Source organism: Typopeltis vanoorti, chromosome 9 (assembly GCF_054136105.1).
Source record: "Typopeltis vanoorti isolate ZY-2024b chromosome 9, IOZ_Tvanoo_1.0, whole genome shotgun sequence".
Classification (NCBI taxonomy): domain Eukaryota; kingdom Metazoa; phylum Arthropoda; class Arachnida; order Uropygi; family Thelyphonidae; genus Typopeltis; species Typopeltis vanoorti.
This window is the reverse complement of record NC_143557.1, coordinates 32088550-32160638: the sequence shown is the minus strand read 5'-3', so window position 1 is coordinate 32160638 and position 72089 is coordinate 32088550. Positions and strand designations below refer to the sequence as shown.

The 72089-nt window shown below is 38.0% G+C and overlaps 1 protein-coding gene across 1 annotated transcript; it reads left to right on the top strand.

Moving 5' to 3' along the window:
- The first annotated feature begins 16457 nt into the window (after positions 1-16457).
- Positions 16458-61991, top strand: LOC150102957 (uncharacterized). The gene is made up of 3 exons (XM_090398179.1): positions 16458-16553; positions 42191-42408; positions 60362-61991. The coding sequence occupies exons 2-3, from the start codon at positions 42340-42342 to the stop codon at positions 61028-61030; spliced, it is 738 nt and encodes a 245-aa protein (XP_090254305.1). The 5' UTR covers positions 16458-16553; positions 42191-42339; the 3' UTR covers positions 61031-61991.
- Positions 61992-72089: the final 10098 nt, after the last annotated feature.

The window sequence follows — 72089 nt, the reverse complement described above, 5'->3', positions numbered from 1 at the left end:
ACACTCTCATCTACAAGGCTGCATATACCACACAGTTTTCAGTGGGATCTGCCATATAAATCAAAATGTGTTCCAAACCAGATTCCGAAATACAGTGGAGACTATGGCATAACATCTTGCCAACTCCTTCAAAGCTCTACAAATTTAAGCTAAGAGAAACGGATCTGTGTCCATTCTGTGACGTTTCAGGCACCTTGGAACACACATATCTGACCTGCCCTGCAAACAAAGTGATAATCACCTATGCCCTGAATGCCGCCTCTAGCACCTGTAACTACACACACAGCCAAGAAGACTACTGGAATTTAATCCACACAGAAGAAAACAGACACAGAACATGCAATTTTATCTTCATCTGCGCTATGGCCGTCATCTACAGTTTTTACCTAAAACAGACAAGAAGTAACCAGCACCCATCCATCACTGAAACTGCACAAACCCTCATGCACATCCTCCGTCGGAAACTAAAAAGCAGGCTTCTATTGGAACTTGAGCACTTCAAAGAAACAAGAACTGTCGCGAAATTCCTAGAGGAGTGGAATCCAACTGGTACCCTCTTCTGGATTGACGACGACAATGTGCTTCATCTGAATGATAACTCAGACTGAAACTGAACTGTTAATTTTGAATATTCATTTATATCTCTATTGTACACCAGAAAGGAAAATGTTTTTCTTTCTCTGTAAATATATACTTATAATATGTAAATAGTCATTGTTGCCTATCGTGTAATGTTTATTTTAACAAGTTAAATAAAAAAAAAAATTTTAAAAAAAATATCTCAATCTCTGTCTATCTATCTATCTATCTATCTGGCATTTGGCTATGGTCCTCTCATCATTGAAACAGTGCAATTGCTTTACAGAGATGCACACTTCTGTTTAAAAATCAACAATAGGCTCACTCGCACTTTGTCATACTCTCGAGGGATCAAGCAAGGATGTCCCCTCTCTGGTCAATTATACACACTGGCCATAGAATCCTTCTTAAAAAGAATACACGACACCATCATCTCCAAACGAACGAGAATAATAGAACCACATCAAAAAATTACCTTATCAGCATATGCCGATGACGTCACTGTAATAGTACGAAATGAAGAAGAAATGACAGTAACCGAGGAAGCACACAGACTATATGCACAAGCCTCAGGGGCCAAATTAAATTCTGCCAAAACCACGGGCTTGTGGTCAGGCAGATGGAAGTCTAGAAATGATTCTCCGATCGAATGTACCTGGTCAAGCGAAGAACAAAGATACTTAGGTGTGCACCTTGGCAACACCAAAATATATAACACACTGAACTGGACACAGCTGCACAATCGTTTTAAACAGGTGCTAGGTAAATGGAACAGCGTTCGTTCCATATCTTCACTTAGAGGAAGAGTACTAATAGTTAACCAGATGGCTGCGAGTGTCTTATGGCATACCCTCAAAGTACTCACACCTCCTGAAGAATTTCTCTACCACATTCAAAAGGAAATCAAACGTTTCCTCTGGAACAAAACTCACTGGACAACATACCCTCAACTCTGCAAGCCACTCAGCAAGGGAGGTCAAGGCCTGATTTCCCTTGAAAACAAGATTCGATCCTTCAGGATAATCCTCCTCCTAAAGACACTTCAATGCAATCACACTTATGTAACCACCTTCGATTACATCACGAAAGCATCCACCAGAGGACTTACACTTTCCACAATCCTCCGAATAGCCAGTCCTGCACCATCTCCTCCTAAACTACCTCCTTTTTACAAAGATGCTCTACAGCGATGGAAAAACACAGGACTCCATCACACACTCACAGGATCAACAGAGTCAGCTGTACTTACAGAACCACTATTTTCAAACAAAAACATCACAAGTCTCACAACTGGCCAGCCTTTTCTTTTCCCTACATGGAACTGGGCAGGAATAAGAGTCATAGGAGACCTCCTAACCCACACCCTAAAGTGGAAAGCATTCACAAGCCTACCAATGAATAACCCAAAAACTGAAAAGCAATATCAACAGTTGTAAGCCTCCATTATAAAAGCCTATCCAGATATCGCTACACCTCAGGAAATCCGTATTCCTTCTAGAAACTGCTCGGGGCCAATATTTCATCTTGTACAATCTGAAGCCTCACTTCCAATTCATCCCTCCAACTACAAGAAAATATACCACTTCCTCATGTCAGTTCCCCCATCCTCACCATTCTTATATTCAGCCTTAACACTCTCATCTACAAGGCTTCATATACCACACAGTTTTCAGTGGGATCTGCCATATAAATCAAAATGTGCCAAACCAGATTCCGAAATACAGTGGAGACTATGGCATAACATCTTGCCAACTCCTTCAAAGCTCTACAAATTTAAGCTAAGAGAAACGGATCTGTGTCCATTCTGTGACGTTTCAGGCACCTTGGAACACACACATATCTGACCTGCCCTGCAAACAAAGTGATAATCACCTATGCCCTGAATACCGCCTCTAGCACCTGTAACTACACACACAGCCAAGAAGACTACTGGAATTTAGTCCACACAGAAGAAAACAGACACAGAACATGCAATTTCATCTTCATCTGCGCTAAGGCTGTCATCTACAGCTTTTACCTAAAACAGACAAGAAGTAACCAGGACCCATCCATCACTGAAACTGCACAAACCCTCATGCACATCCTCCGTCGGAAACTAAAAAGCAGGCTTCTATTGGAACTTGAGCACTTCAAAGAAACAAGAACTGTCGCGAAATTCCTAGAGGAGTGGAATCCAATTGGTACCCTCTTCTGGATTGACGACGACAATGTGCTTCATCTGAATGATAACTCAGACTGAAACTGAACTGTTAGTTTTGAATATTCATTTATATTTCTATTGTACACCCGAAAGGAAAATGTTTTTCTTTCTCTGTAAATATATACTTATAATATGTAAATAGTCATTGTTGCCTATCGTGTAATGTTTATTTTAACAAGGTAAATAATAAAAAAAAATATATCTATCTATGTATATATATATATATGGCGTCGGGTGTCCATTTCGGTTTGGTGTGCTGTCGTGTGGGTTATGCAACACGAGCTCCAAATTTCATCCTTTAGATTATCATCTTCATCAAATTCCTGATAGGTATCTTCAAATGATGTAAAGGATATTATAACAGTACTACATAACAATTTACATCATTACTAACTTCCTATCTACAATTTTCCTCCAAATCAATTTGTTATTTGTGAAACTTATCAGATCTTATATTTCTGTCTTCTAAGACATTTTTACTGTATCACTACACCTATAACTTGTTGTTCTTCCACTGGGTCTTTTTCCTGCAAACTCGGCAGAGAATACTTGTTTCGCTAATCTTTCCTCTTCCATTCTGTTTCAGTGACCACATCAAATCAGATTAGCTTTGCTAACACATTCCTGAATGGTAACATTATCAACTGCTTTCATAATATCCTCCTTTTAAATATGATATTGCCATTGTTACCATTGTTCGCACCCCTGATCTTTCTCAGAACTCGCCTATCTGTGGTCTCTAGTCTTTGGTCAGCTGTTTTATTTCTAACCCATCTCTCAAATCCATAAGTTGAAATTTGTTTGAACACTGTCTTTTACACAGTTAATTTAGTGTACTAATCTCATCTCATTTTCCTTTTTACCCTCTATTACCTTGCGGTGTCGAGGGTTTATTAATTATCGGACCTCAAGAGTTCACAGGAAAGGTCGTCAGCCCTACACACCGGTGTGTCCTGTAGTGTGTAGTTTTCAAGGCCGGTTTGCCTACTTTGTGGGATGAAAAACCCCAGGAAAAACTGGGGGAAAACCCCTACTGCCCACGCCCAAGACCGGCTAACTTTGCTATGGCTGAGGAAGATCCTTTAGCTCCTCACGTCATCGACGGGAATCGAACCTAGTACACTCCTTCCCGAGGCATATGGTTGCGAAGCGCACATCCACTAGGATAACCGCGTGGACGTTTTGACTTATTTCTCTATTATTCCATATATAAATTTATTCAGCTGACTTCTTACCATACCGGCTTTTTTAATTCTCTTGTCTATTTCGATATTCTATTTACCAACTTTACTAAAAATTGTGCTTAAGTAGCTGAAGTGGTTTACTTGTTGCATAGATTCTCCATTCGGTGGAATTGATTTCAATGCTTCTATCTATTTTGATGTTCTTTGATTTCTTATTGCTGACGTTCATACCAAATTTCCTACAACAGTTATTCAACTTAGTCAGGGAGTCTTGCAGACATGTACTGGATTAATGTAAAAGTATAACATCATCTGAATAAAGTAAAGAACAGATAACATCTCCAATTTTGTTATCAGGTTTAATACCAAATTATTTATATTGTGATCCATATAGATAATGAATAACAGAGAGGATAACGTTCATCCTTGTCTGACACCAGATATAACACCAAACCATCTTCTTGTACTTCCTTTAATTCTAACTGCTGATTTACACCTCATATAAAGACTAAGTATTGCATGATATTATTCCTTATTGACACCATATCTGTAGCGTTTTGAATCACTTTTCTCTTGGTACCTTTTCATACCCCTTCTACGAAACATAAATACAGAACTTTGTTATATTCCCACGATTTCTCAACTATTTGTCGTAAAGTGAAAATCTCATCCACACAGCCTCTATTTGGCCTGAATTCAGCTTGTCCGTCACCATGCTGCCCTTCAACAATACTTCTCAACCGTTTCTCAATTATACTTGCATAAATCTTACCAGAAAGAGTCAATAGGAGAAATACTTTTGCAATTCTCACATTCTGTTGTTTTTCCCTTTATATATATAAAAAAATCAGCTAACGCCTTTTTATTCCTGTATACTGGAGTAGGCGAGGCCATTTAGCCCTATCTAACTTTTGGAGACTGAGTGGGCAGTTCAATCTCCACTGGTACCCAATCAGAGATAGATGGCCCAAGGCTATCACTAATTAAGCGGTATGCAGTGAAGAGATACGGCTCAAATGTGCCGCCATCTCGTGGTCCCTAACCCTAACACAATATATTTAATGTCTGAAAATAATGTTGGTTCTACGGTCGAATAGTTAGCTGCTATGAGGGATATTAAGACTCTAAACAGCACATCATCAGAAGGTAGCTATATCAAACTTAGGAATTCAACTCAGTAAACATTAAGCTGACGATATACCTCAGAATGTTTTGACAGAAGTGCAGTGTAAAATGAAATCAGGGATATTGTAATATATGAACTCCATAAATGATCGTATAAGACTACAACCATTGAACGTTTTACAGAAATCTAAGCTAAAACAGTTCGTCTTAGACGCAAATGCCGTAATTAAATCCATCACAACCAAAAGTATTCTTTTGGTTGTGATGGATTTAATTAGCAACATTGTTGTGATGGATTTAATTAGCAACATTGTTGTGATGGATTTAATTAGCAACAATCTGCAACATGGAAAATCCGGTTGGAAGGAAAAGTCAACCAATTTCGAGCTGATCTGAGACTTAAATAGTTTTAAAGGACGGCTGAAAAATAATAGCATCAAAAACAAACTGATTAACACTTATAATTTGGCCAACAAAACAATTGCTGAGGTTATCGAAGAGCTAAAACAAAGAATTGTAGTGACTTCACGGAAAATTAAAAGGTATGAAGCAAGTATAAACCAATGTGTGCAAAATCCGCAATTTCGACAGAACCAGAGAAAATATAAATGCAAACAATCATTCACCAGAAAAAGAAGGAACAAATTTTGGAAGTCAATCTGGGATTATCCTATTCAACCCAACAAAGATTCCTCATGGATTAAGGAAATAGAATCAGAAATGAAACAAAAACAAATGCAAAATGTCATTATCACTAAAGATACGATCAGTGTACAAGCTGGAAATTTAAAAAACTGGGGTGTACCTGGCAAAGACGAACTACATGGATTTTGGTTAAAACATCTAACCAGTATACATGATCGAATGGCAGAACAATTTAATTATTTGTGGCAGTCAGGCTCAGTGGAAGACTGGATGATATCTGGGAGCACTATTCTCTTCATGAAAGATAAGGATAAGGGTGCAGACCCAAGTAACTATCGTCCAATAACATGCCTACCGACTATGCTTAAGCTGATCACTGCAATCATAGCAAATTCCATATACCACTACTTATAGATTTATCCGAGTGAACAGAAAGGCAATTTTCAAAAATCTAGAGGAACAAACGACCAGATCCTTATTAATAAAATGATTCTCAGATATTCAAAAAGACGAAAAACTTAGACATGGCATGGATAGATACAAGAATTCATTCGATTCCTTCCCATACTCTGGATCCTAAAATCACTACAAATATTTGGAATTAGCAAAAACATATGTTCGTTTCTGGCTGGGGCTATGAAATCATGGAAAACAACTTTAATAGTGAGTAATAAACGATTCGGAGATATCAGCATTAAACGTGAAGGTTTCCGAGGAGATTCCTTGTCACCATTGATAACTTTGTCTATGATTCTGAAGAAAACAAAACTTGGATATGAAATTCCTAAATGTAATATTAAAATTGCCTACCTCTTGTACATGGGTGACTTGAAGTTATATGGAAAATCGGCCCAGCAAATAGCTCTTTATTGAATGCAGTTAGTGTTTTGAGTGAGAACATCAAAATGAAATTTGGTTTAGATAAATGCACAATTTTATCTATTAAACTAGGAAAAATTAACGACACTAGCAATTTTAATTTTGATGAAGAGAAATATATAAACGCAATTTCAGCTGACTAACACTATATATACTTAGGAATATTCGAAGCAATGATATTCTCCATGGATTAAAACAATTAGGGCGATGAATTCTTGGCTATACCAGTTATCCCATACATAGCTGGCATAATATATTGGACAAATGAAGACCTGGACAAACTCGACCGCATAACTAGAAAAGTAATGACTATGCATCATGCATTACATCCACGAAGTGATGTTGACCGGTTGTACCTACCGAGGAGAATACGTGGACGGGGTCTGATGCAAGTGAGATAGACTGTGGAAGAAGAAGAAATTAGTTTAAGGAGTTACATCGACAGTAGCTCTGAGCTAATGCTTCAAGCAATTACAAAAGAGGGCCTTCTAAAAACAACGGAAACAAATGCGATTACTAAATGGATCAACAAATATCCGATATGTGGCTGGAAAAATAAACCCTTGTATGGCTAATTTCTTCGAGATACTGAGGACAAAATTGACGTGACCAAGACGTTGCAATGGCTACAATATGGATACATTAAAAAAGAAACAGAAGGATTTATTCTAGCAGCTCAAGAAAAGGCATTACAAACTTATGCGATGATAGCAAAAATTTTCAACATCAATAATAACAGCAAATGCAGATTATGCGATCAGAAAGATGAGACTGTTGAACATCTAATCAGTGCTTGCAGCAAAATAGCTTAAACTGACTATAAATACGGCCGTGCTCAAGTGGCCAAAATAATTTATTGGCATGTATGCAAAAAAATATGGCTTTCCTACTTCTGATAACTGGTGGCAACATAGAATAGAGACAATATTGGAAAACGAAACACCAAATATTTTCTGGGACTTTAGAATACAAACTGATCGGCATTTGGAATACAATAGATCTGACATCACAATTATCGAACATTGACAGGTTTGGATTATGGATATCGCAGTACCTAACATTAAAAACATATAACAACTTTAAAAACAAAGAACTGGAAAAAATTACTAAATATCGAGATCTGGCAATCTAAGTTGGTCGGCTGTGGCTTAAACACCAGAGTCATTGCCTCTTCTCTCCATGTGAATTTGTGCACATTTTTATGTTGGAACATGGTGTTAGTAATAACCAGTCCATGTCCTGAACAGAAATCCAACAGGTATTTGCCATTATTTGCTCTTTTCTCCAAGTTTTCCCAAAATATTTTTGTATGTTTGACAATCATTTCCTACTCTGCTATTTAGATTCCTAACAAGGACCAATTTTTCCTTTTTCATTGTGTCAGTTGCTTTCTCTAAAGCATCAAAAATTCCTCCACTTCTACCGCAGCAAAACCATCTGTCAGACCATAGGCACAAGTAAGTCTGATCGTCCACTTTCCCATTTTGATATTTGCCCACATCACTCTATTTGATATTGTCTGCCATTGTTTAGTCTCATATTTGGTGTCAAATAGTATTCCTTCAAAAGCAATTCCTTCTTATTCCTGATTGTTATTGCTTGAATAGAACATTTTGTATTTATCGCTTAGAAAGATTTTACCAGTTTTTATCTTTTTTGTTTAAGTCATCCCTATTATGTCAATGTGGTATTTATCCAATTCTTCTGCTAGTTCCATTTCTCTGCCATTCAGCCTTCTTATGTTGATAGTCCCGACCTTGGTAATGTTGAGTCGGGATGTGTTTTAGGATTTATTCCAATAGCTGACTTTGCACTGTTCATATTAAAAGTGAAAAGGCAGCTGAAGTTGATAATATTTGACCAGAAATGCTTAAGTAGGGAGGTCTAAATGTTTTATTGTGGTTACAATGCGGGCCTTGTTTAACCGGGTGATGTTCCATCTGGTATGAAATTCTGTCATGTTGTATCATCATTTTACTTTGTGGCTCAAGCCAATAAGAATACAATTTGGTCGTCTAAATATCAAATTGCCTTTGTTCTAAATATCGATGTCTTGGTTCCCGGTTTCTTTCGATTGAGTAGCGAATTCAGTACACGTGTTGCTCAGCTAAAATTTAAGTAGGTATATAGTGTTATTTTGTTTATTTTTGACTGTGTAGTTCAGTCGTGTTATTTAATCAACTATTATCAAGTGATATACTTTTCAGAATCGTTTTTCGTTATGCCACTGATACGTAGGAGTCAAAATGGCAACCAAGACATCGATGTTGACTGATATAGACGTACGGGATTAATGTGGCACATGTTTAATGTATTCGTTGCCGAAAGTGAATTGTTTGTGATAAGAGAGAAAATGGAGAAAATATTTGTCATTAATATTGAAGTGACTGATAATAAGGATATAAGGCAGAAGTCTAAAGTTGTTGTGGAGAATGTAGCGGAAGCAGTGAGTGATAGTGCACAAAATCCAAATGAGAGATTAAATGAAGTAGTTGAAAGTAATGTGGATGAGATGCTAGCACGGAAAGAAATTGAACTCCTTTGTTCACAGGACAAAACGTGAGCTCGAACGATTTCAGAAATGATTGACGTGTGTTGCCTTAGGACCGTGAATGAACGAAAGAGTCAATAGGAAAAGCATAAACGTGCGAGAGACCTGGAGAAAAGAGCTAGTATTGTATGGGATTCGATGATAAGATGTGTACTTAATGAAAAAGTGACGAAAGCATGTTTTTGGGTACAAAGATAAACGATGTTAGCGACGCTTAAGTATGCAGAAGAATGGAGTGAAGGAATTGATTACATTGACAGGCACAAATGTTTTGAAAGGCGAGAAATATGCAATCAGAGAAGATACGAAAGAATTGTTAGTGGGAGCAAACATGAGAAGCAAGAAAGTGAAGTTTGTAAGCCTGCTGCTTCGGTATGATTGGAGAGAACTGATAAGAAGGTCGATGATTGCTAATGAGTCAATGAAAATATTGACAGTAGGAATGGTGTACAGTTCATTGATGTATAGAATGAATTTGATGGGTGAAAGGACTTATATTTGCCCGACATGCTACATTTAAATGGTTTTGGAGTTAACTGTTTGAAGAAAGTCTTGTTTATGAATAGTATGGTACTGAAAAATCAGAGAAATTAGAGATGTTCTGATCTGATTTTCCCTTTCAGTCGCTTCTGACTGTAGGTCACTTTGTAGACATTGTCCACAAAGTACTGCTGGTGCGATTTTTAGCGGTTAGTTCACCATTGCTCCCAAAAGAAAGTGTAATTTCAATGAAAAATTGAAGGATCTTTTTCCTTTCATTTTCATAACAAAAAGCAGTGATTGTGATGATAGCTTAACCCTTAATTCTACAAAATTTATTGTGTCCCGGTTTCTTGTTTTCAAAAAAGGGATCCCTAGGCAATATGGAAGTGGGATTTATACAGTTGCTTAGGGAAAATTATTTGAAACATGTTATAGATGAGACAAGGGGTTTGAGTATGTAAGATCTACTTATAGCATCAGAAGATGTATCCATAACCAAGGTTGACCTCTTCCTCCAATTGGAGATAGAGACCATTCGCTCTTGTTCTGGTAAGTTGCCAAACATGTGGAGTTCTCAGTCAAAAAGGGCTCTATGTTCAACTATAAAGCTTGTGATTATGAGAGACCCAGGAATCACCTTGGAACAGTGACATAGCTAAAGAAACTACCAGGAAATAATATCAGTAATGCATGTGAAGTGGTCAGAGATTGCATGAGAGTAGGAATATCAGACTGCATACATATGGTCAGGAGGATAAATCAAGTCGGAATTAAGTGGATGAGTGGGATATAAAGCAAGAACTTCAAAAACAGAAAATGTTGTGAAGGAAATATTAAGAAAATGGTGATCAAAATACTCGGGAAGAGTATACAGTGCAAGCAAAAAGGGTGAGTAGTATGGTAAGGCAGGCTAAACCACACTGTGAGAGTGTATTAGCCAAACATGCCAAAGTAAACTCCAAAGAGGTTTTTTTTTTTCATTATGTATCAAGTAAGAGGGAAAATGTCTATGGTAGAATGACTTTAAATAATTCTCATGGAACCAAAAGAATTTGAATTGCTGAGTGATCATTTTGCAAAGGTGTGTTATCTGGGTGGTGAGTTTACAGTTGTGATGTTACAGAGATGCATATCAATATTGACATAGATGAACAGAAGGTGTTCATTATATTAAAAAATATAAACGTCAACGCTGGAGTGGGACTGGATGTCATATTATCCCTTGTACTATGTGAATATATAAGAGAATTAACATCCACGGACGAAGTTGTTCAATCTAAGTCTCAGTTCTTTCAGGGTTTCAAGGGAGTGGAAAGAGGGTTAGACAGTAGTATTGCATAAAGATGGCTCCAAGACAGTGGTAGCAAACTATAGACCAATTAATATATCAGGAGTGGTTGTTAAAGTATTGAAAAAGTTGGTGAAAGGTAACATACAAAATTGGGTTGGCGAGTAGGGATACGATACTCTATAGTGGGCAGCATGGCTTTATAAAGGCTGGGTGCTGCCTTAGTAACTTATTCACATTTTATAATAAAATGACAGCAGAATTGCATAAAGGCAAATGGCTACACCATGATACTACACGACTTTGTCAAGATATTTGAAAATACTGCATGAAAAACGATTGCAAAAACTGTAGAGGATTCGAATATGTATGAGGCGAGTAGTATGGATGGGGGGGGAGTTACGGACAGATACTGAAGAGTTGTATATGGTGATGTGGAGTCTAGGAGAATGATGGTGACTAGCGAAGTACCTCAGGGTTTGGTACTAGGACCGGTACTCTTTAATTTGTATATCAATGACAGGGAACGATTTAAGAGATAGTATTCAGCAAATTATGCAAAACTGGGGAGAGAAATAATTGATAAAGGTAATGCAAATATCCTGCGGGATGAATGAAATAAATTGCCATTGTGGGAAAAGGATAATGATTGTCTATTTAATGTTGAAAATATAAGGTTATGGACTTTAGGTTGAAATGGTTGCATATGGTGTATCATATACGGAGGTAGCAGTGTTTTTCTCTGAGAATAAGAGTGTGGTTGATGAGTAGTTGCATACCCAGAATAAGCATTTAGCAATAGGAACAGATGGAATATCAGCATGTATGTTAAACGAATGTTCAGCCGATTTGGCTAGCCTTTGACATGACTGCATAACTTGAGTCTAAGCTCAGAAATGATACCACAGGCAAGTTTATTTCCACTGTACAACTGTTGTGCAGAAACTAAAGTCTCTGACTACTGACCTGTCATTTTTTCTCTGTGTAGTGATGAAGATTTTAAAAAATTGGTAAGAACTCACATAGAGAAATGGGTAGTTATAACAAGTTATACTCTACAAGGAGTAACATAAGCTTACTAAAGGATGGTCACGTTTTAGCAATTTGCTCATATTTTATAACAATGTTATGGTTGATTTGGATCAAGGGAATGGATATACTATGATAATGTTGTATTTGCTAAAGCATTTGATAGGATACCAAACAAAGAAACTGTTGCATGAAAGAAAGAATATGGGTTTGGAATATACACTGCTTGGATAGAAGTCAACTGACACTTGAATGGGGAAGGTGCACTGTGTCATGTAACGAGTTACGTGTTTGTAGCCGGTATAAATTGAAGGAATATGATGTGCTAAGTCAGTGCAACTGTGTCCCAGTGAAATGGCTTCGAGAAGGGAACTGATAGTCCAAAACAGGTGTTGGGATAGGATGCCATGTTATAGGCCTGTCTGCTCCCCAAATTGTTGAAAATTGGTTCATCACAGGTCAAAAATTGGTGACACCATACTTAGATGGAAGTGCATGGAGTGAACACCAAGTGTTATCTGCATTGGACTTCACACCATACTCACCAAACATGACTCTGGGTTACTACGACGGAAGTGGAAAAACCGCCATTCGTCCGCCGACATGTTGAATGTAGAGTTCCGGGCATCGACTGGATCATGAACCTGCTCAAAATCGTTCTGAACCGTGGTTCACATTATAGTTTCCATGGTAAGACCACCAGATGCAGGCTCCAATTTACTCCAACCAATATGCATCGTCGTGGTGCAAATAACGTGTACAATGGCATGTGAATCTCAGCAAGCCACGTTATGGAGCAACGAATCATGCTACATCCTCTACCGAGCAGATGAACGATTGTGGGTGTAAAGGATGCCTGTTGAGCTTCTCTTACCAGAATGCGTAACCCCAACTATGAAGTCGGAGGTCGCAGTGTGATGGTATGGTCTTGGTTTTCCTGGTTTGGCCCCAGACCACTGTGCTTCCACGAACATTGAACTCCAAGAGGTATCTGAACATTCTGGATAATGCAATGCGATTCTTTCTACTTTGTATCCTTTCTATGGAACTGGCTATTTTCTCTTTCACCAAGATGTCATAAGGCTGCTGCTGTAATGGGAGCTTTGTGGACATGAAGGTCACCACACTTGATTGTCCTCCAGAGAGCCCTGATTTCAACTGTATCGAAAACTTGTGGGATGAACTGAAGCATCGGATGAGGTAAATGGACATCCGCTCCCACAACCGTCTAGATCTCATTACATGCCTACAGGAAGAATGGTCCCAAATTCCCATTGTTTGCTCTTGTGCACTTGTGGAAAGTATGCCTGTAGGATTGTTTCACTCATCGCAGCAAAAGGAGGTTCTACTTCTCACTAAAACGGGCGCCATGGCAATTTTTTCCTCACACTATGGTGTCCATTGACTTATTTCCAAGAAGTGTGAATTCTTGATTACTGATTATGCAGAACTTAGGCAGGAAAATCAGGAATATTACTAAGATCCATCATTTACAGAATGATTTGAATAGACTTTAAATTTGGTCAATGGAAATCACTGATATTGGAAAGTTATTTATTGTAGTTATGCATTTTGGTCCGATGCGATTTCCAATGGCATATTATATTAGCAGGTTATGCAATAGGAAACTAAGGAGGCTAGAGATCTTGATTTAATGTTAGATTCTGTTGCATAATTGTAGATTTTTTAGGGTAATGGTAGATTTCGACGGCAACGTAGCAAAATTTGTAACTATATCGCAGAGGATAACTGCGATGTTGCAACGTATCTTGTGATTTAAGGATAAGGAAGTCATTTTGCCACTTTAAGGCTGGACAACTGTGCCTATGTTTGCTCTGAGGGGTTCCAACTGGACAAAGAATTTGTGCGAAGGGTGGAAAGAACGAGTGTTATAGGATATTGTTTGATGAAATTTTTCATTATATGAAAGGTCGGAAGAAAGCACTTGGGCAAACTTATTTTTCATTGATGCCCCACTGTTCTCTTCCCACCTTTCATATAATGAAAAATTATAGGAAAAGTTGAGAAAGGATGAGAACTAGAGAGTATATCTTGGGTGAATGAATTTAGAGTATCTCGTTGAGTAGGGGTTAATATGAAGAAGAAAAATATTCTTGTCATAAAGCTACGAATCGACGTATTTATTAACAATCGTTTTCTTCCTGTTGATTCAATAGTCGCATAATGCTGTATCCATCAAAATTTCTCCTTTTTATGATGTTGCTTAACAGTTTATTATTATTGTCATTACCAGACTTCCAAGGAGTCAAGAGACTCATCGCGGAAGTCTTACCCTCTCACACGAACATCTTAACGTTCTTTGACTTAAATGAATTCACTGTCTTACACTTTCAGGAAGTGCATTCAAATCACCCACCGCTCTCATATAAAAAATCTACTCCTTCTTCCCTTACCCAGATCCTCCTTATACAGCGTCCAGGAATAACGTCTACATTTGAATCTGTCAAACTTTATGATTATGATTCTCTTATTCTCTCGTAGCTTTATGATTCTCTCAATCTGTCCTCATGCTCCATATTCCAGAGATCAGAATTTGACTTAGTCAATTGTCTCTGAAATCTCTTCATCAGTTCATCATCCTTTTGAAAACCTCTAATTCTTTAATCACCTCCCCATTCTACCTACCGGAAAACAAACCTTGTGGAGATATTTCGCTCATTTATTCCCATTATTACAACCACACTGATAAAACTTAACACAGCAGCGATATTTATGTAATAGTTTATGATCTGGAGTTTTATTATGCAAAAGTACTGTATAGGAATCTGATGAATGTCACAGGTGGTGCAACACCAGGGCAACTCATTGTAAAGGTGGGTGCTGCCTTAGTAACTTATTCACATTTTATAATAAAATGACAGCAGAATTGCATAAAGGCAAATGGCTACACCATGATACTACACGACTTTGTCAAGATATTTGAAAATACTGCATGAAAAACGATTGCAAAAACTGTAGAGGATTCGAATATCAAGTCCACATGATTTGTGGACTTGGAGAAGGCATATGACTGGGTTCCTCGGGATAAGTTTTGGCAAGTAGTACAGGAGTATGGAGTGGATGGCCAACTATTAGCTGCCATCAAGTCCCTGTATGAATGCCCCGAGTTTTGTGTCAGGGTTAACAGCACAAAGTCTGAACCTTTCACAGTCTCCATTGGCCTCCGCAAAGGGTGTATTCTGTCACCCCTCCGTTTCATAATATTTATGGACTGGATTGATAGGCACTGCCGAGGCAGTGAGTGTGTCAGAATTGGAAGATGTAGCATTGGACGTCCTCTTTTTGCAGATGTCCTAGTTCTACTTAGCTCTTCCACAGATGACCTCCAGCGGACCCTGTATACGTTAGTAGCTGTTTGTGCAGATGCCAGAATGAAGATCAGTGTGGCCAAAACTGAAACATTTGTGGTCTCAAGACAACCATGTGCAATCTACATGTAAGTGGAGTCCCAATGAGGCAAGTGGAGAAGTTTAAGTACCTTGGGTCCATATTCACGAATGATGGAAAATGGGACGTAGCGCTAGATACTCGAATTGGCTTAGCAAGCTCAATATTGTAGGAGCTTGGCCGTTCGGTAGTATTGAAGCGGGAGTTAAGCCAGAAGGCAAAGCTGGCTGTCTTCAATACAGTCTTTGTCCCCATCCTCATCTATGGTCATGAGAGTTGGGTAATGGAAAGAATGTGGACACGAATCCAAGCGGCTGAAATGAGGTTCCTTCAATAGGTTGCGGGGCTAACAAGACTCGACAGAGTCAGAAGCTCTGCAATTCGGGTAACCCTCAATACTCAACCGCTGCTTCTCCGTGTCGAGAGATCAAAGTTATGTTGGTACGGGCACCTGGTCAGAATTCCACAAGAGAGGCTCCTTGAACAGGCCCTCTTTGCCAAGCCAGAGGGTGGGAGGCCACGTGGAAGGCCAAGGACTCGCTGGATAGATTATATCCAAAACCTTGGGTGGACACGTTTGGGAATCCCACCAGAACACCTGAGCTTGGTGGCAGAGGATCATGACCATTGGAAGTTCCTCTTGCAGCTGTTGCCCCCACAACCCAATTTGGAAAGGTGGGCCTTGAAGATGTATGTATGTATGTATTTATACAATAATCTGGTTGGTAATTGAAAACTTCTTGTAGCACACCTCTTTATGAATGTCTCTCTAAGCGTTAACATTGCACAGTAACCGAAATGTTTTGAACCATACATATGTTTAAAAAAAAAAAAAGTACGGATAAGAATGGTATCCTTAAAAACTAAAATATTTTAAGCCATTGAGGTTACTGTTCATTATTATTCGAACTCATCGAAATGTATTTGAAATAAGTAAGTTGTTTGAAGTAACAGGTAAATATTGCATTAAGAATTATAGACACGTAAACACAATAATATTTTAATATTTGCCAAATATTTTAGTCTGAAAATAACAGACTATCGTCAGTTGGCTATATAGGAACAGTTTTTAACCAGGTGGAATACCAACAATTGATCATTCAAAAGTAGAACGAGCCGCGTGATGTTGCGTTGCTAAGCATTAAAGAGAGGAAAAATTTCACCAGTGATGATTTTATATAGGTATTAATTCACAATTTCATATAATAATCTTAATTTATAAATAACATTAGACTAATGTAGGAATTAAAAGTCTCAATTTAAAAAATAAATTAATCTGTTATCCTGATTAAACTTTCCCATATTTTTGGTAAGGATATACAGTCATTTCGATTTAAGTTAGGGCATTGAAATAAGGCCTCAGCACTCTCTTTGAAATGGTGTTCAAATTTATAGCGACATCTCTGTAGAAGGCGAGTCTTGGACCAGAGGATGTTGTGGCTTATCTCTCTCCCGAGTTATAATTTACGTGTCTATAATTCTTAATCATAATGTTGCAAGTGTCTCTAAAGAGTAAAAAAAATAATAATATTTAATATCTGTGTAATAAGATATAAAATACAAATAGACATTAAAATCTCTTTATTTATTTTGAAAAGACTTTGATTCCAATTCTGTATTAGCTATTGTAGACAGCCATTAAAAAAAATGATTCAATCGAAAAAAAAAATGACAAAAATTCAACATCTATAAAATCAGGAACAAATATAAAATACACAATAAAAAAGGATATTTTAAATTTTTATAAAAAATTAGACAAGAATGCACCATATTGCTGTAACTGTTTATGACATTTATGGAAGAGATATTTAAAGATCTTGAATGGAAAAATAGAGGAATTGTAGTAAATGGAAGAGCTAGATTGCCAATGATTTCCTAGGCGATAGGCTCAGCACGTGTCCCCGGGGGGGGGGGGGGTACGTGCTGGGTTGTTCAGGGGTAATCGTAAAAATAATCAATAATGGTGGAAAAACAAGTATAATAAACAAAATGCAAAACATTAGTTATGGACAAAGTTTGAAAACAGCTATTTTAAAAACAAGGAGTACAATTTATAGAAATGGGTTTAAAGGGGGTACACAAGTGGAAAAAGGTTGGGAACCACTGACTTAGAGGAACACAAAAAAGTACATATGCTGCTGCAACTATGGTCAGTCAGTTCTAGCTGACCATGCCTTTGGATACCTTGCACAGAATCAGATGGGGAAAAAACTACTATACTGTATCACAGTAAATAAAAACTTAACTCTTTTTAGAATCAATAGCATATTTAAAAAACTAGCCTAATCTTAATCAATATGGTTGTGTTAAACTTCCCAAGATTTAGGAAGCTTTATTTCTTATGCTTCCGGCCCAACAACTAAGGCTAGTCAACAGGACCAATAGAGGGCACCCCTCATAAGAATTTAGTCTTTGTATAGTTGAATTTCATTTCTTCCACATTGTGTGTTATTATATACAATGTTAATCTTGAAGATGTCTCTTGGAGTTGAAATATTGAAATGATTAAACCTTGTTTAATTATTTCTTTTTGCTGTAGTTATTTCATTAAAATTGTATTATGAAGATACTTTTGGTTAGCTGTTGGAGGGATGTCACTTGTGTTCAGGTTGAATAGAGCTGGGACAAGGACAGATCCTTGCAGCAATCCATCCTACAGGATAAATGTTTAGCTTTTTTGTGAATTCAGATGAACCTTTACTTTCCTATTGGAGAGCATTTATTATAATAATGGTAGAGAGTTTTGGCAGTTGATTATTTTGGCTGTTTTTATATAGTGAACCTTTCTTCCATATGGTGATGTTAAATCTATGTAGGCAGTACTTGTTTTGAAACTTTTCGTATCCAGCTTCTATGTTGGTTGTGAGAACTAGGACCCGGTTGCAGCAATTTCTGCCAGGTCTAAACCCAGCCTTTTCACTGGGTAAAATTGCATCTATTTTTGGAGAAATCCTAGAGAGGATAAACATTTGTAAGGAATGTAGAGCAATGCTATAGGGCAGTAGTTATTAGGGTCATCATTTGACTTATTGGGTTTTGGCAAGGCTATATTATCTTTGATTCATGCCAACGTTTTGGAAGTAGTTTATATTTATTATTCAGGAGAAGAAATTAGATAGGAAAAGATTTTGCTTTTAGGCCAAAGTGAATAAGAAAGTTTGGAAGGATGCCATCAACACCAGGAGCTTTACCTGTTTTAGTTTGAGGGATTATGGTTTTTTTTTTTTATTTTTTAAGTGGAATTATATTGATGTTGTTTTCAGTGAATTCAGTAGGACATGAAAAGAAAATTTTTTTTTTTTAAAGACTATGGATCTCTGTGTTCTTTTTGTATCTGTGGGAATTTTGGGTGTAGCTTTTTGTGTTAGGGTTTACTTATCCTTTAGTTCTGTTTGGAGGTGCCTCACGGTCGACAGAGCAGTGACCAAACCAAACCTTGCAACTTGATCTGATAAAGTTGAGGTTTTTCATTTCTTCATGCCATGAACTCTTCTACCATCATCCAATGACCTTAAGAGAGCAGAAAAAGTGTCTATATGGTTTTGTTGGGTTTTGGCAAGGCTATATTATCATATTCTGCTTGAAGAATACTACTTTCAATTGACCAGCATAGTGTGTAGATTTTTCTGAATCATCTTGGGATGTGTTTCTTGCCAGATGCTATGAGAAGCTTAATGAACCTTTGAAAGTTATCAACTGTAGGTGGAATTATATTGATGTTGTTTTCAGTGAATTCAGTAAATTTTGGCCAGTATGCTTTCCTGAGATTCCATCAGGGTATTGTAATGCTGTTTATTCTGGATGTGTGTGGGTGGGGGGGGGGGATGCAGTATTTGATAGGTTGAGGTGAGAGGAGTTCCTTCCATATCAGTGGTAGTAAATTAGAGGGCAGGAGTTGTCTGTCTCCATCTTCCAGATTTGAAGATTCTAGGTTACTTGCTGTCATAGAAGAGGTGGAAACTGCTTGTTAGCATTCCGTCTGTCAGTTGCATGCCTGGGTTGTCATCATTATTGTTTCTGCATAATGTACTATGCGAGTTGAAATTCCCAACAATGATGCCAGAATGGGCTGACTGAGGAATTGCATGGCTTGGCCAGTCAAGTAGAGGAGGCTTATGTACATTGTAGATTGAGAAGTTGTGCAGCCATATACCAATAGAATAGTTACTTTGTAAATGGTTCAGAGATTCTTCTCAGATTTTCTTTAGCATAGATATCCAAGCCATATCTTTCATGTTTATCAGCGAGAAGAATGTACCAGGAATGGTAATATTTCCTTGTGGGTTGTGTTGAGTTTCTTGTAGAGCAACATTATCTATTTTGTGCATGATAAGGATATTATCGAGTACTTCTGATTTTGATCTAGTATGCCCCTCGGATATTCAACTGGAGGATAGCCAGGTAATTCCCAGTGTTCTTATTTGTGTTCATTCATTTTTAAGGTGACTGAAATGATTTGGAGACTGTAGTGGACATTTTGAACATAACCATCTACATAAGCTATGGACGTGAATTGTTGACATTCCAGCTAGTATTGTCTATTCTGATACTGTGTGCACATTTTTTGTAGTGTCCAAGATACCATTGTTGGCATTTTGATTCTGAAGTGAGGTATTAGTCAGAAGTTGCTACTTCCTAGCTAGAGGAGGCTAACATCAATCCCCAAAACAAGCCATTCCTAATGTGGAGCAGATGCCTGTGTATCTACACCTTATCTGGTAGACAATTGCTGCAGTTAATCCTTGGGTACCTCCACAGGTGTATGCTTATTTAATGGTGGCATAGGTCACCATATTACATTGTCATCTTTGGGATCTGTCTCATTTTGGTTTGAGAGGCCTTGCTGAGGGTTGCTCCACCACCCCTGATGGCAGTGCTGCACTTGTTCCAGGACTGCTCATTTGTCAGATTGCCCTGCTTATCTCGCAGCTGCCCTCCATATCTGGAGTGTAGTGATCCACTATCTGCTACCTGTGGACCCATTTAGTTGGTTAGCTCTGCAACTAGGTGAAAGTTTTTCCGTTAGGAAAAGTATTGTTGGCAGATTGGAGAAAGTGGATATTATGAAAGTTTTGGGAAGTTTGTCTTTTCTCAATGTATGTTTGTTTCCTGTCATGACTTTTAGTGGTGATTGTTAAAGGTGCAATTGAAAGGGACATAGGATAGACTACAATTGATTCTTTGTTAATCCTTGCAGATTAATAATTTTATTTGGCTCATTTGTAGTCATCTTGGTAGTATCTCTTATACTGTACTACAATTGGATTCTTTCTTGATACTTGACTGAATAGTAGCATCAAGATTATTTGCTTGCTGAGCTGCAGACTAATAATTAGGTTGAGTCCACTCGCATGGTGTACACTTGATTAAAATCTATCAGATGCACTAATTTAGTGTTAATACATCTTTGTGTTCATGCCAAGAATCAAGGAAAAATTACAGGAATTCACATCTGATTGGGGCAATGTTTTTAAATGTTATTCTTTCTAGGAACCAGAAATAATTCATTCAATAAAATAAAATAAATTATATTTAATACAACTTAAACAAAATGCATATTCACTATTCAAATTAATTAAATTAAAATAAAACTAAACTCCCATAAGACTATGTAGTAATTTTTTATGTAGCCTGAATATCTTACCGCAGGTAATCTCAAATAGAAAGTATAATCACGTTCTTTTATCAGTGAAAGAATACAAATAGAATGTAGCAAGAAAATAACTCTTAATTTGCTGTACTTTACATCTCAAATACTCAGAGTAGACGCCACATAGCCTTTAAAGGAATGCAGAGAACCGACCAGGGCTTCTGACCTAATGTCCAATCCTCACCTTCTCGTGGTGCACCCTCTTGGGTATCTTCCTGGATACTGAATGAATGAGGATGGGCTAGCAGTTAGGGATTTAGCTGACCAAATTGTATTCTTATTGGCTTAAACCAAAATACAAAATGATGGTACAACATGACAAAATTTCATGCCGACTGGGGCGTCGCCCGGTTAAACAAGGTCCCTGTTGTTTTCACCAGGGAACCAGGTTGAACACCGAAAAGTCAACTACTGGAACAAATCTGAAAGTACACCCCAACTCAACATCACCTGAGTTAAAGATCGGTACTATCAACACAAGAAGCCTGAATGGCAAAGAAATGGAGCTAGCTCAAGAATTAGAAAAGTAACAAGATCGACATAATAGGGGTGACTGAAACAAAAAAGACAAAAACTGGTGAGATCTTTCTGAGCAATAAATACAAATTGTTATATTCAGGCAATGACAACCAAGAAAAAGGAGGAGTAGCCATTGTATTCAACACTAAATACAAGGCTAATCTTCTTGAATGGCAGGCAGTCTCAAGTAGAGTGATGTTCGCAAATATCAGAAAGGGGAACTGGACAATGAGACTTATTTGTGCCTATTGTCCCACAGAAGGTTCTACTAAGGTAGAAGTGGAGGAATTTTTTGAGGATTTAGAGAAAGCAGCTGACACAATGAAAAAGGAAAAGTTGGTCTGTGTTGGAGATCTAAATAGCAGAGTAGGAAATGATTGTCAGACATACAAAAATATATTGGGAAAATTTGGAGAAAAGAGCAAAGCTAATAATAATGCAAATACCTGTTGGATTTCTGCTCAGGACAAGGACTGGTTATTACTAACACCATGTTTCAACATAAAAATGTGCACAAATTCATATGGAGAGAAGAGGCAAGAAATAAGAAAAGTCTCATTGACGATGTTTTCTCCATGGCGCAGAACACCAGAGTGTACAGAGGATTTGAAATTGGAAGTGATCACTATTTGGTCTTGAGCAGGATGAAATTGAATTTCATATTGAAAAGAATAACATATAAGAAAGTTTTAAAGAGAATAAAAGTTGAGCAGCTCTCAAATGTGAACTGTAGACTAAAATACACAAAGATTATTGAAGAAAAAATGAAAGAGTTTGAGAACAGGAACCAAACCTTGGAGATTCAGTGGCAAGAGTTGAAAACCCTGATTGATTCATCCAGAGAGGCATGTGGTGAGGTTGTCTGCAAGGATAGAAAAATCATAACTCCATGGTGGACACAGTAAGTTAAAGAAGCAGTGAAGGAAAAGAAGAAAGCATATCAAACGTTCCTGGCAAATAAGTCAGCTTGTGCTCTTAGAGAATACAGCGGCAAATGTAAGAAAGCTAATTAGCTTTCTTACATTTAAAGAAAGCTAGGTAAACGAAAGTCATGGGAGGCCTTTGGCAAGAACATAGAAAATAAATATCAAGAAGGTGGTAAGATATCCTGGAGGTTGTTGAAGAAGATTAGAAATGGAGGAAAGAGTGCTGTAAAAGGAATTAGAGATGATAAAGGTGACATGAAAACGGGAGAAAAAGATATCCTTGAAGTATGGAGTAATTACTTCGAAAAATTGCTAAATGAAACAAGCAGTGATAGCACAGTGGTAAAAAACACTCAACAGGCATATAGTCAGGAATACATATCCATACTTGAAGTAGAAAAAGCCATCAAAGGCTTGAAATGTGGAAAGGCAGCAGGAGTAGATGATATTCGACCATAAATGCTGAAGTATGGTGGTATAAAAGTCTTACAATGGCTGCACTGCATAGTTCAGAAGGCCTGGACAGAGGGACGAATTCCTGATGATTGGAGTAGAGCTCTCAGAGTACCCATATATGAAAAGAGAAATAAAACTGAATGTAAGAATTACAGAGGTATTTTCTTACTGAGTGTTCCTGGCAAGATTTATGCAAGTATACTTGAGAAATGGTTGAGAAGAATTGTGGAAGAAAAGCTTGGTGAAGAACAAGCTGGATTCAGGCCAAATAGAGGCTGTCAGGATCAGATCTTCACTTTACGACAAATAGTTGAGAAATCATGGGAATATAACAAAGATCTGTATTTAAGTTTTGTCCATCTGGAAAAGGCATATGACAAGGTGCCAAGAGAGTAGCTATTCAATACGCTACAGTTATATGGTGTCAATGGGGCATTACATCAAGCAATACTTAGTCTTTATTTGAGCTGTAAGTCGGCAGTTAGAATTGAAGGAAGTACAGGAAGATGGTTTAATGTTAAATCTTGTGTGAGACAAGGATGTACATTATCCCCTCTGTTATTCATTATTTATATGGATCACATTATGAAGGAAAGTGGTATTACACATGATATCAAAATTGGAGATGTCAGCTCTTTGCTTTATGCAGATGATGTTATACTTATCAATAAATCCGCTGCAAGTTGCAAGATTCCCTGGCTAAATTGAATAACTGTTATAATAGATATGGTATGAAGGTCAGCAATAAAAAGGCAAAGACAATGAAAATAGGCAGAATCGTCGAAAATGTCAACTATGTTGTGAACGGAGAACTTGTGGAACAAGTAAAACATTTCACCTACTTAGGCACAATTTTTAGTTAAGATGGTAAATTAAATATGGAAATAGACAACAGAATCAACAAAGCTGGTATGGTAGGAAGTCAATTGAATAAATTCATATGGAATAAGAGAGAAATTAGTCGGAACACTAAATTAGCTGTATACAAGACAGTGTTCAAACCAGTTTTAACTTGTGGATCTGAGAGCTGGGTCAGAAGTAAAACACTTGACCAAAAGCTAGAGACCGCAGATATGAGATTCCTGAGAAAGATTAGAGGCATGACCAGTGGCAATATCATATTAAAAACAAGGATATTAGGAAAGAACTGGACATTGTTAGCAGGCTAATCTCAGGTGGTATGGTCACTTAAACAGAATGGGTAAGGAAAGATTAGCAAAACAAGTGTTCTCTGCTAGGTTGGCAGGAAAACGACCCAGAGGAAGACCAAGATATAGGTGGATTGATAAGGTACAAAGTGCCTTAGACGATAGAAATATAAGATCTGATAATGTTGGAGTCTTGACAAGTAACAGACAGATTTGGAGAGAAATTGTAGATAGGAAGTTAGTAATGATGTAAATTTTTCATTTAGTACTATCATATCCTGTACACCCATTGAGGGTACATGGCAATAATTTGATGATGATGATGATGTCACTCATGTCCTTTTGCTTTTAGCATTTTTTCAAATGTTGCAATACATTCTCTATTAGAGGGCAAAAGCGCTACACGTGGTGATTTTGGGTGCTGAAATATAAGTTATTTTTTAAAGTATTTTGCAATAAGTAGATAAGTAATCAGGAGGTTGTTGAGGAGATTAAAAAATAACAGTATGGTTGGAAAGGTAGTCAGTCTGTAGCTGAGGTGTGATAGTGACAAGTTGAGATATTGAACAGGGATCATGAATAGCATGTTTTAGAGCTTTGTGAGGAAAAGGGAGTGGAGTTTGTATCTAAATGTGTGGGATGCATTTGAAGGAATGATGGGTTGCATTTAAATGCATTTTTTATCAGTCAGACTGTTCTTGCTAGGAGGAGCTAGAAGTAGAGGAAGTAAGAGGTGAAGCAAAAGATGAGGAGAGAGCAACTGGTGAGACTGAAATGGTTGTAAATGAGAATAGTAGTAGTGTGAGAGATAGTGATGAGGAAACGAATGCAACATGGACAGGAAAGTGACAGAGCCTGGGTAGACAAGGAGAGTGGTTGTTGAAAGTAGTGAATGTGTGTATGAGGATGTTCATCATGGGAATGGGATGGCCTGGGATGTAAGAGGTGTAGTTGAGTCTGAGGAAATAAATAGGATAAGTGGTCATAAAAGCAATTGAGAATGGTTAGATATGGGGAAATCACAACCAAGGCATGGGCAGCACTGATGAGACCTAAAAGTGAATTACTATGTTTATTTACAAATGTCAGGAGCATCAGAAATAAAGGAGATGGAATGGTTTTGTTGATTGAGTTTATTTGCCCCAAAAATTGTTGGAATAAGTGAAACATGGTTGGATAAATACGATATCCTGGTGGGAATAGAAATGGAAGCGTATGATGCTTTTTGTGAAGATAGAAAGGACAAGAAGGTGAGTGGTGTTTGATAGCAGGCAAATTATGTCTGCACAAAGTGATGTGAGAGGGAAATAGTGGCAATAGTTTTGAGTGAGGTGGAGGTTGACAAAGTTTTTAATTGGATGCTGCTATAGGCCAGAGGATGTGCAGAGTAGTGATGGAGAAATGTATAAACAACTTGGGTAGCAAACAAAGGTAGGGTTATCATTATTGATAACATTAATTATGGTAATATTGATTGGAACACAGAGACAACGTTTGGGTATAAGGATAATTAATATCTCTTGAGTTCTTCAGAGAGAGATTATCTTAAGCAGCATGCAAGGGAGGACAGAAAAGGATCAAGAATCTTGATCTACTCATTTCATTGGAGGATGTGATTGTGAGTGGGGTATCACATTTCCCTCAGATGGTGAGAGTGACCATGAGGTGATCACCTGAGTGGTGGCTCTATGTGAAGAAAGGACATATGTAGAACTATAAGGCTTGTGATTATGAAAAGCTTAGGAGATGACTTGGAGCTATAGCATGGAATGGGGAGTTAAGTGAGATCAATACTGCATGATAATTGATGAAATGATATTTTAACAAGATCAAAGTGCAAATTCATTCTGAAGGCCAAAAGGCTGAATAAGGTGGGTGCCAAATGGATGAATGAAGGGATTAAGTATGAAATTTTGAAGGCAGCACAAGATGAATGATGGTAACTGTCAATTGCACGAGGAATATCAAGGGCATGCCAGGAAAGTCTCATTTGGTAAGGCCAGCAAAAGTACAGTATGAGCAGAAATCAGGCCAAGAAAAACCCTAGAATTTTTAGATATGTGGCAAGTAGAAGGAAGAATGATTATGGTAAAATGATAATGAATGAAGATAGTGGAATAGTGACTGCTGCAGAGGACATAGAGCATTCAGTGAACATTTTATAAGGGTGTTGCATGCTCGTTAGGGTGAAATCACAATCAGATCGAGTGTAGAGGAGATAGAGGATGGATTAATTGTCAATGAGCAGGAGGTATATAAGGAAATAAATAATCTTGATGTTAATATGGAAATAAGATTTGATGACATATCACCACATGTCTTTAGGGAATATTCCAGGGACTTGGCAGTAGCATTGGCATGCCTGCTTAATAAGAGTCTTACACCAACACAGGTTCAATGAGTGTGGAAAGAAGGTAAAATTATTCCACTGCATAAAAGTGGTGGTGATATCTGGAGTTGTGGTTAAGGTATTGGTGAGATTAATGAAAACTAGGATATAGAAATGGGTTGATATTGTCAGCATGGGGTTTGTTAAAGTGAGATCATGTTTTACCAGTTTATGTACTAACAAGGTGATGAATGTTTTGGATATGGGAGATATGTGTATACAGTGGTATACTTAGATTTTGTAAAAGCTTTTGACTGTTAGACTGCCAAATGACAAGCTGTTAAATAAACTGAAACAGATGGGATTGGATGACAGACTAGGTCATTTGGATTGGTGACTAGCTGTCAGGAAAGTTACTAGTGGTGTGCCACAGAGATCTGTATTAAAGCTATTGTTGTTCATCTTGTATATTAATGAAATTTGGTAAATTTCAAAATGCAAAGTATACACTTGGTAGAGAAACTTTGAGGGAGATAGAAGAAATGGGAGATCTGGGAGTGGTGGTGAACAAAGACCTGAATTCTAGGGCCATATTGCACAAGTTGTGAAGTAGTCATATCAGATATATATTGGCCTTGATCAGTTATCATATGGATTATTGTGTACAGATTTGGTCACCTGGTTTTCATGGTGATGAGAATATGTTGGAAAGATTCACCAAGGTGGTAACTGAGCTTTGGAATGTATAATATAAGACAAACAAATGTAATTTGCAAAGCCTTGTGAATAGGAGGAGGGGGGATATGATTGAGACATATTAGTTAGTCAGAGGTTGTCACCAGGTTAAAATAAAAATTTTTCATAGAATAGGAGAGGAGATAGAACAGGAGGCCATCCCTAGAAAATGTATGAGTAAGGTGAGAGCAAAGGAGTGATCAGTAGGTCCTTTGCATGGAGAGTGGTTGTTGAGTGGAATGCATTGCCTGAGTATGTTGTGAATTCAGACACATTGAGTTTGAGACACAGTTTGGTGTGTGATAGCATACACCTCCTGCAGTGAGTCTGATTCCATAGAGATACCTGTATAATAATAATTAATCCATCAGCCATAACGTTCACCTTGCTTAAAAATTCATTTTCGGTGATCACTGTTACTATTCCAGTCATGGTAGTATATGACTTCCAAACAAATTCTCTACTCTACTTACTGGATAACACTTGTCCATCTGTCAATCTCCCAAGAATCTCGTTCGTGTGCTTGTGTAGTTGTTCAGTTACACACCAGCTGAGATGTTAATAATGCCTGTGACACTATCATTAGTGAAATGAAAATGTCTTTATGACAAACAGCTGTATATTTCACAAATTCTGTGAACTAAGTGTATAACAAACACCAGGTCTCTGGTAGTACAGTTGGACCATTTCATGTAAACACACTTTGCAATTTCTAAACATATACATCAATCTCTAATTGGTCACATAGCAAGTGCTGATTATGTGTAGTTATGAAGCCAAAATTACGAATTCTGATGTAGAAAAACAATTGTAAAAATATTCATAAGTGTAAATTATTATTTTTACTGCATGTTATTTAGGACAAGGCCCCAACATATCCTTGGTGACATCATAGGTGTAGGCAGTTCTATAGTCCAGCTATAGTCCATGTGCTTGCCATTACTATCTCTTATTAGTATTAGCAGAAAATTGCTGAATTTCTCTTTTATAGTTTAATAGAAAGTAAAGAAATAGTAGATTTTTTTTTTTTTTAGCCACTGGAATTTCAGTTTCATAGCAAAATGCAACAATCCATGATAAAAATCAGTAGAAAACACTGATAATTTGACATGGTTTGACATTCAAAGAAATGTCAAATGATAAATAAGAGTACAAGTAAAAACTAAATATGTTAGTGTACTTATGAATCTTTTCATAAATACATAAATCATTTTCATGAATTCTAATACAGAATTAAATAATTACTTTCATCACTTTGTTATGAAGATATTGATAACTTTTTTCCCCTTATTGTCCTTTATAAATATTGTCCATCTTCTTTTTTCACAATGAGCTCAGTCGGTGTAGACGAAACCCTCTGCTCAGAAAGTTATGGGTTCAATTCCCATCTATGATGTCTCTTTCGACTAAAGGTGAGTTAGCCGGTCTCATACTGAGGTAGAGGGTTTTTTGTCCCTCAGAACAGGCAAACCAGATCTATAGTTATAAAATACACACACACACTTAATCACTCATCAGGAGGGCTCAACATCCCCCCGAAGAGGTGGGGGAGAAATGGGGGAAACTCCATACGAATATTATTATTCTTTACAATAATTGTTCATCAGTATTTTTGAACATGTCAGAATTTAATAAATAATTTTATCAGAATACAGTATTTTGCAAGTATCAAAAATATTTTCATTCAGCATACATCTCCATAGCATGCATTATACCTGAAATCAGCTGGCATTTTATTTCCACCAGCAACTTTAGACATACATGTCTTAATTTGTCTTTTGTGAAGTCTTGAAACAGTTTTCGCACATGCTAGATGCTTTTCTTTTCTCACAAAATATTCCAAAATATTATTACGGGTTACTCATCATCCCTTGATGAGTCCATAGACTCATCAAAGGATGCCCTAAACGTCATGCCAGGTACTATCCAACATTTACACAATATCTATCATACTTAGTTTTGAACGCATTCACAGTTATGCCACCTACAACAGACTCTGGCAACCTATTCCACTCGTTCACCACTCTCGAAGCAAAAAATATAGTTATAACACCACTACACTCTTATTTTCCAAGGATGGTCCCTAGTTTTCCCACCACCAGACTTGTTCTGAAAAATTTCCTCTGTATTAATCTTGTAAAACCCTTCAGTAATCTCAATCATACACCCCTTTTTCCGGCTGACAACCAATTTCTGACTCACAAATATTCAACCTGCTACCATCTTGGTGACTTGCCTCTGGATCCTCTTCACCTCTTCCTCATCCCCAAGAAACGCAGGTGACCAGATCTGTGTGCAGTAGTCAAGATGGGATCTTATCACGTCTCAATTAAGAGAAATAACCTGCTTGTCTCTGCTCATCAAAGTATTCTTCAGTAACCAATTAATCTGATCAGCTGCTTTAGCCACCTTTGCTATGTGCCCTCTAAACTTTAACTCTCTATTTCACTAGCATTTCCAAATCTCTGACTGCATCAATTTTCTGGAGTAAATTATACAGTTCCATCAATGTGTCATAGCTAGTAATCTTTTCACTCTAAAATGCTTAACCTTACACTTTGCCACATTAAACTGACATCCATTCTCCTTTATCCAGACTGCCAGTCTCCAAATCATCCTGCAAAATTTTAACATCATCTGTATTAATTATTGCACTAACCAATCTTGCATTATTGGCAAACAACTGATCAGTTCCACTCGCATCATTTCCTATATTATTAATGTACAAGGGTGATCTGAAAAGTTCTCGGCTTTGATCATAGATGGCAACACCAGTATGGTTGTTGGCAATATTTTTTTTTTTTCTGAGTTGGTACATCTGTCATAAGCATCCATGTGAAATTGCAAGTCACTGTATCAGGTAGTTTGTTTTATACAGCTGTCTGAAGCAAAAGTGTTGCCTGTATGATTTGAAATGGATAAAATTAAGTATCGTGGAGTTATAAAATTCTTTGTAAAAGAAGGTTTAATGTCAAACGAAATTCATTTGAAGTTCATAAATGTTTATGGCACTCTTCTCCTTCGTTTTCGACAATTAGAAATGTGCTGCCAAGTTTAAACATGGCCGTACCAGCCTTGAAGATGATCCATGTGAAGGATGTCCAAAAAGTGTAACAACACCAGAGGTCATTGATCAAGTGCACAATATGGTATTGGATAACCGGCGAGTCAAAGTGAGTGAAATTGCTGAGACTATAGGCATTTCATAAGAACCTGTAGGATATATTTTGCATGAAGAATTGCAAATGAAAATGATTTGCGCAAGATGGGTGCCATTCTTGCTCACAGCAGATCAAAAACGTGCTCGCATGAAAATCTCTGAACGGTGCTTGGAGCGTTTTAAGAAGAATAAAACTGATTTTTGCGTTGATTTATTACTGTGGATGAGACTTGGATTAACCATTACACACCAGAATCCAAACAGCAGTCAAAACAGTGGAGAGAAGTCGGTTGTTCAGCGCCAAAGAAGACAAAGTCGGTAACATCAGCAGAAAGGTCATGGCATCAGCGTTTTGGGATGCTAATGGCATTTTATTTATTAATTATCTTGAAAAGGGTAAAATAATAACCGGGAGAAATTATTCCGATCTTTTAACCAGACCAGACGAAAAATTTGTGAGAAAAGACCTGGTTTGTAGAAGAAAAAAATCATCTTTCATCAGGACAATGCACCTGCCCAGAAAGGTGTTTTGGCAATGGGAAAATTAAAGGATCTGCACTATGAATTGTTGGAACATCCACCCTATTCCCCAGATTTGGTTCCCTCTGACTTCTGTCTCTTCCCAAAACTAAAACTCTTCCTCGCTGGTCAGCGTTTTTCTTCTAATCAAGAGGTGATTGCAGCTATAGAGAGGTATTTTGCAGATCTTACAATTATCCCATCCCACTACAGGGATGGGATAATTGTGCTGGAGCATCGCTGGAATAAATGTATTAGTTTTAAGGGAGATTATGTTGAAAAATAAAAATAATTTCGAAATTATAAATTTGTTTATTCATTGTTAGGCCGAGAACTTTCAGACCACCCTCAGTAGTGGCCCAAGAAGTGGCCCTGTGTCACACCGTTAGTCACAGATTTTCTTCTGGATTCGACTCCTGAATAAACTACTCTCTGATATCTCTCCATCAACCACCGTCTTATCCACTTCACCAACTTTATATCCATCCCCATGTTCTATAGTTTATTGATTAGAATTCCATGTGGTATCCTGTCAAAGGCTTTTGCAAAGTCCAACTCAGCTGTCACTGTATTATAAAATGTGAGCAAGTTACTGACACATGACCTACCCTTCACTAAACTATGTTCCCCGCCCAATACATTGTCCCATTTCCATCTTCCATTCCTGTACTTTGCACTTAACTAACTTCTCCAGTACCTTGACAGTGACTCCTGATATGCTGATTGGTCAATAATTTGCTACATCAGTCTTGGAGCCTCCTTTATGCAATGGAACTATTTTTCCCTTTTTCCACTCCTTTTGGACTAACCCAGAGCAAAGACTTAATTATATAATATGGTCTTTGGCACTGATAGTTCCCTACCACCTTCATATAAAACTTGAGTTGTGTTCACATTGAGGTTCTCTAATATGCCATGCACCTCCATTTCATTTACCTCACTTCTCATGTGTCTTTTCCCCTCTCATTACTGCGATATCTCCACCTGGATGATATACTCTTGCAAAGCATCGCTTAGTAATTCTACTATTTCAGCTGATTCAGTTATGACGTATTCAGTTCAAATAAAACTACTTATGGAAGGTTCACCTTTTTCCACAGTCTTGCATGAAATCATCCATATGCTAATTTTAATTACCATCATATGTAACACTTTCTGAATCTGTTAAAATGTTAGTTTCAAAACCTTTATTTTCAATTTTTCTTTCACCCCTTAAAATACTTTTCACACTTATAAAAATTATAATCCTGCTTGGATTTATAATATCCAAATCATGTCTCCATCCATATCATCAGTTTGAAATTTCCCTAAGAGCAGCATTTAGGGTTTTTTAATGCCTGTAGATTTCTATTGGACTAGAATATGTTGTAATGTGAGAATTATTTGCATTGACCTGTTTTCTTTTCGCCACTTCAGTCTTTCAGCAGTGGTGCATGGCTTGTATTCCAGTGGTGGTGCTGTAGTAAGGCAACATTATTAAAAAATAATAATTAAATCTGTATAAATAGCTTACTTTATTAAAAAAAAAAAAAAAAAAAAAAAAACATTCTTTTTTTTATACATCATTCAGTCCTTTGTTTCCGAGATGTAAATGTTACATAAATTTGGAAGAGGTGTGTGTGTGATTTACCATATTTAATAATTTTTAACTTGACCTCGTGCTCTTGGTTTGAAAAAGGTGCACACAAAATGTCTTTAACACTGTGTCAAGTTGTTGAGAAGGATTAACAGTTTAAAAAAAAAAATCATTATTGATACCACTCATTGCAGGAGGGCACTCTATAGGAAACCACAAATAATAACTAAGTACACTGCACTTGTTTGCTGCAGATAATCTATGTTGTAGAACTTGGCTACATGCTGTTTAGAGCTGCATGCTTTTAATTCCCATGCAAATTTCAAAAAATGAAAAAAAAAAAATCCATGTTGATGCCTTGTAGCAGACTCCACAAGGGATTTACATTATCTCTTCATATATGACTAGCCAGCATGTGCTGCAATGGCAATGCTCACATTATCTGATTTAAATTCACACTGTAAATGTCTTGCTATTTGTAACAGTTCAATTCAAAAAAACAAAACAACAACAACAAAAAAAAATATTTCTTCATGAATTTTCCAAGTGTGTAGCACACCAGGAATATGTCCCCCCCCCCAGTTTTCAGTAAGCAGATAGGCTCACTCTAGAACAAGGTTTCCCAAATTGTGTTCCATGGAAAGTTAATAAGTGTTCCGTGATGTCAGTGACCAAGCCGTGTATTTTTTAAACATGGAAGTAATTCAGGAAAGGGAATACCGCTGTTTATGATCGTTCATAAAAATTGCTTGCAAGCCAATTAAACAATGGACAGCGTATTCTCTGTTCTCAAAACTGAACGAAATAATATCTGTGTTGCAAATATTAGTGACCAATCAGCAAGGAAGTGTAAAGAAAATTTTCCACTGAAATTGAAGATCAAGGTAGTCTCTGTATCCGGTTCTCAAATCTAGTAATACTGAATACTTTCTTCACAAGTTCGTATTGTAGGGTGAAAGTTTTGAAACCGTAGTGCCATGATTTTTTAAAAGTAATAGGCCTGCAGGTTTAAATTTTAATATGAAGAAGCGACAAGGGACTTTGTTTAATTTTGGTGTTAAGAAATCTTGTATTGAAGGTGTTTGTGATGCAACAGATAGTGATTCATCCACCTCCAGCCTACAAAAGCGATCTCCAGGATGTACAAAAGGAGGGGAAAACTACACAGCACACAGGAGAAAAAGTCTGTATTCACTCCTAAGTATTTATAATAATATAAATTTTTGGTGATCAGAATGGGATATGTCAATGAAAATCAGCACAAATTAATTTAATGATGTTGGCCTGAGGAAACTACAATATGCTACAAGATTTCATTAGTCCACTGATTGATAACTGATTTAAATGTAATTTTATATTTGTTAACATGTCACACTGTATATAGAAATGTACTAATACTCTTTATGATTATGCCATAATTGATTATTAATACATTACAAAATAACCAAGGTGTTCCGTGAAAATTTCAGGATTTGTGAAGTGTTCCATCAGGAAAAATCTGGGAAACTGCTCTAGGCCATGAAAATTCATCTATCACCTGAATACATTCACAAATATCCATTCCAATGGATTCAAACCTTCAACTTGTTTGTTGGGCAGCAGATACACTATCCATTCAATCAATCAGTGTTCACACATGGCACTGATCTGCTATAGGTCTTGTGATCTTTTATGCATGAGTCAGATATTTAAAAATAAAATAAAATAAAAAATAGGCTCTCCTGTGACACTGATTTGGGAATTATTCTGTATGTTTGCCTTGCACCCAGTTTTCTTGAATTGAGACTTCCCAGTACTAAATAGCACAAGGTGATACAATTAATTATTCAGATTACTTTTCGAATTTATTTCCTTATTTCTTTCATGATGAAATTATGAGAATGGTTTCTTGCTCTAGAAATTTTACATTTACAACATAACACCGTTTGATAATTCTAAAGAATGACACAGGATTCATATAGTCTTCCTTTTTTTGAAATGCATTCTGAACTAAACACTTCACCTTTCTAATAGTAGCAAAAGCCAGATTGTTTTGTTAGTTTGTTAATTCAGGATTATTATTATTATTTTCAACTTGTGCTCAGTACAAGTTTGGAAAAGGAAGCAGGTTCTGTTATAATTAGATATATCTCTAACTGCATTTGTCTTTATCCTTCTGATCAAATGTTTTGCTTCTGATAACATTGACCACTGATGATCATGCGTTTGGAGAATGCACATCTTCACTTCCTTACTGTCAAGAAGGTGGTAAGGGCTAGATATTTAACTCATAGTGGTGCGTGATTGGAATGGATTGCCATTTTGATGGTGTGTGTATGTGCAAGTAGCGTGAATGAATTCAAGAACAGGTATGACAGCTGGTGCAAATAGTATGGTCTCCCCCTTGATCAATTCCTGGAGGTGTCTCATAATAATAATAAAAAGTCAGAGGTTATTCCATTTGGCATCTTGTGATGCCAGAGGGACACTAGATTGAGAATAGCTGGGTATAGGTTTCTATGAAGTGAACGAGCCTAGTCCAGGTTGTGGTCTAAGAAGGGAACTGATATCCATGTTGTATTTTGAAGGGGAGAAGGAAGAGGTCAAGGATGTTGGCAAGATGGTGAAGGTTGTCTGGTATTCTGGTAGGAAGATGGACAAATACAGTCATTATTGTAGTCACTTTCATAATCTGTCTGAGCACTATACACTCAAGCAGATTTTCAGACTCATCGAGTGGCACCCTGGTTTTTTACAGAGTATTAATGCTTGCCGTCTCATATAAATTATATACTTATTAGTTTTAATTAGTTTAATTTATTGTATTGGTGTGGCTTTTTTTTCCCATCCCAATAGTAACCCTACCAGGAGGTAATTTATTTCCTACATGTCATTTCCTCCATTGCATACAATGCATATATTGCATGTAGCTTCCAAGTACTGATTGATATTTATATTTTTGTATTAATATTCATATTTACATTTATATTTTTACATCTATATGTACGTATTCTTCACACAATATCAGTAATTTATGTTACATTACAACAACTGGAAGTTGGTCTTATTGCAAAATTTAATGATTTTGAGTAATACTTTTGGATAAGTCTGTTTTGACACTGGCTACTCGTCTCCAAAAGTGATGATGTGAAGTAAGTAATCAACAGTCTGAAAGGGCAGACAACAAATGCATGATGGCAATTCCAAGATATGGAATCTGTGTAGGTGGTGTCTTAATTTTCTGTGTCCTGTTACTAGCATGGTTAAACCTGCAAAGATGGCTTGTTTTTTCAGCCAGAGTCTGCTTCTGATATTGGTAAGAATTCTTTTGTTGTTGATCCATTTTTAGATGTTTCCCATTCTTCTTTCCACATGTTTAGGCTTATTTCTGCTTCAAGTGTTTTTATAGCAGATTTTGAGTACGTTTGGTAACTTGTTTCTAACCATTCATTTATAGCTGCTTCTTTAGCCAGCTGATCCACTCTCTCATTCCCTGCTACCCAAGTTTACATCTTGTCTGTTCTTTTAATGCTGTGTGTGTGTGTGTGTGTGTGTGTGTGTGTGTGTGTGTGTGTGTGTGTGTGTGTGTAGTGGGTGATCGGGATTAAAATATCTCTGTTTAATGCCTTGCGGAGAACCACCCAGTGATCCAAATGCTGAAAACTTTGCAGGAATACATTATGCAGAAGCAATATCTGAGAAAACAAAGTAGTTCCAAAATTCACCACCAGGGGAGCTGTATGCTATACCAAATGTAGATGTAGTAATTTTTCTGTGTGTGAAAAGGAGAAAAGTGAAACAAGCATAAATAATACTTATTTATTCACTTCCGTTATGCATTCATGGGCAGTACTATTCAGTTTGCTGCCCTTTCTGATATGCCACAAACTGTCTCTGTTGTATAGTGTGTTCAAAGTAAACCGCAACTGGTTGGGACTGATGTTGCACACATGCTGCTTTATGCCGTCTTTCAGTGCTAGCAAGTTATCAAGATGATCCTGATAAACCCTGTCTTTGAGAAATCCCCAGATCCAGAAGTCACAGGGGGTCAGATCAGGTGAAAAAGGTGGCCATGCAGTGGATGAGCACAGCTGATCATTCTGGCTTCCATGAAATGTTCTTAAAGAACCTCCTGTACGGATCAACCAATCTGTAAAGGGGCCTCCACCCTACTTGAAAATGAGTGAATCCATGAATAGGTGCTGCTGTAGCTGTGGCACAACAAAATTGTTTGTCACATTGCAGTAACTGAGCAGGTCATAGAACTCAAATGTCTAATGTCCTCAAAGAAGAATTCCAGTGATAAATGAAGTTGTAAACCTCCACCAGACAGGAACTTTGGGTGAATGCGAAGGAATTTGTTGAATTGCATGCAGGTTTTGCATAGCCTTTTCCTTACCCAGCAGTTATTGGTATTCACAGCTCTGTTCAGGTGAAAGTGAGCCTCATCTCCCAGCAATATCATTCCCTGAACAGGAGCACAACTCCTGTTCAGGGTTATATTGAATGGGTAGAAATGCATAATCTTTCATAGAATTGTCCATTGAATTTTCAAATTTTTCGTTGCATAAGGCGCATCCATGTATCTTGATATGGCATGTGCACTGCAGGAGCTAACACTGTTATTCATAGCCTTCTTGACAATGACAGTAGCAACTTCATTCACTTGTTTTGAACTGAGTGGTTTGTGATCTCTGCCTGATCTAACTTCCAGTGATTTCATTTCTTCAGAATGACTAATCATTAATGTAGAGCACATGTAGGTAATGGACCTCATTAATATTTGTTCAGGTGACAAAATTCCTGGAGTGCAGCAACAGCATTGCAATTATTTAGGTAGTACTGCTTCATGAGCAAAGCATGTTGGGGCAAGGTTAGTGCCATCACTGTGGGTGGTATTAACAACCAGAATGAAGAGAAAAAAAACCATTTTCAAGTTCCATGCATTTGGTGTTTACATTGCACCTGGTGGCGAATTTTGGAATTAGTTTCTCTCTCTCTCATATCATTGCTGGATGACAGTGTATTCCTGCAAAGTTTCACAGGATTTGTATCATTAAATGGTGTTCCACACAACCTTAAACATGGTTGCTTTAATTTTGATCAGGCTATATGAAATTAAAGTAAAAAAAAAAATCGTAGTGCAAGATATATGCGGGAATTTTAGGAAACTAAAGTTTTTCAGGAAAAAAAACTGACCTTTATAATTAAATCCTCAGTATTCGTTATAATTTATAATTGCTCACATTATTTATAAAATGAATGCATTTAAATTTTAATTATCAAAGTTATTAACGTGATCGGCCGTCCACCTTCACCATACAATATATTTGAATCTTTTAGCAACAGTGCTTCTATAATTAAATTAATTATTTCTGGCAAAATCATGTCCCAGGCTCTCAAAATCCAGTTGCATAGCAGTTCTAATGATGATCTCTTAATCTACCCTCGTGCAATTCAAGATCTAGTAGAAGTTTGTGCTCTCACTCCTACATTCCCTCTACTTGTTGCTTCCGTCTCTATGCGTATGATTGGTGCAGTATTAACAAAAGATCACGTGACTCAATGACAAAGGCAAGCTGGCGATTGTTGGCTGATTCTCTTCAACCGAATTCCAAAATGCTGCCATAATTATCAACATTCACTATGTATTTTTTAAAGTTTGAAACTTTTTTCATGTGTGAACTATATGCAAAACATTTAATTTATTTTTTCGTAAAGTAAAATCATGGATGCGAGATATACGCAAGAGCGAGTTATATTCAAGTAAATACGGTATATATATTATTACATGTGTTCTGCACAGCATGACCATAGATGTCCTTGTGCCATTAAAAAAAAGAGGAGAAAAAAGTCCTTTGGTATTTTTGGCAAAAAAGATATAAGAATACTGAATAACCTGGACACTGAAATGTTTTCTGGTCCAGATGGCATCTCTCCACATGTACTTAAATGTTGTGTGCTAACACCTGCCTTCTATTATTTCTTCAGTCTTCTATACTCAGCTGGCACCTATCCCAGCACATAGAAGCAAGCATATATTCAACCCATTCCAAAAGAAAAGGAGATAGGATTCTACTGACCAATTGCCGTCATCTTAATCCTCTCTAAAATAATGGAGAAAGTTATCAATGGTCAACTTCTTCACAACCTAGCTCATCAGTTATTCAGTAACCACCAGCATGGATTCCACCAATGCAGCTCCATAACTGATCTCTTAGCTTACATTGCTCATCTCTGGACATGTGCCATGGAAAATTTCAGAGAAATGTGCACTGTCACCCTTGACATTTCCAAGGCTGGCTCTCGTTCATGTTTTGCACCAAGACCTACTTTGCAAACTGCTTTCTTTCTCTCTATCTACCACTTTTAGTAATTGGATAGCCAGATTTCTCTGATTGTTCACTGCACATGGTGGCTGGTACAGTCTCTTTGAGCTTTGCTGTTAATGCAGGAGTACCTTCAGACTCATTTCTGTCATCTATCCTTTTTCTCCTATACATAAATGACCTATGCTCAATCACTATCAATCGTATCCACAGCTTTGCCAATAGCAGCACACTCCATTCAGCCAACTTTTTCAATGATGGTATGGAGTTTGCTGTTTAGCAATCTTTATAACATCCTTTAGTGGGGTAGAGATAACAAGGTCACCTTCAGTGCCACCAAAACGGAATTTTGCCTTTTCTCTCACAAAAGGTATGAGAGCTAAAATCCTCATATTATGAGGATTTCAGCTTATCCTAATACACACATCACCAGACATGATGAGTTCTCTCTCCTTGAAATGACATTTACCTCCATCCTCTCCACACATCACATCAATAGCTTCCTTGGCTGCTAAAAAAAAAAAAGTTTCATCCTTTTTTGCTCAAGAAGCTATTTTACACCCTTTCCCCAAATCTGCCCATCTTTGGAATACTGTTTACACATAAAGTGATAACCTTAAAAGTCCCAAAAAATTCTTGATGCTATCCAGAGAAGTGCAACTCGACTCGTATATAATCCTTTCCTCACTGACTAACCTCGCCCTCTATCTCACAGATGTAATCTTTCAGCTTTATATCTTTTCTGCGGGTACTTTTACAGTTATTATTCCAGTGAATTGGCAAACATTATTCTTCCATTTACTGTTATGCCTATTAAAATAAGAACAGCAGCTGCCCAACATCCCTTTTTCATAGGACTGCAAACACGTACCACCTGTTTCTTCTCTTCCTTGTGCATTCCATCTGCCTCTGTCCTCTGAACAGCCTTTCTCATAATGTTTCCCAGGAACTTTGATCTCCTGCTCTTTAAGAAAAATGTCAAACTTTAAAATAATATACTGCTTTTAATTTTGTTTTTATATAGCAGATTTACTAATTTTAATTGATTCATTTTTATGTGTGTGTGTGTGTGTATATATATATATATATATATATATATATATAGCAATTTGTAGTATTAACTCGCTACTGGAATATGTTCATATTTATATATACTGACTTTAACCGAGACTAGAATAACAATTATATTTATTCAAAACTCAACATGTTTCATCAGATTGTCCAACTTCTTCAGGTGTGGGAATATAGAAAGCAAGTAAACACTATAAGAAACATCGTATCATTATAAAACGACTATTATAAAATCAGTTAGCTTTGAACTGTAGCTACAGTCCGTGTTGAAGTTCTATTGTTAAGTAGCTGCATGCATCTGATTTCACGCGTGTGCCAATATCGAATAGCAGAGCTGAAAGAGTCCTGTAGATTATAGCTGAGGTCATTATTTATGTGATGAGAGTCCATAACAATTTCCTTGGACTCGACTGTGTGGCGCTCCACCTCGTCACGGCATATATATGAAGGTTTGAGGTTGTTATCCAGTTTATCTCATGTTGACGGCCTTCATCATTTGTGTTTACTGAAAACAGTACATGGTTTGACAGGGCACTTGCTCTAGTTCTTTTGTAGGCAATGTCTCTCTGGTGTTCTTCTAGACGTAGGAGGATGGATTTTTCAGTTAGGCCATAGTATTGCTTCCCGCAGTCACGCGTAATTTTGTACACTCCTGGGAATTGTAGATGGTTGTGAGCTTGTTTGTATTTGCTTAAAATCGATCTTAGTTTAGGAAGAGTAGAGAAACGGGTTTTTATGTTGAACTTTCTTAAAATTCTTCTTAGTTTCGTGGAGAGCGAGCTGATATATGGTAAGGAGATATAACCTTTTGGATTGTCTTGTGTTTCTGAGTTGTTTTGATGGTGGTGGTATAGATGCTTATTAATAGTTTTCGACGAGTAGCCATTACTTGTGAAGGTTCTTTGTAGATGTTGTAGTTCATTATTTAGATCTTCATCATCTGACAGTATAGATCTAGCATGATGTGCTAGGGTTGAGATGATACCCACTTTCTGTGCAGGATAGTGATGTGAGGATGCATGCAGGTATCTATTTGTGTGTGTAGATTTTCTAAAGATTGATATTTTAATAGAATCAGATGACTTAGTAAGTCTTATGTCCAGGAAGAGAATTCTATTAAAATATCAATATCATCTCAACCCTAGCACATCATGCTAGATCTATACTGTCAGATGATGAAGATCTAAAAAATGAAGTACAACATCTACAAAGAACTTTCACAAGTAATGGCTACTCGTCGAAAACTATTAATAAGCATCTATACCACCACCATCAAAACAACTCAGAAACACAAGACAATCCAAAAGGTTATATCTCCTTACCATATATCAGCTCGCTCTCCATGAAACTAAGAAGAATTTTAAGAAAGTTCAACATAAAAACCTGTTTCTCTACTCTTCCTAAACTAAGATCGATTTTAAGCAAATACAAACAAGCTCACAACCATCTACAATTCCCAGGAGTGTACAAAATCACGTGTGACTGCGGGAAGCAATACTATGGCCAAACTGAAAAATCCATTCTCATACGTCTAGAAGAACACCAGAGAGACATTGCCTACAAAAGAACTAGTGCAAGTGCCCTGTCAAGCCATGTACTGTTTTCAGTAAACACAAATGAAGGCCATCAACATGAGATAAACTGGACAACACCCTCAAACCTTCATATATGCTGTGACAAGGTGGAGCGACGCATAGTCGAGTCTAAGATAATTGTTATGGACCCTCATCACATAAATAATAACCTCAGCTATAATCTACCGGACTCTTTCAGTTCTGCTATCCGATATTGGCACACGCGTGAAATCAGTCGCATGCAGCTACTTAACAATAGAACTTCAACACAGACTGTAGCTACAGTTCAAAGCTAACCGATTTTATAATAGTCGTTTTATAGTGATACGATGTTTCTTATAGTGTTTACTTGCTTTCTATGTTCCCACGCCTGAAGAAGTCGAACAATCTGATGAAACATGTTGTGTTTTGAATAAATTTAATTGTTATTCTAGTCTCGGTTATAGTCAGTATATATAAATATGAATATACATACACACATGCACTAGGGGGGCTCTGGGCTGGTAAGCTGGTAAGACAAAAAACATGACATAAAAACGTTTCAAATTTTGGCTTATCTTTTTATATATATAGAATGGATATTGATCATTTTTACCTTTTGACAGAGTACATTATAGCCATAGATGATAATACACCACAAAAGCAAAGAAAGCAAACAAACACCAGAGACTGCAGTTGACGTTGTCAGTCTGATAGATGGTATTCCTATTTATATTGGATTTCATTCCTCCCTCTTGCACTTAACAAAAAATAAAATTAATAACAAAAGTAGTTTTCTTTATTCACAATATTATATATGTAATTTTTTTTTTTACTGATGTATTAATGCATGTCATCTCTTTTTCTAGGTCTGGATAGGAAAATTACAAAAATATTTGGGAAGACTACTTTTGCTGTATTATTGAGAGCTGAATACGTCACTTATAGATGGATCACTTATAATTTATTGCAGAATGTTTGTAGTGTAGGCCTTATTGAGTTGACTGAAATTATACTTATGAGTTGGCGAAAGAAGTGTGACATGCCCAAACTTCTTGGTATTTCGGTGAGTTTACATGGCATGAATGTAAGTATAAGAAAACGTCGAATGGGTCGCTTATTTATTTTATTAGCTGTGTGTTTGGTGTTTACAGTAGTCATTTTAATGAAAACAGCTGTACAAAGATATCACGAAGTTCGTAAATATTTTCGTCTCCAGGAGTATGCTCTTGAAGTTCAGGACATTTCAGATTCTCTCAGAACACTAGAAGAAAATGCAATATCATTAGAAGATGAAGTTAATCAGTTAAAAAAATTAGCTCATGATACATTGCAGCATCTCAATACTACTTCATTAAAATCATCTTGAGCATTTTTATTACTGAATCTGTGTAAAATGAAGTACAGTTTTGAGGCAGTAAAATGTAAATATTTATATTTTTTTAAATGTAACTTTTTTGCATTGATCAGATATATGTTTAGTGAAAAGTGGGTACTTTTTGAATTCATTTTAATACTTTCTTAGTCAGTGGTGACCGAAATGTGGTGAAATGCCATGAAAGTAATGAATTATATGGGTGTGTATATATTATATATATTTATTTATTTAACACTGATTTCTGATTTACTATTTCTATATCATATATAAAATAAAAGGTTTCTAATAAAATCTGATTTTTGTTGCAAATTTATATTTCTTAGGTACACTTCCCCCCCCCTCTATCAATCTGTTTATCCATCTATAAAGATATTCTAGCTTTTGCTAGATGAATTTTTAAGGTTTAAGATTAAAAAAAAACAAAAAAACTTATGTTTGCTTGATTTTACATTGATCTTAATCACAAAACAAGAATGCTATTAAAAATACATTTTTTTGTGACTGTCACCAGCCATTTCTGTCCTAGTTATTACTATGATGGAATCTGATTAAAAGATATTTCATTATAGTTTTGATATCTCAATTTGATATCGAGAGTTTAACGAAGTCGTACCAGCCGGGTGTGAACATAAAGGACGTCAGCGAATCTATTCGACTGCAAAAACAGAGGGTGAAAGAGATGATAATCGTGGTAGGAACGAATGATTTGAAAGAGGACAAAATGGAAATGATAGAGGATGTGAGGGAGTTGTTTGAGGTAGCAAAAGAGAAGAGTGAGAGAGTTAGGATGGTGAGTATCTTACCGCGGTATGACAGCAAAGTGTTTAGAAGGAGGGCCATAATTGCCAATGACTATGCGTGGGTTATGCATGGAGAGTGGTGTGGAATTTGTGGATGTGTGGAATGAGTTCGATGGGCGAAAGGACTTATATAAGATGGATGGGTTGCATTTGAATGGAGTTGGTGTACGGAGACTTGAAAGAGTGTTGATGAATGATGTGGAAGTGGATGTACAGACTCAGGGAAACTAGATTTATTAAGAGGGGGGGGAGTAGATATGCAGACTTTAGGGGGTCATTTAAGTGTATGAATGAGTATATTATGCCCGAGCGAGTACGACGGACAACAAATCAGAATGGGATAGTTAGTATAAGGCATCAAAGTAGGGATGGGACAAATGGGCTTCTGCGATTCATGTACACTAATGCCAGGAGTATTAGGAACAAGAAGGAAGAGTTTTTGGCCATGGTTGGCACTTCCAGGCCACAGGTTGTCGGTATTAGTGAAACATGGCTGACAGAAGATGATAAAGCTAGTGGGATTGAATGCGACGGGTATATCATGTTCAGGAGTGACAGGGTGAATAAAAAGGGGGGAGGAGTGTTATTGATGATAGCTGATGAGCTTCAGCCAAGGAGTATAGAAGTTAAACTGCATGATGGGGAAAAAAGCACATTTGAGGCTGTTTGGTGTGAGATAGAATCTAGCAGAACAAAATATACAATTGGGTGCTGCTATTGACCGGGTGATGGAGTGGATGGTGGGGATAGTATGCATAAGCAAATAGAAGAAATGAGTGGAAGGAGGGTAATTATTATGGGTGATTTCAATTATGGTAACATTGACTGGAAAGAGGAGAGGGCACATGGAAGGAAGGAATTGGATTTTATGCGGTTATTAAGGGACAACTATATACGGCAACATGTATTGGAAAATACCAGGGGGCAGAGAGTGCTGGACCTAGTAATTGCAACCGAGAATGTGGCTGTAACGAACATGACCATGTTGCCACCAATTGGTGAGAGTGACCATAAGGTCATGACTTGGGAGGTGGCTAAAGGAGTAGAATTTACAATTAAGACAGGGTACATGTGGAATTACCGGGCTGGTAAGTATGACAAGCTTAGGCGTGTGCTCGGCTCAATGCCATGGCATGTAAAACTGCAAGGGCTGGATGTTGATAGTGCATGGGAGGTGGTTAAGAACTGTTTGCAGGAGGCAATGGTTGACTGTATACCAAGAGTCCGAATAATAAATCAAGTAGGGGTTAAATGGATGAATAACACTATTAAGCTTGAGCTGCAAAAAAAGAAACAATTGTGGAAGGAATTTAAGGAGAAGGGTGACCATCAGGTGCAGGAACAGTATAAAGCTCAGGCCAGGATGGTAATAAGGGTGGTAAGAAAAGCAAAAGCAGATTACGAAAGGAAATTGGCTACGCAGGCTAAAGAGAATCCCAAACAGTTTTTTCAATATGTTGCAAGTAAAAGGAAAAATGCTCATGGTAGAATGATCTTAAAAAATGCTGAGGGTAGGGAGGTAACCGAATCAGTCGATATTGTGGAATTACTGAGCGAGCACTTTGCAAGAGTATATCATCCAGGTGGTGACTTTGCAGGAATGGAAGAACCAACAGATTTTACTGGAATTGTGATGAATGAAGTAGAGGTAACTAGTCTATTACAGAACCTCAGTGTCAATACATCTGTGGGATTGGATGGTATACCAGCTCGTGTCGTAAGTGAAGCGGCCAAAGAATTGTCAGTGCCCTTGACCATTGTGTTTAATTTGAGCCTCAGGACTGGGTCAGTCCCAAGGGGGTGGAAAGAGGGGAAAATAGTTCCACTGCACAAAGGTGGTTCCAAGGCTGCTGTTGAAAATTACCGGCCAATCAGCATAACAGGAATCGTTATCAAGGTCTTAGAGAAAATAGTCAAGAGGAAAATACAAGATTGGATAGAAGAAAATTGGATACTGTATTGGGGACAGCATGGTTTTGTGAAGGGTAGGTCATGCCTCAGTAACTTGCTCACGTATTATAACACAGTGACGGCTGAACTGGATAAGGGTAATGGGTTTACAGTGATTCTACTGGACCTTGCTAAGGCCTTTGACAGGATACCACATGGAATTCTAATCAGTAAATTGCAGCATATGGGAATGGACATAGGGTTGGTGAGATGGATAGGAGGGTGGTTGACGGAGAGATATCAGAGAGTGGTTTACTCAGGAGTAGAGTCCACAAGACGGCCTGTGACTACTGGTGTGCCACAAGGATCTGTTCTTGGACCACTGCTGTTTAATTTGTTCATAAATGATATAGGAAAGGATCTGAGAGGAACAGTTCATTTGTTTGCGGATGATGCGAAGTTGGGTAGAGCAATAGTGAATGCAGATGACGTCAAAATTTTGCAGGATGATTTGGATAGATCTGGGCTAAGGAGAATGGATGTCAATTTAATGTGGCAAAATGTAAGGTTATGCATTTTGGGGTGAAAAGATTGGCGGCAGTTTACTGCATTGGTGGAACCGTGCTCCAGGAAATTGATGAGGCACGAGATTTAGGAGTGTTGGTGGATAAGGAATTGAAATTTAGGGGATACATTGCAAAAGTGGCCAAATCAGCTCATCAAATCACTTGGTTGCTGAAGAATACGTTGACAAGCAGGTTATTGTTCCTCTGTATCGAGCCTTGATAAGACCCCATCTAGACTGCTGTGCTCAGATTTGGTCACCTAGGTTTCTTCTTGATGGGGAGGAGGTGGAGAGGATCCAGAGGCGAGTGACCAAGATGATAGCAGGTCTGTGGAATGAACCGTATGAGAACAGGTTGAGGATTTGTGGGTTGCAAAAATTGGTTGATAGCGGAGGAGGGGAGATATGATTGAGACATTCAAATTACTGAAGGGTTTCTATAAAATTAACTCAGAAGATATTTTTGAGAACAGGGCTGGTTGTGGGAGGACTAGGAGACATCCATGGGAACTGGGCAAAAGTGTGGTTAGTAAAGGTGTTAGAGCTGGGTTCTTTACTTTTAGAGTAGTGAATGAGTGGAATGCGCTCCCTGAGTCTGTGGTGGATGCTGTGACAGTGAATGAGTTTAAGGCGAGGTATGATAGATACTGTATGAATGTCAAATAGTTGTGATGAATATGATTTGGGGCCTCCCTCGATGAGTCTGATGACTCCCTGGAGTTGCCCGTAATAATAATAATAATCTTTTATGTTCTTTCTTTATATCTAATTAAGAGAAAAGTGTTTGATTTCCATGTCAGTATCATTTTCCATTATTCCCATTCATGTGTCGTCTCCTATCTAGGAGATTGACTACCATGACGTGGCTCATGGTTAACTATGGGCGTAACATGTGGTGAGGACACTATCTCTTCCACATATTGTCGTAAGTATTCATGACTGTAATCCGTTTGTGTTCATGGGGCCAGTGTGCCTATTCTGAGGGACAAAAAACCCTCTACCTCTGTATGAGACTGTCTAACTCACCTTTAGTCGAAAGAGACCAGATAAAGGATCCTCACGTCATCGACGTGAATTGAACCCATGCCTTTCTGACCAGAGGGCTTCGCCTATACCAACTGAGTTACGGAGGCTCCATTTTTCCATTATAGATTCACATTAAATTTTGTTTGGAGACTGAAAATGGCTTGGAGTTAATCTCTGGACTGATGATGGAAGCATAATTTATATTGATAAAAGTTTCTTTGCTTCAAGTCTTGGATTACAGAGTATGTCAGATTGGAATACTGCAGTTGACCAAAAATTACAATATAGAGGCTAAGGTTTACACTTATAAACATTAGTTAATTGTTTGGGCTTGTGAAATATAATTTGCACACTTCATTCGACAAAATAATCAGTATTAATTCAATTTGCATAGCTATATACTTCAATTGCAACAAGGAAAAGTTCTTTTTGGTGGTAAGTGGATTAAAGCTCATATTAATATTATATTTAATCCCTTCTTGGGATATTTATAAAGAAAGTTTTATTGGCTGCCCCATATTTATATTTAGTCTGCTCAGTGGTCTGCTGTGACATTATACCTCTTTGTCGTTGACAAACCTTGTAGTACTCAGATGACTCAAGATTCAAGATCTGTGTTCGGTGCCTTAACCACTCTACTGGTCAAGATGTCTATAGACGTCAAGGTTATCGTGGATGCGAAGTGCATATTCAAATTGTAATACCATTGATATTACGTTGAAATATATGATGGATACAAAGCGTATGAGGATGCGTATTTGATCCATAATGGCCGGTAAGCACTGATCTAGCCATTCTCAAGTGGGATGATGGTAATTTTATATATTTTTAATGCTACTGAATCACAGTTGTGCCTCATTCCCTGAAAGAAACACCATTCCTCATTTTTGATAACTCGCTGCTTACCGAACAGTTTTCTCTTATTAGACTGACTTACCCGTTGCCTATCCTAACATAAACACATCAGGTACATAGCCTCTTTGGCTTCCAAGAAAAGCTTGATATTATTTTTCGATCAAAATGTTACTTCTCTTTTGCTTGAACTCCTATCACTATAAATCACAAATCTACCCAATCTCAGACCACTGTTGTCGCATTCTAGTTGGCACACAGTCTTCCTCAGAATGTTAGATTGTAATATATTATAAAACAGTTAACAAGCAAGGGAGATTAGAATTTAATATCAACTTCTGTATATTTTGCTTCTTATTTTCTTAAGGAGCACAACTATGAGTTGTTTCAACTTTGCATCATCTTCAGAGGTGTGAAGAGTGCGCGACTGAGGGAAGTGCAAAAGATGAAAAGTGAAGCCAGTGGCAGTTTCAACTTAAATTGTTGCATCGAATTTTTTAGTCATTACTTATTGGTGGGAATCTTGGTAATTTTAATCTGGTGAAGCTTCCTATTCTCCAAAATCATGTAGCGGTGAGTAGGGTAGTTTTGTTTGGACGCATGGATAGTGATTTCAGTTTTATCGATATTTGGATTTTATTCTTTTTATTGCTTTGGTATTTGGGAATGTTAGTTCCAAAAATATTCTTGTAGCCACATCCTTAGCAGTCTGATTGTCAAGTCTGTATAAGTAACATTACAGTCGTGTTGACAAGGAAATTTGTATACAATAATAATAAAGAATATTGTGGTATTACAATATTCTTTGTGAGAATGAATTTTGATGGGTTTCAGAAAGGTAGTGAGTTTGATTAGTGGTGAAAACTAATTTGTGGTCTGTATGTTTAAAAATACCATCATATCCTGTACACACCTTGATGGTACATAGCAGGAATTTGATGATGATGATGATGTTTAAAAATATACTTGAATGCTTTATGTATTTTGAATATAAAGGTAACTTTGCTATTTTGTTTATGTGTTTGAAAATTTTCTTTAGTTTGCAAGAATGGTTAATCGAATATTGACTGTTAGGTTTGCATAATTTATTAATTGCATAAGGATATTCAAGATTTTTGAAAATCTGTGTTAATCTTTTAATTTCTGTATTAAGATATGTTTGTAGTTGAGAATTTGAGTGTTTATAAAGTGTGAAAGAATAACCTTTTTTTTTACTTTTTTTTTTTTTTAATGGAGTATGGATGGTAGGAGTTAAAGTGCAGATAGTTCCAATTATGTGTAGAATTGTGGAATATTTTTGTAGCTATATGGTCATTGGATATAATTCACATTAGATTTTTAAAAAATTATGGATTTTTCACATTCTGAAGTCTGTTACTAAAGTCATTAAGTGAGGTTTGTAGGGAAGTTATACATGTTGGATCTCAAATGCATAAAACATCATCCACATGTCAGTCATAAAAGGTAATGTCAGGGGGAAAGGAAGGATTTAGTAAACTAGATTCCAGATGCATCAAAATAGTACAGCCAATTATCCACTAATTTTTTGGCTCATCAGGAGTCTGAACGTTTGAATATAAATATCATTTTTAACTTGAAAAAGTGCCAAGATTAAGTTTGTGGGCCAGAATATCAGTAGGGATTAATTTTGTGCATGAACTTGAAGAATGGTCTTCTAGAAGCAAGTTGTGAACACTGTCTAATGCACAGGAGATGTCAGCATTTGTGTTTAGTGCTGTTGCACCTAGTGAAGTTAGAACATCATTTTGGAATAGTTTGATTTATTTTGCAGAAAAAAAAAAAGTCATTGGTCTATTCAATCATAAATTTAGATGTGGTTAATAATAGTTTAAGTAATTTTGATAGAAGTGATGTGGTATGGTATCCTTATGCAATTATTGGATGTATCGTATAACCTTCTTTATGAATTTTGATTTGTCCAAAGATATATGGAGTGTGAGTGGTTCAGGGTATTGTTCTTTCAATATTGTTTTATCTATTTTATTGTGATTTTTTAATTCTTATAATATATTGTTGATTGGGGTGCTTAAGGATCAAAGCTATATAACTGAGAGGAGACCTCCACATAGCCTTAAAAGGAATGGAGGAACTGATCTGGGCTTCTGATCTAATGTCCAGTCCTCGCCTTCTCGTGGTACACCCTGTTAGGTATCTACCTGGATACTGAACGAATGAGGATGGGCTGGCAATTTGGGATTTAGTCGACCAAATTGTATTCTTATTGGCTTAAAGCAAAATATAAATACAGTCATCCCTCTACTTACGTCCGGGTTCTGTTCCATCCGGCAGGACATAAGTCGATACATTAAATCAACAGAGTTATAGGGCTAGGGACTTAACCATAATAAGTATACTGTCATTTTAATTTTTAAACCTTATTAAAAAACTGTACTGTGTGTTACCGCCACTATAAAACAGGAGAATAATCACCCAAATCTTCCCTCACAATCACATCTTCATTACCTTCTCTGTGTGAATGAACGATCAGGCTGTAGCTCTTCTGGTGTAACCTTTGTTTTATTGATGAAAATGTCCAATGTTCTTTGCTTATTCCTCTTCATTTCATCATAAATTTGTTCATAGCAAGCAAACACATCATGTACTTTCTTTTCTATTATTAAGTAGCATTCAACATTGGGGTGCATGTCTTCAGCCATTTTGAGAACATCGCCAACTGCAAAGAATATTTCTGCCAGATCCTTCACTGTAAATTGTTTAATTACCTCTCCTGTTTCTCTTTCCCCCTCTTCCTTTTCTATGTTCCTCCAGTTCGACTAATTCTTCGTTGGTCAACTCTTCAGGTGAACTTTCTATGAGTTGAATTGTGTCGTCATCATTCACTTTGAGATTCAGATTGTTTGCTAGGCCCACTATTACAAACTTCCAAAATCATGCACAAAGCTTTTTAATGTCTTTTTTCCATATGTCATTGAGAGGTCACTTCGTCCCAAGCCACAGCAATATTTTTAATAGCATGATAAATATTGAATGTTTTTCAGAATTGCATGAGAGTCTGGCTATTTCCTTCAGTAGCAGAAATGGCTTGCGAAAAAGTTATCCTTAGATAATAAGCCTTAAACACTGCAAGAATTCCCTGATCCATCGGTTGGATCAATGAAGTAGTGTTTGGTGGGAGAAACATGAACTTGGAGATCACTGCTATAAGACGGATGACCAGGAGCATTATCTAGAATTAATAAAATTTAAAATTCTACATTTTCTTTCACACTATAGCTTTTTATTTCACTCGCATAACAGTTGATTAAGGCATCCTCAAATAATTTTTGAGTCCTCCATGACTTCTTATTGCTCCGATAATGAACTGGGAGTATGCTTCCTAATGTTTTTGAAGATTCGTGGATTCTCACTGTGCCATATCACAAATGGTTTCTTTAAAATATTAAAGGATAATGAACTGGGAGTATGCTTCCTAATGTTTTTGAAGATTCGTGGATTCTCACTGTGCCATATCACAAATGGTTTCAGTTTATATCCAGCCACATTACCCGTAACAGAATTGTAATGCCGACATTAAGAGCTTTGAAACTAGGTATATATTTTAGCTTTTTTTGAGGATGAATGTCTGCTCGGGCATTTTTTCGGAAACAAGGACGTCTCATCCATATTAAATAACCACGAAGACACTAAGTCTCTTTAATATGATGAAGGAGAAAGCAAAACCCAATTATGACAACAAACTCCTAGGCAACCTCCTCAGCACTTGCAGATTCCCATACATTTTCGCATTATACAGCGCAAAACTCTGCTTGAATCTCATGAACCAACTGGAAGAAGAGCTGAATTTGTTGTCATAATTGGGTTTTGCTTTCTCCTTCATCATATTAAAGAGACTTAGTGTCTTCGTGGTTATGGTCACAGTGCTAAGGGGTATGCGCTTTTGGTTCAGGTCCTCTATCCATGAAAGTAGCGTTTCCATATCACCGATAGGACCTTGTCATTGCTTCATCACTATTGTTGATTTAATGAGAGCAGATCCTTTCACAGCCTCTACTATTTTATCCTTATTTTTCAAAATGGTCATCACTGTAGAATGAGACCATCCGAAGTCATGTGCAATCACATTGACGGGCTTACCAGTTTCATGTTGCTTCATAACTTGCAACTTCATTTCAATATCAATTGCTCACCTCTTTTTCTGTGATTCTTCACTAGGTTTTTTGATTGTGTGTGTGTAGGGGCCATGTTACACAAAACATCGCAAAATATTAAAGGATAAATACACAAATAACCTATTTCTCAAACACAAAACCAACAGAGGAACTGTTGGTATTTTAATAAGACATGTGCCGACTGCCAAGGGAGGTTGCCACTGTGCATGCTTTACCTTACGCTCACTTGCATCTTGTTCGAAAATATAGCCAAAAATGTTATTTATTCCCTTATGGGATCACGGACGTATCTTCGAAAGGACATAACTCGAACGGATGTAAGTCGAGGGATGACTGTATTATCGATCTGTTTCATGAGATTCAGAGTGTGGTCATTCGATATTTTTTGATATGTATTTTGGTCATTCAGAATTATTACCAAAGCTGATAATTGATAATTAACTTTATGATGTTCATCATGTCACCTTGATCAGCTTTGGTAATCACGATGCCCAGATTCATTTTTAAGAAATCTCTTTAAGAAAATAAGCATTTCTAATGTTTATTTGCATGTTGATTTGCATTTAGAGGAACCACATGAAAAAATTTCAGAAATGTAGTGTAACGTCTTCTCTCCAAATGGAGAGAATATGTGAAGAGGTATGTGGAAAGACTGTTCCACATACCTCTCCTTTGGAACAGTCTTTCCCATATCATTTTACTCCACCATATATGATCTCCAACTCTTAAAAAAAATTTTTTTCATCTCTCAGATCACTTACCCACATACAACAGTCTCATCATAGGTGTTGCATTGTGATACTACAGCTGCTCACTCAACGGATGTCTCCATGGAGCCAGAAGATTTATTGCTGGAAATCCTACATTGACACACTAGCCATTATTCACACAATACCTATCATACCTCTTCTTAAACTCATTCACAGATGAAGCACTCACAGCCACCTCTGATAATGCATTCCACCCACTTGCCACCCTCCAAGCAAAAAATCTAACTGTGTTAACCACACTCTTACACAGTTTTCAGGGGTGAACCTTCATTTTCTTTCTCTCTCCTGCACCATACTGAAAAAAGGTCATCAGTGTCAATCCTATAAAACCCTTTTAATAACATATATGTTTCTGGCCTATCAACTAGTTTTTGGTGTCTACAGACCTTCAATCTATTCTCATATGAAGCATTCCATATACCTGACACAATCTATGTCGCTCGCCTCTGATTCTCTCCAACACTTCATTACTAAGGAATCCAGATTTGTGCACAAACAATAACTTCCCTGCCTGTTTGTGTTCTTCAAACATCCATGTAATTTTATGTGCTGTTTTGACCACCTTTGCAGTATGCTTTCTAAACTTTAATTCTCCATCTACAATCACCCCCAAGTCCCTTGCCTTATCTTCTTGCAGTTGAATTCCATCAATATAATAAATACCATGTGATCTCATCCTCCCAAAGTGCATCACCTTACTGTCATCAATACAATTCTGTATGCAGATGATCAGATTCCATTGCAAGACAGTGAAGATAACCCTGACAAATCCAGTGTATGAATTAAAGAAAATAAGCAAACAGTACAATTCAAAATTTTCACAAAAGAAAACAGTCATTATCAACAGAAATCCATGGAATCAAGAAATTTATTGTGGTCGGTCCCGCTCTCACCTACATAGCACATCATACCTTGACTTAAAATACTCACTGTCCCTGCACTCGCCACACTCGGGCAATTCCAATCTCCCACCTTATACAGCCTCCAGGGATGTCCGCATTCTCCCTCTTCCTCCAGATATTCTATGAAAAATTTCATCCACATATGTCTGATAATTAAATTACATCTCAATCAAGTCTCGCATCTTCCTTCTATTCAATAGGCATTGTAATTTGCATTCTGGCAAACAAATCTGTGCACGGTAATACACATGCAGCCTGATCAGTCTTGTATAATTGAATCGAAACATCCTTCTACACGTCAGTGTTCTCTGCATCATTCCCATGATCCCTCCTCGCACTGTGTTGTCCTCACAATTTTAGCAAAATGTTCACAAATTTCAATTCCCCTATCAACCATCACCCACCAGATCTTAGATCTTTCATCTCTTTCACCTCCTCAAAAACATCCCCACCAATATTATACTCTGCATCCAACTTTGCTTCCAAAATTTTAAAACCTTATTTACAACATTAAATGGACATCTCCACACACTTGCCCAATTCAAACAGTGTTTAGGTCCTCTTGTAAAGCTTACATCCGCTGTACTTCCTCATAACTTTCTCTAACTATGCATCTCTGAAAAACTATATATCACCATTTAATCCCTTTCCAGTGTCATTTATATGCAAATTAAACAACAATGATCCCAAAACAGATCCCTGGGCATGTCACTAGTGACTTTCCTCTTCTGGGCTATCACTTCCCATATACACAGCCTGTTGATACCTATCAGACAGCCAATCTCCAATCCAACTCACTAATCCAGCCACATCTGTTAAAATTTAACTACTTGTTTGTCATGTGGCAATCTGTTGAAAGCTGTTATAAAATCTAAATATATTATTGTATATGCATCCCCCCCTTGTCCAATGTATTCGTCACCTTGTTATAATAAGTAAGCAGATTGCTAAAACACGATCTTCCTTTAGCAAACCCATGCTGTTCATTAAAGATAAATTCTACTGTTGTCAACCCAGTTCTGATCTTTTGTCCTGACTAGCTTCTCCAATACCTTGACCACAACTCCAGACAAGCAGACTGGCCTATAATTTGAAACCTTAGTCTTATCACTCCCTTTTATGAAGCAGAACAATTTTGCGATCTTTCTGCTCCTTTGGAATCGGGGCTAATCTAACACTCCTGTTAAAAATATAAGCTAAAGCTGTTAAGTCCCTGGAATATTCCCTGAAGATATGCACTAATACACCATCAAGTCTCATGGCCTTATTGATTTCGAATTTACTTTGTGCATCATGTTACAATTACAAGGATGGAATACTTCAATGAACTGCTCATTAAACATTTCTACTTTATCCTCAGTGTTTATCATTTTCCAATTATCCCTGACCAGCATTATCTTCCCATAATTATTCTTCCTTCTACTGGCCACAGCCAGCCTGGTTGGCTGAGTGGTTAGCGTATTCGCTCTCCAGCTAAGAGACTGTGGGTTGTAATCTTGCCTAGGCATGAATGTTTGCGATTGTCTTCTGCCTTCATACATTAATTCATACAAGTGAGTAAACACTCTCCCAAGATGAACTAGGTCACAATGGGGGGGTAGTAGACTCAATCCTCCTGCAGTGGGAGAGGCCTTCACTCTGTACTGGTTAGAAAATAGGCTGAACATCATCATCTACTGGCCACATTATCGGAAAAAAACTTCCTGGGATTTCTTTGTGCCATTTGCTAAATTCCACTCGTACCACACTTTTGCTACCCTTACTAAGTGAGTTGTCTTCCTTGCTTGCTATTTGAATATGTAACTGATTATTTCCACTCACTTTGTGCAGTCTCCACAATCCCTCTTTCTTCCAGATTGCATGCTTCACCTCTTCAGTCATCCATTTTACACCTACCTTAGTTAATCTCCTGGCCTTTGAAATACATTCTGTCATTGCCCCTGTCAGATACTTCCTGAGTAGAGACCAAGCAGCATTGATTTCCTTCCCATGCAATTCCTTTTTCCTTGATATCACTGCAAGCTGGCTGCTGAGTTTGCCGTAATCACCTGGCTTATAGTTCCAACAACAGTTGCATCTTCAACAGTATCTAATGATGAGATAATGAAATCCAAGAGCCTCAATCAACATGTTGCTTCTGTTACATACTGCTTAAAGTGGTTGTCCCTTAGAAACTGAAATTCTATTCGGTTCCTGGTGCTATTTTCATTCCAGTGTGTATTACCATAAATGAAAATGCCCATAATGAATACCCTTTGCCTATTAGCCAGACCAATCTGTCGAAACATTTCTCACTGCCTTCCACTACCAGGTCTATAGCAAAACCCTACTAAACATTTTATCCTGTCCACCTCCACTTCACATCATACTGCTTCAAAACCATCATCAGTATTTACTCCTTGACTCTCCCCATTAGATGGACACAACTTCTCTGCCATCATCAATAACTCCTCCATACACCCAATGGACAAAACATTAGAGATACCTACTTAGTAGCATGTTGGTCCTCTAGTGTGAATAACAGCCTATATTCTCCAAAGCATTGACTCCACCAGATTCTAGGGACTAATTCCTGCCATACCTGTAGCAGCATTGTCCACAACTGCACCTTAGATGTTGGTCACCATGGATCTGATGTCTAGCATCCCAGAGAGATTTGATTGGGTTTAAATCCAGATTGGTCCTAAACTCAGATGAGTTCTTTTAACCATGCCTGGGTGGTTGCTGCCTAGTGGGGTGGCACATTGTCCTGCTGAAACAGACCATCGGCTGCAGGATGCACCAAGGCTATGAAAGTTAATGATCAGCCAGATCATTTAAGACCTCTCTAGACACTAAGGGACCTAATGTGTCACATGAGAAGGCTCTCCCCAACCCATCACAGTCACCACCTCCTTATACAAAGCCAATCTAGAATGACCGAGCCATAGTCTCATGCTGTCAATGCCACACCCTCCATTACAACTGATAATGGGATTCATCAGACACATGACTTGTCCACCCTGGAGATATCCAGTTTCATTGGTCCCAATAACAGACGAGGTGCAATGCCTGATGAGCTGTCAACAGTGGTACATGATTAGGGCATTATCTCCTGTAGTCCATGATTAGTAGGGTATGGCATACCATTCGTTTGCTGACTGCTTGGACCTCTGATGTTGAAACTAGATGTGATTTTTGCTGCCATTGCCCTGCAGTTTGTCTACATGAGCCAGGTTGACCCTGGTCATCAATGCCATGTGGTTGGCCATCACTGGGCACTGGTATGTCCGTTGATGGTATACTCATGGTAGACCCTTGATGCGGTTGCCCTCGAGAACCCTGGGTTTATTACCAGTTGGGCGATAGAATGGCACATCTGTCTTGCACTGATAATGCAATCAAAGTTGCTAAGATTGCAAGAAAGAGTAAAGGAATCTCATCATTGGCCTATATAAATAAGAGGCAAGGGTGCCCCTAGTAAGTAGAGGAAGAGGGGAGAAAACGGAATGCGGAAAAGGATAAGAAAGTAAGAAATAGAAAAGTGGAGAAAGCGATAGTGATGGAGAGTGGGGAAGGACTTCAGCTCACGATCCATTCCACAGGTCTGCTGGGTGACTATTACTTAGGAAACCAGCATCTAGGTGATCAACCCATTCTAGGTTGACTGCCTAGAGTTGGCACCATCCCTCCCAAGTTTTGCATCCAAGTTAACCCCTGTGGAAGATTATGAACCAGAACTAGGGTCAGCTATGTTATATCTGCCATGTTCGAGGTGCACAGGATGGATAGGAGGTTAGGACTAGCTGTCCTTGAACTTCTCACCCAGAGTTCCTTTTTCTGTTAGCACAAGATGTGTAGAACCATAGAAGGTTGTAAAGGATGATCTGAGAAATATCTGTTCCAGCTGGGAGGATTGGTGGTGGTTGCATATTTTTTCCTCACCTTCCAGATGTGAAACTTGATCTCGATGATAAAAATAAGTAACCTCTGCCTATTGTTTGGTGGTGGAAATTTCAGATGATCCTGTGTTAGAAGTGGGATGCATTGCACATCACTCGGCTTCCAGATGTTACAGGAGAATGGGCACATGGAGAAGACGTACTTCACATGATCCACACAGACAGAAATCAAAAGAGCTTCCTGATTGTGAACACATTAAATTAAGGGGATAAAAATCCCTTATTATTTTACAGCCAGTATGCGAAATTCCAAGAGTTTCATGCCCACGAACTATCGGCGAATCCAAGAGTAAGTGACCACCTGGTAGTACCACGCCAAGGCAACTCGAAGCAAAGGTGGAGCAAGCTCCCTCACTATTTTTGATATTTTCTCATAATGTAAAAACACACAGCTCCTAGGAGATGTAATACAGCTTTACATTATGAGGCGAGATCACTACCCAGACCGGTTTCAACCTTTTTTGAGGTCTCATCAGTGAGTAGCTAGACCTGGATGATATCCAAGTTTAAGTGAAAAGAACTTACATGCCTTCACTATATGAATGCCAGAAAGGTGTGCCCATACATATATTATAACTAAGATGAAAAGCCAAACAGCTATTTTTTTTTTTTCTTTCAGGCGAAGTTAACTTCGCCAGAAAAAAATAGCCGTTTGGCTTTTCGTCGTTGTGAACACGTTAAAATTCACTGGAAGGTTATGCAATGTATTCTCCATGCCAGTAGGTATGATGTTGAAGATGGTGTAATACTACTTTTTGCTGCCCCGGATGTTGTTGATGTCTGTGCCTGAAGAGCAGCATTTTAACATCGGGCAAAGCATTTTTGTAGTACTCGGGGGACCATTTATGCTTTGGATCCTTGGTGGTCTGTAATTCCAGAGGGGGGAAACTTGAAACCCAAGTAATACCGAATAAGGTAGCTGCTGAGATGGTCGGATTGCAATATCCTGTTCAGATTGAAAGCGGTATTACTCTGGTATCATTTTGAGGACTGGAAGGCTGATTCTCCCCCTCCCCTACTTTGCTTCCCTGGAAGTTGAAGGATCTTGATGTCAACTTCCTGACATAAGTTGCCCCTGAAGAACTTTAAGGGTTTCTTGTAGGGCTGGTTTTCTTGATGTTCCGAGATGTCTGTAATATTGACCACGTATTGCTAAGCTGGGCACACGATAGCCTTGATTACTGTTGCCTTAGAGGAAAGTGACAGTGCGCTGCTTTTCCAGTCCCCGAGACTCTCGACGGTCTTGGTGATGAGATGTTTTTCGTAGAGTACAGCACCGTTAAATGGTATCCCTAGGATGCTAATATGGTCTTTAGGAACCAGACCTAGGAGGATGTTAACCGTGTCCCAAGCTCCATTCGTCTTGTGTTTTGTTGGGATTTCATTCTAGTTTCGACACTTTAAATTGATCTAAGATGTTGAAAAGATTTCTGATGGAGTCGTTTTCCCTAAGAGTGCCCACCACGCCATCCGTATAAGCTGTTATTTTGGCTTCCTCCATGTTGAGCAGAAGTAGTATTCCTCTAATGATGCAAGAGTTGTTGATTGCCTGTAGGAAAGGATCAAGGAACAGAACAAAAAGAGGGGGGGGGGTTTAATGGGCATCCTTGCTTGACCCCTTCTGGATGATAATGGGTTCTGACAGAAAACCATTAATTTGGAGCTCAGTAGAACTTATTGTAGCCTCCTCCCTACTGACCCGAGCTTCCTGGAGAATGTAAAACAAACGTGTGTCATACGCTGTCAAACATACAGTTAAGATCGATGAAAGCAATGCCATTGGATATTTTTTAATGGATACCAGACAGGGCAGATCTCTAATGAGGAACATTAAATTATATCAATTGGCCTGGGATGCCATACACTTGGGTGCTTTGAATGAAGTATCTCATCCAAACTTTGAGTCAGTTGTTTATGACTCTGGCGAGGATCGTTTAGTCAGTGTTGGAAGATAGGCTGCCAGTTCTTGATCAGGGAAGGGATCCCTGCGTATGATGCTCCACGAACTCGCCTTGCGCGTTTCCAGTGGTGAGGAAATTGTCTTCCAAGTGCAGGTGAGGTTGAATCTTGAAATTTCTTTCCTGCATCTATTTCTGCATTAATTTCTCGGATGATGTTATGACACGGTATTCTTTGGCAATGACTTCTTTGTAGAGGTCTCGGAGCCGAGATCTGAACAGGTAGGCACGTTCTTGGTCCTATTCTGTCATTTTATGTTTGCTAGTAAGTTTAAATTGCTCCCACGTGTCCCAACCCCAGCTAGCGTTGGTACAGGTGGAGCAAAGATGGCAAAGCTTGGCTGAGAATAGGGAGGGGAAGTCTGATGGTAGCTTCCAGCAGCCAGGACCAATTTCTACTTTTTCTATAGGATGGTACGTGAGCGCAATCATTCTGTGGTCTAAAAAGTTATCGATGTTAACGTGCCTTATTTTCACGGCGCTAGAAAGGAGTAATGATGGTAGATAAATGCGGTCGAGCGAGTATCAACTCCTTGGTCAAACTGTGTGCAGTCTCGGATGTGGGGGATTGTGATGTCACCAAGCATTAATGAGGTGGGCATTTCCAATTTGAATTTCTAGATCTCTGTAGCCTGAGATTGGATTCCCTCCTACTTTGTGTAGGACTGGGTCAGCAACGCAGTTGAAATCGCCATTATTCCCGGACAGTCCGACAGGTGCAATTTTATTTCCCGAGTTCTTGTATTCGTAGTTATTAAATTGCGAGTGTATATTTTTTGATTCTGGCGTTAATGCGTCTCTTTGCAGAGGGGTTTTCACCTCCATTTCGGATTCAGATGTTGCTTCTCCAGACCTGGAATGGCTTTGAATGGACAGCAATTCACAGTATATGCGCCTAATATTCTACACAAAAGGACATCTTCCTTCAGGTCAGCAGCTTGGAATAGGAAGTACAACCCCGACCCCTGCTTTGTTACTCAAGACAAGACGACTGTTACCTACATCGAGATGAGTTCTCTCCGACTTTCTGTGAAGCCAACATCACTTTTTATCAAGAACACTACAGAATTTGTTACATACATCAAGGATATTACAGTTAATGAAGATGACATCATGGCTAGCTTGGACATAACTTCTTTGTTCACTATTGTCCCAAAAGATGAAGTCCTAACATTACTCAATGACAAGTTATCCAAAAAAATGTTAGCCTTGCTTACACCTTGCATCAGGTCCGGTTACTTCAAATTTCAAGATAATATATACAAACAAAATCATGGACTGGCTATGGGTAATCCTTTATCCCCTGTACTCGCAAATATTTACTTAGAGGATTTTGAAACCAAGGCTATTTCTTCCTTTATTTTAACACCTAAAGTTTGGAAACGCTATGTAGATGATGTCTTCATATTTGGAGCCATGGACATGAATCCCTTATGGTTTTCCTCGAACATCTCAATAGCGACATCAGAGTATTAAGTTTACTGCCGAGCTTGAAACGGATAATACCTTACCTTTTCTTGATGTCAAACTAACTCGCTCTTCTGGTAAATTCAAAATATCGATATATAGAAAGCCCACACATACCAACGGATATCTGCATAGTCAGTCCCATCATTTCCCTCCTCAGAAGCTTGGAATAATTTCCACCTTGGGACATAGAGCCCGTTCTCTTCTGGATGACCCAAATGAACTTCTTACAGAAATAAACATCTGAAAACTTCTTTCGAAGTTAATGGATATTCCAAGAGAATCATCGAAAAATTCCTTCTTAATCCTCCTAGACATCACCCAGAAGAAACAAATAGATTCAAAGGCAATATATCTATTCCTTACATAAGTACAGGGTCACATAAATTAGCAAATGTTCTAAAAAAATACTATATCAGAACTTGATTACTCCACTTCCAAAGATCAGTTTCTTAATAAGCCACCCAAAACCTTGTCATCATCAACTCAAATACCCTGATGTATATAAAATATTGTGTGATTGTGATGTTCCTTATTTTGGGCAGGCAGAACAAATCTGTCGAATTGCGTATAGAAGAACACACGAGGGACGTTACTTACAAGAGACAGCGAGCCAGTGCATTATCAAGTCATATCCTTTTCTTGGCTAATCCTGATGATGAAAACCAAGGTCACAAAGTCTGCTGGGAAAAATCTACTAACATCTTCCGTTGCAATGATGAACTAGAGAGAAAAATCGTGGAATCTTGAGAAATCATCTTCAATCCTGTTAATCTAAATAATAACTTGAGCTACAACCTCCCAGATAGTCATTCAGCTGTAATCATGTACTGACGTTCACGTGCTGCTGCAAGCACGCATTCTCCCAACAATGCAACAAACGAAAGAACAGCTTTATATACAACTACAACGTTTTCATGCTAATTATGTATAGTGACTCTCTATGTTGTTCATAGTCTTTTAACCTTCAGTGTTTAGTGTAATGTCACCTGATAAAGGCTGTTACAGGCAGAAACTACTAGTGTTTTTATATTAAAACCTTTTTTACTTAAATAATAACGGTTCTAGTCATTCAATTCATAAAAATATGTATGTTAACCGAGTTAATGATCATTCTTTCATATATATATATATATATATATATATATATATTAGGGTTACCAAGTAATTTTATAAGCTTGGTTATTTAACTCCTAATCCCAAGTATGCAACAATTAAGTTTGCGCATGAAATATTAGGATTACCAAGTAATTTTATATAAGCTTGGTTATTTAACTCCTAATCCCAAGTATGCAAACAATTAAGTTTGCGCCTGAAACATATTAATTTTTTAACTTGGGGATATTGTATATTAGGGTTACCAAGTAATTTTATAAGCTTGGTTATTTAACTCCTAATCCCAAGTATGCAAATAATTTTTTCGTCTGAAACATAGTTCAAGTCTAAAGATGGTACAACACCAGGGCAAATAAGTTAAAAAATATATATATATTAATATACAGGGTGTTCGGGATAAATTTGACAGTTTCGTAAGGAAAAAGAAAATCTTTGTATCTATTAAATTTAATGAATTGACAAAAAAACATTACAGGCAGAGTTAATTACAATACTATCAACAAGATTTACTCAAAATAACCACCATTAGCATCGATCACAGCTTCAATTCTGCTTCGGAACCTCGAACAAGCTGATGCTACAGTCTCCCTGGGAAGGGCCGCAAAAACTGTTTTAATTTTATCCATTAACTGGGCTTTTGTATTACTGGAAGTGCGATTGGTGTCTTTTTCAACTGCGCCCCATACAAAATAATCCATGGGGTTAAGGTCTGGGGAGTTTGAAGGCCAAACATTTGGACTGGTGAAGTCGTAGAAATTTTCAGACAACCATTTTTGACTTTTCCCAGAGGTGTGGCAAGGGGCCGAATCCTGCTGCCATACATACGGCCTACCATTGGCTACCCTTGTTATCCAGGGCTTGACTACAGTTAGCAACTCCACGAACAAAGCCCGAATTCCAATGCCAGGGTTCTTCAACACCTGTTCCTGCAGATTTGCGAGGAATTCTGCTGTACGAACGCAATCAGATCGTCTGCTAGGGATCTTTCTTCTTGCTACATCCTCGTAGTCACCATTGCAAGTCTCTAGTTCATGCCTGATTGTTTTTACTGTATTCAGGGAGCATTGGGCAGCAGTCGTAATATCCTTATTTTGATGGCGGGCACGAATCATCATGATACAAGTTATTCTCTTCCATGATTCAGGTGGGTTCCAGCTATCCATCCTTTCTGACATCTTGTATATGAATGAAGAAGGGTCCAAACTTTTAAATGAAGAGAAGTGTGTGTGTTAATACATGTAACTTACGGAAAAATATAATTAATTATAAATATGTCAAATTTATCCCGAACACCCTGTATATATAAATATTATCCCCAAGTTAAAAAATTAATTACACCTATATCTCCTCCAGAGATTCTTATTAAAAATAAAAACACCTTGTAGCAACTTCTATAGGTAAAGTTGATACAAAGTTTTTTACCTTGGGAATAATGTATATATACATTATTATACCTAATTATGATTATACTATATATTATTATACCTAATATACATTATTCCCAAGGTAAAAAAAACTTACATCTATATCTCCTCCAGAGATTCTTATTCAAAATAAAAACACCTTGTAGCAACTTGTATAGGTAAAGTTGATAAGACTCTGTATTACTAATACCTTGGTATTTAGGGTCTAGTTACTCACTGTGGAGACCTCAAAAAAGGTTGAAACCGGTCTGGGTAGTGACCCCACCCATAATGTATTGCAGTATACATCTCTTAGTGAGATGTGCTTTACATTATGAAAAATACTAAGAATAGTGATCAGAGCTTTACCCACCTTTACAATGAGTTGCCCTGTTGTTGCATCACCTTTAGACTTGAACAACCTTCAGGCGCAAACTTAACTATTTGCTTCCTTGGGATTATTAGTAAAATAACCAAGTTTATAAAATCACTTGGTAACCCTAATATACATTATTCCTAAGGTAAAAAAAAACTTATTTACATCTATATCTCCTCCATAGATTCTTATTCAAAATAGAAACACCTTGTAGCAACTTGTATAGGTAAAGTTGATAAGGCTCTTACTAAAACCTTGGTATATCGTCCGATCACAATCCAATTCTACTACAGCTGGGAAATCAAGAATACCTGTGTTCTTCTCCTCACTCCTACATTGCATGGGAAGACTGTCAGCAGCACTCAAGGATTATGTTGGACCTGTTCCTCACATACGCACAAAAGAAGTAGAAACTGCAGTTACAAATCTCACAACAAATCAATTCTGCTATAAAGGTAGCTTCCTCCTAGAAATCTGCCCGCAAGCCAGATCGTTTGCCTGAAGACATCATGAACTTGATCAGAGACAAAAACAGAGTTAGGAAAAGATTCCGCAACACATGTGCACCACAAGATAAAATAAATCTAAACAGATTAAATGGGGCAGTAAGAGATGCACTCAAAGCTCAGAGACTAACTATGGGGATGAAAAGTTATCCTCCATTTCACCTATTGATCACTCCATTTGGGGACTACTGAAAAATATCAAAAACAAAGACAGATCCCTTCCCCCAATATTCTCTGACCAGGGCCTTGCTCACACAGATGTAGACAAAGCAGAAGTTATAGCATAATACTTAGAGGAGCAATGCAGGCCTTCGTATGGAAACCTTGACTTTGACCACATATATAAGATTCACAGCAAGGTCAGACACTCACTCAAACTTTCTATCACCAGCATTAACCATATTGCACCAACATCACCTCTGAGATATATGACATTATTAAAAAATTAAAGAACAAAAAAGCTCCTGGGCCAGACGGCATTACTAATCAGGTGGTTAAACTTCTGCCCAGAAAAGCAACACCTGCCCAGTATAATAAATGCAAGATTTCACTATTTTCCTTCCACCTGGAAACTGGCTGACGTAATTCCTATACATAAGCCAGGCAAAGATCCACACCTACTGCAAAATTATCGTCAAATCAGTCTCATCTCAAATCTGGGTAAGGTTGCAGAAAAGGTCATCCTCTCATGACTAAACCTCACTAAATGACCTAAACATCCTCCCTAAAGAACAGTTTGGTTTTAGGCAACACCATAGTACTACCCAGCCAATCCACAGAATTATCGAATACATCACCACCAGCTACAACTGGTGCCAGTGCACAAGCGCTGTTTTCCTAGACTTATCCAAAGCATTTGACAAAATCTGGCATTTTGGACTCCTGCACAAACTTATCTCAGCCGGTACCTCACTAAAAATAGTTCATTTAATCCATTCATATCTTCAGAATACATCGATGCAAGTAAAAATCAACGGTTCTACATCCTCCCAGCGCCACATCTTTGCTGGAGTGCCGCAGGGATCTCTACTGGCTCCATTGCTGTTCTCTATATACATGTCAGACATCCCGCACAATCCGATGACTTCCATTTTGGCCCTGTATGCGGAGGATACGGCAATACTAACCAGATCTCTTAGACCCATTTCATTATCAAAAAGCTTCAAGAAAACATTCTAAAGCTGGAGGGGTTGGTTCTCTAAGTGGAGCTTGGAAGTCAACCCCCAGAAAAGCTCAGCCATTATTCTTTTCTCAAAAAGGCCAATGTCTCCTGTAGGAGATGTGTGTTACTATTCAATACTAAAATTCCCTGGCAGACGGAAACAAATTACCTGGGTGTAATTCTTGACAAAAAGCTATCTTTTAATCAGCACACCAAGTCTCTGTGCGCAAAGGCATCTAAAGTAATAGCTCAGATCTATCCGCTAATTAATAGAAATAGCAAGCTCAGCAACAGAATCAAATTGCAACCATACCAGATGACGATTTGTCCTATAATCACCTATGCCTCTCTGGCCTGGAGCCACACCTCTAATGCTAACATTATCAAAATACAGCGAGTGCAGAACAAGTGCTTGAGAATGATTCTGAACGCCCTGTGGTATGTTAGAAACAATCAACTCCACAGAGACACAAATATTCCTTATATTTTCTCTTTTCTACAATCCTTGGCAACCAAGTTTTTCCTAAAGACGTACACACATCCCAACGATTTGGTTCAGCAAGCTGCAGCATACGATCGAACGGACATATTCAAATATATAGAAGACCAAAAGCTATATTAGCATCCCATAGCGATGCATAATCTCCATGCCCATTCAGGACGAGCAAAATGCTCATAAATTTTACCCTTACTGTAACCACAACAGATAGTGGGGAATATGAAAAGCATCTTGCTTCACCCCTAAAGACATAAATGTCAATTGGTATTTAGGGTCTAGTTACTCACTGAGGAGACCTCAAAAAAGGTTGAAACCGGTCTGGGTAGTGACCCCACCCATAATGTATTGCAGTATACATCTCTTAGTGAGATGTGGAGCTCAGTAGAAGTGGCGTTTGCACTCTACCGCACTTGACCGCACGAAGAAAGGATTTGGTGGTTCAAATCTAGTCGACGACTAGAGGAAATTTTTCTAAGCCTTTTTTCGGCGGGTTCCCGAGTTAGTCGATCTCTGGCACGGGCTAGCTGGTTTTTTCTCCCGGAAACTCGGGTTTTTCGTCCCGTAAACTCAAGAAAATCGACCGTAGAACCCACACTATTTTCAAACATTAAAAATATTGTGTTGGGGTTAGAGACCACGAGATGGCGGCACTAGCTTGCCGCCTTCTTCACTGCGTACCGATGAATCAGTGATAGCCCTGGGCTAGCTATCTCTCTGATGGTTACCAGTGGGGATTGAACTGCCCACTCAGTCTCCAAAAGTTAGATAGCGTAAGCGGCCCCACCTACTCCCTATACAGGAACAACATAGGCGTTAGCTGATTTTTTTTTAGTGAGATGTGCTTTACATTATGGAAAATACTAAGAATAGTGATCAGAGCTTTACTCACCTTTACAATGAGTTGCCCTGGTGTTGCTTCACCTTTAGACTTGAACTGCGTTCAGGCGCAAACTTAACTGTTTGCTTACGTGGGATTAGGAATAAAATAACCAAGTTTATAAAATGACTTGGTAACCCTAATATATATATATAGTGTGTGTATATATATATAGCCAATTTTTGAGTTGATCTCTTGTATGGGAAAATAGATTTTCAATCGATCAGGATTTTTTAATCCCATTGTCAAAGTTCACACGACGTTTACACAACAATACGACGGTTAAGAGTTTAAAATCACGAGATGAAATTATCTCGTGACCCTCTGAAATTATGGATAGCTAGTTTTCAGTTATGGCTAGCGGTGAATTCCCCTCCCAACACACACCTGAAAGTTATTAAGGGTAAAGATCTTTACTTTGACGAGTAAAAAGTCCCAGGATTCATTTTTAATTTAAAATTATTGGAAAGTGATAAAAATGATTTAAAATACGGCTAGTATTAATTTAACATATGATTCAAGAAATTTTTAGTCTTTAGTATGCTGGTTTTAATGTTCGCTATTTATTTGATAAGCATTCGACTTTGATGTATGTTTCTAAATATATATTTTTGTGAAAATTAGTATTCATGAGGCTCTCCTACATCATTTTCTAAAAAAACGAAAAAAACTGTTTGTTTTTTAAATTCCTCTGGTTTGTTTTCCATCATGTTTACTTTATTACTATTATTACGGGCGACTCCAGGGAGTCCTTAGACTCATCGAGGGAGGCCCTAAACATCATGTCCACACACCTATACGACATTCTCACAGTATCTATCATAGCACCCACACAGACTGACTTATTCCACTCATTTACCACTCTTAAAGTTTACCAAATTTATAAGACATGTGTATCCCCATGGAAATAGTGTCTGTATTCATAGCGCTAGACGCCCGAAAAAGCACCGTTCTAACTTCGATTGTAGTCGTTGAAAAGAGGAACTTTTCTAAGCCTTCGAGTGGTTCCTGAATTATTGGAACTCTGACATGGGCAAGCGAGTTTTGTTAATTCTGGTCTTTCGTCCCGTAAACTCAAGACATTCGACCGTAGAACCCACTCTATTTTAGACGGTTACAGGCAAATTCATCGAAAAACAGTTAATCGAAAGACAATTCACCGAATGCAATTCATCGAAAGACAATTCACCGAAAATGCAATTCATCGAAAAAACAATTCACCGAAAATTTTTCGATGCAATTCATCGAACAGCAATTCATCGAAAAAGCAATTCGCCGAATAAACAATTCGCCGAACGACAATTTAACGAATGGCAATTCGTCGAAAATGCAATTCATCGAAAAAACAATTCACCGAAAATTTTTCGATGAATTCTTTCATAATTCATCGAAAAGTCATTTTTCTTGCAAACTATTGTTTAGAAAATGTTCAGTAACAATGCGGAACGTTACTCATGATACAGACAACATATGGAAGCGGTCATTGAAACATAATAATTATTTTCTTGCATTTTAGAGCATTTAATGTAAGTGTACATCCTGCTTCATTGTACAGTTAGCGATTTTTCTGTAGGGAAGACAGGAGTACCACATGCACTTATCTCTGGGGGGGGGGGGGGGTGGGGGGGGGGGGGGGTGGGGGGGGGGGGGGGTGGGGGGGGGGGGGGGTGGGGGGGGGGGGGGGTGGGGGGGGGGGGGGGTGGGGGGGGGGGGGGGTGGGGGGGGGGGGGGGTGGGGGGGGGGGGGGGTGGGGGGGGGGGGGGGTGGGGGGGGGGGGGGGTGGGGGGGGGGGGGGGTGGGGGGGGGGGGGGGTGGGGGGGGGGGGGGGTGGGGGGGGGGGGGGGTGGGGGGGGGGGGGGGTGGGGGGGGGGGGGGGTGGGGGGGGGGGGGGGTGGGGGGGGGGGGGGGTGGGGGGGGGGGGGGGTGGGGGGGGGGGGGGGTGGGGGGGGGGGGGGGTGGGGGGGGGGGGGGGTGGGGGGGGGGGGGGGTGGGGGGGGGGGGGGGTGGGGGGGGGGGGGGGTGGGGGGGGGGGGGGGTGGGGGGGGGGGGGGGTGGGGGGGGGGGGGGGTGGGGGGGGGGGGGGGTGGGGGGGGGGGGGGGTGGGGATCTTCTTTCAACCTCGTCCTCTTCCCCAGTCTGCTCTATCATTATCATCTTTACACAGCAGGCCTGTGTTTGTTGTGGCTTTCTTCAAAAGCTTCTGTTATTTGTCCTTTTTTGTTACAAATTCTAAGTTCCCCTACTTTTCTATTTCCATGATGTTATCTTGAATCTCCCTTTTCCCATATCAGTCAAACTTTCAATTTTTCCTTTTCCTTCTGATGTCGAACACCTTAACCCTCCTGTTGGTACAACCTAACCTAGCGGTTTAATTTTTAATACATTAGGTTGGGCTGTACTACCAAGGATATAATCCTTGGTAGTAACACCTATCACTAAATATTTACGATGTATTGAAGGAGGTGGAAGAGAATGGATTATTAACATACATCTGAGAGACCTGGGTATTATCAAACAAAGATGAAAAATAGCTAGATTTAGCTAAATCTAGCCATTCATCTTTCTTTGATAATATCCAGGTCTTTTAGCCATATGTTAATAATCCATTCTTTTCCACCTCCTTAAAAAAAAAAAAAAATCAGCTAACTCGTTTTTATTCCCGTATAGGGAGTAGGCGAGACCGTTTGGGGGACTGAGTGGGCAGTTCAATCTCCACTGGTACCCAATCAGAGATAGCTGGTCAAGGCCATCACTAATTAAGCAGCACGCAGTGAAGAGACGGCTCAACAAATGCCGCCATCTCATAGTCCCTAACACACATTTAATGTCTGAAGTAATGTGGGTTCTACGGTCGATTTTCTTGAGTTTACGGGACGAAAAACCTGGGTTTCCCTCTTTACCGTGCTAGAGATCGACTAATTCGAAAAAAGACTTAGAAAAATTTCTTCTAATCGCCAACTAGATTTGAAACAAGTCTTCCTTCGTGCGGCCAAGCGCAGTGGTATGCAAACGCCACATGATTGGACACATGTTCTCACCAATAAAAAGAAAGTTATTCTAGAATCAAACGAAGGAGTATAAATTGAGGAAATTCCGTATATTATCCGTGTAAAGAAGATAATCGGAATTGTGGTGATTCCAGGAATACCATCTTCATGTTTCAGGTGTAAGAAAATAGGTCATCTGAGAAGGCAATGTGTGGAACCAAAATGGAAGAATTGCCTTTCCGTTGGACATATGGCTGATAATTGTACCGAAATGAATTAAATAGATGAACTGGAAGGTGATGTACAAGATAAACAAACAGCAATAAAGTCACAAGCACAAGAAGAAATGATTTAGGAGAAGAAAGTTATGTCACACGAAGGTATTCAAACAAATTCTCATCCTCTGACAGAAATTACTGGAAGAAGTAAAGAGAAAATTGAAGCAGAAGACAATAAAAGTGTCCAGGTACACCAAAAGATGATGCCACAAAAGAACCTGAAACAACCACAAAAAATTAAAGTATTAGAAAACAAAACAAAAATACTTGGAAACAGAATGTGAACAAGGGATTGAAAAAATTAGAAAAAGAGACGAAAATATTAAAAAACAAAACAGAAAATGTATAAATACACTGGAAACAGAATCTGGACAGGAACAGGAAATTGAAATAATTCAAATTGAGAAAAATGAAGAAACAAAAGTGTGTTTCTGAAACCACTGGTAACATTAAAATGCAAAGAGGAATAAAGTATATATCAGCAGTGATAACGAGTGGCCTTTGTAACCCAAAACAGAAGGATGAAAATAAGTCACTACAAATATATCACAAGACTAAGAAATAAAAAAGGCAGTGAAAAAAGAAATCCGTACGAATAATAATATAACATAACTTTCACAGCATGAAAGTTATGAGCCTAAATTGTAATCGTCTAAATCATAAGGATACTCAAACTTTACTAATAAATCAAATATTTAAATCTTTCCCAGATATTATTATGCTAGAAGAAACAAAAATTTGCTCTATAGAGCCCATTCTAAATTTTGAAAAAAGAATAACTACCCATTATATCTTAATCTACGAATTTGCAAAAATAATAGTAATAGTGGTGAACTGATAACTCTAATAAAACGTAACCTAGACATTCGGATATTTTCTAAAGAGGTACTCATACGACATAAAGTTTTAGAAACAGATATAGTAGTTGTTTTCTACTACTACTATATCTGTTTCTAAAACTTTACACTATAAATGCACATTTATTAGTATATGGGCCAACAAAGCCTGCAGAAAAAAAAATTGGGAAACAAATGAGACATCACCTATTGCAAAAAAAAAATTGCCATAGTAGCAGGGGACATGAACTTATAGAAAAAAAAGCTAAAAGACCAAGAGAAAATAACTGAAGTACCACAAAAGGAATACACTAACGTTAACCTTTAAAGCTGTGGACTTCATGATAGTTTCAGGTTTTTACATCGGATGAAAAAAAAAATTTACTCGGCGATGCATCTAGAATAGACGGCATTTACCTTCCAATCCATCGAGGAATAACTGTAAACAGCGTTAAGCATACTCCAGTCTTATTCAGTGATCACCAAGAGGCTAAACTTCAGTATTCCCAAAAAGAAAAACTAAAAGCATTTATCAATCGGAACTTTCTATATGGAAATTCAATGAAAAGTTAACAGAAGAAAGTGAATTTAATACGGAAGTAGAAAATATAGTAGCAGAAGCCGAAAAACATGGAAATGGAATCAGTGAGTGGGAAATATTTAAATTAAATATCAAAAGGGCAGCTTTTCGAATAGGAAATAGAATAAAGAACCAGAAAAAGAGAGAGAGTAGGAAGAAGATCTTCAAGTTATCTAGCCTATACTACTCAGACAGAACAAATAGACAAGTAAAAGCAGAAATAAATCGATTACAAAATAAAATGAAAGAACTACAATACAAGGAAATAGAAGGTACATGGCTACGGGCTCGTTTAAAAACTGTAGAAAATGAAGACATAACATCTACTGCCTGGCTGTTCGACAATTCGGCTGTTGAAACATTCACCCTCTTCTCCAGATTTGGCTCCCTCTGACTTCTGTCTCTTCCTTAAACTAAAACTCTTCCCAGATCGGTCTGGGTATTGACC

Bases quoted from the DNA above. Each gene is read 5' to 3' on its own strand.
- LOC150102957 (XM_090398179.1), top strand. From the start codon at position 42,340: ATGAGTTGGCGAAAGAAGTGTGACATGCCCAAACTTCTTGGTATTTCG. The intron at 42,409-60,361 runs GTAAGTATAAGA...GTCTCTTTGCAG, and splicing joins TGAGTTTACATGGCATGAAT to AGGGGTTTTCACCTCCATTT.